Source organism: Adiantum capillus-veneris, chromosome 1 (assembly GCF_014529385.1).
Source record: "Adiantum capillus-veneris isolate H3 chromosome 1, ASM1452938v2, whole genome shotgun sequence".
In the NCBI taxonomy this organism is placed as follows: Eukaryota; Viridiplantae; Streptophyta; class Polypodiopsida; order Polypodiales; family Pteridaceae; genus Adiantum; species Adiantum capillus-veneris.
Window position 1 is genome coordinate 38,290,907 of NC_140931.1, and position 72,089 is coordinate 38,362,995.

At 40.8% G+C, this 72,089-nt stretch overlaps 1 pseudogene; it reads right to left on the reverse strand.

Moving 5' to 3' along the window:
• Positions 1 to 29,710: 29,710 nt before the first annotated feature.
• Positions 29,711 to 31,190, reverse strand: LOC147464565 (uncharacterized; annotated as a pseudogene).
• Between the last annotated feature and the right edge of the window lie 40,899 nt (positions 31,191 to 72,089).

The window sequence follows — 72,089 nt, forward strand, 5'->3', positions numbered from 1 at the left end:
CCTTTTATTCTCCCACATTAAGTGATCAGTTTAATATGAGAAAATCATATTAGATTTTATGACATTATTTCTCTCTTGAAATCAAAGTCGTCCTCGACTATGAGGTAGAAGAGATAAAGTCGTAGTCATTGGTCAATTTTACTTAGCGGGTAGAGTATCCCTTTTTACCCTATGACATCTTTCCAAGATGGATGACTAATCCATTTGGTGGTTGGAAGACATAGCTGCCGCAAGCATGTATGCTCTTTAGTCCATTTGATTCTCCCAAAGTAGAGTGACAAATTCTACTTGGTCTTTGAGAGACGTCGTCATCACAAACATGATTCTAAGCATGCATACTATTTAAATTTGTGCACAATTAAAAAAAGGAACTAGTCTTATAAGACAAAAACATGGATCATTTAAAAGAAATTTGTACATTTGCTTACTCTAATGTAGCATGGTAAGCATTGATAAGATTCATACTATCCTTAAGCTGCATTCCTTTCATCCATCTAGCATCTTCAAAAGGATAAGTTTTGAATTTAATAAGATACCGGCGGATAATCTTACCATGTCATAGTACCTTGTCTTCATGGCAAAGGATAGCTTCGGGTTGTAGCACCTCTTCTTGGTCTTCAACTTCGGGAGTGTCTTCCATAATTGGTTCACTTTGTGGATCTCCCTTGTAGAGCTTAAGTAGTCTCACATGAAAAGCATTGTGTATGAGCCAATGGTTGGGCAACTTGAGTTGGTAAGCCGTCTCATTGATGGGCTTCAAAATTTGGAAAGGACCATAGTATCTTTTTGCTACTTTAGCATAATAATTCTGATGGCCCGTTTGATTTTTGCACGTGGTTTTCCCTAAGCGAGCCTTAGGAAACTTAAGCAAGACCCAATATTTTTTTTTGAATGTTAAGGCCCTTCTCTGCTTGTCAATAGAAAATTTTTGCCTTTGTTGAGAGATGGATATAGCCTTCTTAATCTTTTGAAAAGATTCTTGTAGGTCACGGCTATACTCATCAACAGCAGTGAAGATCTTCCCATGTACTTTCAGTAGCAAGGGACTTTTAGGTCTTCCCTCAATGATCTCAAAAGGTGATTTTCCCGTAGAAGTATGTACAGTATTATTGTAGGCATACTCTACAAGAGGTAAGTGCACTTCCCATTGTGAGCGTTGATCTACTTCGGTAACATAAGTCTTGAGTAGATCGAGTATCATAAGATTAGCTATCTCACTTTGTTCTCCATTCTAAAAAAAAATTCCATTAGATGATTGAACATAGCTGGTACATTAGTCAAGCCAAAAGACATGACTAGATATTCATAAAGACCAAACATTGTGTGAAACGCGGTCTTTAGGATATCTTCATCCACTAACCTTATTTGATGATAGCCGCTTTTAAGGTCAATCCTACTGAAGTAGGTAGAGCCTTGTAGCTTATCAAAAAGATCTTCTACTCGAAGCACGGGAAATCTATTTTTGATAGTGATATGGTTTAGTGCTCGATAGTTAACACACATACGGTATGTACCATCTTTCTTTTGCACTAAAAGGACTGGAGAACAAACCGGAGAGGAACTAGGCCTCACCATCCCTTTGTCTACCAATTCTTGGACTTGCCTCATGATCTCCTCTTGTTGATCTTGTGAGACTTGATAAGGAGGCTTGTTAGGAAGTGAGCTTCCTAGAAGGAGCTCAATGTGATGATCATCATCCCCTCGTTTTGGAGGTAAGTCCATAGGAATATCATCGATGAACACATCTTGGAATCCTTCTAGAAAATTAAACAAGTCTAACTCTTCTTGATTCCTACCATTTATATTTGATGAAACATTTGGATCTTTTAGAGACTCTTTGACAAAAATCATGTACGTAGAAACTGAGCTCTTCATTGACTTATCAAAAGCAGAAGGATTTTCAAGTTGAATAGTACAACCACGCTCACTAGCATCTATGTACATGTTCTTTCCCCTGTAGGTGATGTAGATTCTCCTTTCAAGGAACTTCGTATTGGTAGCCATGCGATCAAACCATGGGGCCCCTAGGATAGCATCCTCATGTTGGAGAGGAGAGATATAGAAGTCTTTTTTGTCGACATAGCTTTGGACATGAAGCCTCAACTTCCCAATCAAGGGAGTAATGGAGGCTTGCTCTCCCTTGAAAGCTGCGTCAACCGTTACCATATCTCCTATCTCAAAAGCTTGAATGCCCAACTTGGTGGCCAACTCCGTTGATATGAAGTTGTGAGTGGATCTAAGGTCAAACAATATGAAGGCATCATGATCTCTTACCTTTACCCAAGCATAGGAAAGTGATGATCCTTTGCAATGAGCGTCCTCTATTGGAGCTTCAATGGTGGAAGCCCTAGGAGTCTCATTGCAAGCATTCTTTTTGGGGCAAGAACGATAGCCATGTCCTTGCTCCCCACACTTGAAACACTTATGGTCCTTGCAAAAAGCTTCAAGATCTTCAGGAGAGAGTTTGTTTTTACCTTTTTAAACTCCCTTCTCCTTGGAGCAATTGTTGTTGTTGGTGTTGTTGGAAGTGCCTTGGGAAGAATTTTGAGCATTGGTCTTCCCCTTTGCATCATTTTTGTCCTTGTTTTTCATGGGCTTTCTGTCCATCGATCCTCTTGATGGAAATTAATGCATTGTCGTGCAGCTCCGCTGCCATGAAGAGAAAAAGAGCAGAGAAATGTAAGCTAAGCTTCTTTGAAGCCTACACATTTAATGGTCAGTGATCAGGGCTTGTTAGCATAGCCAAGTTTAATGATTAATGTATGCCAGATGCAGCTTCAAAGGGCCAACACATGCCTTAATGATTCCAAAAATGAGTATGCTTGAAGTGAGAACAAAAGGAAGATTATGATCTAGAAATGCAGTGCTTGAAGTGCTCTACCGGCCTGTCTTTACGGCTCGTCGATTGAAGCTACGGTAAAGAAGCTATGGCAGTTTGAAGTTTAAGTCAATTGCAGATCCATACTGGATTGGGCAACTGCAACTGAGGTGGCAGAAATGAAATGAATGCATGGGCCTAAAGTGCTCACTTTGTAGAGTGCGTTGGTCTTTTCATATTAGTGATCGGAGTTACGGTTGCCAAGTATTGGCCGTTAAACATGCACCGAGGGCCGACTCCATACTAGTCCAATCCGCTCAGTCACTATGCCATCTGGGAATTTTACAGCCTCGGCGAGGTTTGTGTGCATTTTATGCAGTTTGAGAAGTCTAATGGGATTTACAGCTTAACAGGCAGAGTCCACTATCAATTGTCGTGACACTGTTGAGCTGGGTGATTTCGGGATTATTCGAGATGCTGTTACGGACAATAAAATTCACGATGATATTGTTAGTCGAGGGCGGCTGAAGAAAGATGTGGTGCTTGGTGATGCTTTAATCAATACGTACACCAAAATTGATGCCTACTGCATTGCCTTGGCCAGCATGTACGCCAATGCCACCCAATGAAGAAAGCGTGGCGATGCTTTGGCCAATATGTAGGCCAAATGTGGTACCTAGTGAAGCCCTTTGAGATCCGCCCGAAGTGTCGTGCTTGGCATTGCCTTGGCCGATATGTATGCCCAAATGTGATGCCCTTAGTAAGTGACCGCCTACCCAAATGAAGGTTATGGCCGATATGTATGCCAAATGTGGTTCCCTACAAGAGCATAAAGCCCACCGCCCAAATAAATAAAAGGAGAGGCCGCCCAAGGCCAAAGTCAAATAGCCACCCTAAATTAATAGGTGTGGGAACAAAAAGAAAAGGAAGGCCATGGAGGCGAAACCAGCGAGCAGAGAAACAGAGGGGGCGAGACGAGCTTGCCCTGGGCAATAGAAAGGGCGACCAACCTCGTCGATGAAGCACAGATGCTCGAGACCCTCTAGCGAAGTCATTTAGTCTGCGTGTCGGCGAATTCAGGGCTGCTTCGCGCTTGAACTGCCATGTCATCAGGATGGGTCCCGCGCCACATCAGTCACGGCGTCGTGACTGATGGCCGCAGGCAAAAATTGGTAGGGGGGCTATTTTAGAGAAGTACAAGAGATTATTGAGGGCATGAGCGAGATTAACCAAAAAAACGAAATTGGAGGCTATCAATGAAGGGAAGAGGGAGGAGGTAACGAGGATTGAAGGAGGAGAAGCTCGGGGAAGTGAGGGCTAGGAGCAAGGAAATCTTCCTCTCTCTCGCTTTGGTCCTCGAGGCAAGCAAGGCTTTCTCTCCCTCTCAAGCTTGAACGAAGCAAGCAAAGCAAGGCTTTCTCTTCCTCTCTCTCGCTCTCATCCTAGGAGCATACGGGAAGCAAGACGAGAAGGACCAAGGCAAATCTCTCTCAAGCTCTCTCGTCCTCTCGTCCTTGGTTAGTGAATGAAGGGAGAACTCCGGTGAAGGTGGAGCAAGGCATGTTAAGGCGAGCAATAAAGAAGGAGGAGAAGCAAGAGCAAGAGGGGATTCCAAGCGAGGCTTGAGCAGGCAAAGGCAAGAAGGAGATTTACAAGCAAACGGGAAACTTGAAGCAAGCAAGCAGGCTTGAGATGGCCAGCTAGGTCTGGAACCAAAGCAAGAGAAGAAAACAGGAGAAGGCATGCACATTGATAATAATTGAAGCTTGATGATCAAGGCAGTGAACTGAATTGAAGCTTGCAGAATCCGCGAGGTATTTTAAGCAGATAAAGCGACAGAGGAGGAAATTTCCATAATTGTCATCAGCTAGAGACTGAATTAGCATTTTGTTAAGTTCGGTGTCGTTAATGGCCCAGTTAATCCTATAAATGGGAGCTTAAACTCCTAGTAAGCAGATGATCCAAGTGACGGTGATGTTAACAGCCCGCCTTGGCTAAGGACTAAGTTGTACTCAAAGTACTATTCAATTAATTGATGATTGCGGCACCTCCCACAGCCAAAGGCCCGGCTCACGTAACGAACACATATCCCCCGAAATCTTTGGTGAACCCGACGCGAAACGAGCCGGGTTGGAAGCTAAAGATAGAGATGCCAGAATAGTTAAAGCAGTTTATTGAAGATTTCAGTGCCAATGGATTTGATAAAAATCTAGCAGTTATAGATTTGCCAAAAATGATGGAATTGGTTCAGGGGTATCTACAAGAAGCAAAAGCCATGCAGACAAAAAAGCAGACTGATGATGCTGTAGAGCTAGCACTTGATGCTGTTCGGGAGCAGTATTATATTTTTCAGGGATATGATCCAGAAGGTTTTATTGCATGTTATGAAGCTGAGATGAAGAGCCGAAATGTTCCAAAAAATTGGATGATTGCATCCTTTGAGGAGGTTGTAAACTCGGATTTTAAAAAGCAGGTTCAAGAACTGGCAGAAGCATATCCCACACGGTGGGAGTATTTTGCAGAGAAATTTATTTACAAAAGCTCAAGGATTCTAGATCGAGAAATAAAAGAGATTACTGAATGAAGTAAGGTTGTCTTCAGTAAACGTGAAGGGGATCAGATGCAGTTCCTCAACTATGATGAATTCTGGGAGCATATTTGTGCAAGAAGTAAAGCCAAAGAAAATGCTAAGCTGGAAGTAGCAGATTCAATTTCAGAGGAGCTTAATTTGAGCTAGAAATTAAAGGTAAACAATGAATTTAATGCTAGAACAGATTTATATGAATTTGTTTCAAAGATTGCTCGCATGGACACTACCTCTAATAATGGTTCCAGTGAAGACATAGACTGTATAGCAAGCAGTTCGCAAGCTGTTGACCTTGACATGGGTTATTCTGAAGGATTTCATCAAGAAGATGAGCCACTATAGGACATTACTAAAACTATCAACACTATAGCCGAGCAGGACAACATTTTTGGTGCAGATGAGTGCATAAATAAAACTATTATATACACAGTAAGATGCAGTGACCAAGATTGAGGACCCAACACGGGATGAGCCTGAGGATGTCAATGAACCTATAATTTATACTAACAATATGCTTGCAGATGTTGCTATCACAGAAGAGGATGCTATAATCGGTGAATTTTTGTCTAGATCTGAAGGAGATGTTATTGACAGTATAGAAGAGCTTTCTGATGCGTATACCTCTTCAGAGGGGGTGTCAGATGAGCCTTTACAGTTCTATAATGTATTTCTAAGTGTAGATGAGGAAGCAGAGGATGATATGGATGAGTATGAAGATTGCTCGGATCATGTTGATTGTGAACAGATTATAGACAGGGATTTTACATCTATGCTTGTACATGGCTGCATGAGGAGATAACTCCTACAGTTTTGATTAATGTTGAGACTTCCAAGGGTGATTTTCCCGAGAATGTTATGGATGAATATCTACAGGATAAAGCTGTTTTTCATCATCAAGATGAAATCCCAACATCTAAAAATTTGTCTGATGATACAGGTCGAGAAACTCCCAAGGTTTTTCATGATGACTCTGAAGCTAGAGGGGTGATGATGCTAAATCATCCTTGATACTGCATAAAGTGCATAGGGTTTTTCATTTGCTTGGACAATGTGCCAGATGTGACTGGATTTGGATGCTATTCCTATTGATGCTTATGTCAGTGATGTCTTGGCTGCTAGTAAAAGGAAGTCATATTTCTTTAATGCTTTCTAGTAACGAGCTTAAGTTGCCAATAGTTTACGGGATGTGGGTGTTGCACTATGCTTCAGGTGAAGCTCTAGTATATTGTGGAGCCCATCAATGCTATGTGATCTCAATGGTGCTTGATCCAACAGATTCTAAGGATATTCATAAGTAGATTCAATATGGATGGATGTTGTTAAGTTTGCATAGTAATTGCATGCTATTTGAACTAGGGGTAGCATATTTGCATCAGAAATGCTTGATGTTGATTGATATAGGCGATGTATGCTCATGTGGATATTATGATGCTCCAGTGTGTGGGCCATTCCTTATTATCCCATTTGATCCTGGGGGTTACTAAAGTGCAAGTTGCAGATGCAGAGGATACCAGATGCCTGATGTAGCAGGCTGCATGATGCAAGGTTTTGTTTTCTAGATAATGCTAAGTCAGAATAGTTTTGATTATGAATTCAATAAGATTACATGGCTGGCTTCCAGTTGACTTCTTTGGACAATTGATGAAGTGTCTTCATATCTTTTGAGTTGGTTCTGTTACTAGAACTTAAGATAAAGGACTTAACGGCCATTCAGTGTGCAGACAGAGTAAGGCATACTTGAGCTTGACAGGGTTCCTTAAAGAGAGCTTAATGGTCAATTCGTGTGCATCATTAACTAGAGCACTTGAGTCTGGTAGGGTTCACTAAACAGGATATCCATGATTGAATGCTTTGAAGATACGGCATATACGGTTCAGAGTTTTTTGATGGGCAGCTACCTAATGATTAATCTAGAAAATCGATGATAGGGTATAAGCCTTATTTTTTTTTTCATAATGTGAGTCTAATGATGGAAAGAACTTAAGGTACCTAAAGCAGATGTAGATTAAAGTGCAGTTGGCACAGACCGGTGGCTATGTAGGTTCAGAGGGGGTGGATGTTGTGCAGCTCCGCTGCCATGAAGAGAAAAAGAGCAGAGAAATGCAATCTAAGCTTCTTTGAAGCCTACACATTTAATGGTAAGTGATCAGGGCTTGTTAACAGGCCAAGTTTAATGATTAATGTATGCCAGATGCGGCTTAAAAGGGCCAACACATGCCTTAATGATGCCAAAAATGAGTATGCTTGAAGTGAGGAAAGATGGAAGATTATGATCTAGAAATGCAATGCTTGAAGTGCTCTACCGGCCTGCCTTTACGGCTCGTCGATTGGAGCTACGGTAAAGAAGTTATGGCAGTTTGAAGTTTAAGTCAATTGCAGATCCGTACTGGATTGGGCAACTACTGAGGTGGCAGAAATGAAATAAATGCACGGGCCTAAAGTGCTCACTTTGTGAAGCACGTCGGTCTTTTCAGATTAGTGAACGGAGTTACGGTTGCCAAGTTATTGTCCGTTAAAAAGATGCACCGGGGGCCGACTCCGTACCAGTCCAGTCCACTCAGTCAGTGTGCCATCTGGGAATTTACAGCCTCGACCAGGCTTGTATACATTTTATGCAGTTTGAGAAGTCTAATGGGATTTATGGCTTGACAGTTAGAGTCCACTGTCAATTGTCGCAACACTGCTGAGCTGGGTGATTTTGGGATTATTCGAGATGCTGTTACGGGCAATAAAATTCACGATGATATTGTCAGTCGAGGGCGGCTGAAGAAAGATGTGGTGCTTGGTGATGCTTTAATCAATACGTACGCCAAAATTGATGCCTACTACATTGCCTTGGCCAGCATGTACGCCAATGCCGCCCAATGAAGGAAGCGTGGCGATGCTTTGGCCAATATGTAGGCCAAATGTGGTACCTAGTGAAGCCCTTTGAGAGCCACCCGAAGTGTCGTTCTTGGCATTGCCTTGGCCGATATGTATGCCCAAATGTGATGCCCTTAGTAAGTGGACGCCTGCCCAAATGAAGGCTATGGCTGATATGTATGCCAAATGTGGTTCCCTACAAGGGCATAAAGCCCGCCCCCAAATAAAAAAAGGAGAGGCCACCCAAGGCCAAAGTCAAATGGCCACCCTAAATTAATAGGTGTGGGAACAAAAAGAAAAGGAGGGCCATGGAGGCGGAACCAGCGAGCGGAGAAACAGAGGGGGCGAGACGAGCTCGCGCTGGGCAATAGAAAGGGCGACCAACCTCGCCGATGAAGTGCAAATGCTCGAGACCCTCTAGCGAAGTGATTTGGTCCACGTGCTGACGAATTCAGGACTGCTCCATGCTTGAATTGCCATGTCATCAAGACGAGTCCCGTGCCACATCAGTCATGGCACCATGACTGATGAGCCGAGGCAAAAATTGATGGGGGGGGGGGGGGGGCTATTTTAGGGTAGTACGAGAGATTATTGAAGGCATGAGCGAGATTAAGGGAAAAAATGAAATTGGAGGCTATCAACAAAGGGAAGAGGGAGGAGGTAACGAGGATTTCAAGGAGGAGAAGATTGGGGAAGTGAGGGCTTGGAGCAAGAAAAGCTCCCTCTCTCTCACTTTGGTCCTCGAGGCAAGCAAGGCTTTCTCGCCCTCTCGAGCTTGAACGAAGCAAGCAAAGCAAGGCTTTCTCTTCCTCTCTCTCGCTCTCATCCTAGGAGCATACGGGAAGCAAGGTGAGAAGGACCAAGGAAAATCTCTCTCAAGCTCTCTCGTCCTTGGTTAGCGAATGAAGGGAGAACTCCAGTGAAGGTGGAGCAAGGCTTGGAGAAGGCGGAGCTTGGCATGTTAAGGCGGGCAATAAAGAAGGAGGAGAAGCAAGAGAAAGAGGGGATTCCAAGCGAGGCTAGAGCAAGCCAAAGAGGAGAAGGAAGATCGAGGTTGAGGCTTGAGCACGCAAAGGCGAGAAGGAGATTTACAAGCAAACGGGAAACTTGAAGTAAGCAAGCAGGCTTGAGATGGCGAGCTGGGTCTTGAACCAAAGCAAGAGAAGAAAGCAGGAGGAGGCATGCACATTGGTAATAATTGAAGCTTGATGATCAAGGCAGTGAACTGAATTGAAGCTTGTAGAATCCGCGAGGTATTTGAAGCAGATAAAGTGATAGAGGAGGAAATTTCCATAATCGTCATCAGCTAGAGATTGAATTAGCATTTTTTTAAGTCCGGTGTCGTTAATGGCCCAGTTAATCCTATAAATGGGAGCTTAAACTCCTAGTAAGTAGATGATCCAAGTGACGGTACTGTTAACAGCCCGCCTTGGCTAAGGACTAAGTTGTACTCAAAGTAATATTCAATTAATTGATGATTGTGGTGATTGGCAGAGCTGTCAATGTCTCTTGTTCTCTCTCTTTAACACCTCCCACAGCTAGAGGCCCGACGCCTACCCGGCTCACGTAGCGAACACATATCCCCCGACAACGTGAAGCAACCATGGTGTGATGGATTACTTCTCTAATAGAACCAAGCCGTTGAGAGTTGATGTATTCGGCCATCTCTTCAGGTAATCCTGCACAGAATTTTGCCTTTGCTTGGAAAAGTCTATCTTTTGAAAGACAGTGGCCTTGAGATGTAAATCCCAAAACTTGTCTACATACTTGTGGATAGATTCATGAGAGAGGAGCTTCAAACTGCATCATTCGGTAAGCACGTTGTCCTTTGTATCGCTTGCAAGGAATTGCTTTGTGATGGGAAACTCGTAGATTTTTTCATGTCTTTGGGGCTTCACCATTGCCAAAAAGGCTAGTCCACCATTGACGAGCTGATTTTTGAAAGTGCATAGCTACATGGTGTAGCTTGGAGAACTTCGTAAAGCCCTCATCTCCAAAGGCCGCATCAAATTTGTTGGATGAAGGCCAACTCTTTGTCCGTAGCACCAAATGTGCCATCATAGGTGAGAAAAGAGATACTCTTTCCCCCCTCCTTGAACTTCTTTAGCTTTTGTGACCTTCGCCCTGAAGGGAATGATTTGTGATGTCCTCCCCTCTTGTATTCTCTAGGAGAATAGCCATAGCTTTCGTCGGAAGAGGAGGATGGTGAAGAAGAAGGAGGAGAGGGTGACCTCTTCCTAGCCCTTTTCTTCCTTTGTTTCCTCCCTTCTCTTCTGGAATGACGAGGAGAAGGACTGTATGTTGATCTTTTCCTCTTGGGAGGAGTGGGCGATCGTCTACACCGCTGTCTTCGTGGAGCCACATCCTCAAAGGAAGTGAAATTCTCATTGCTTTCTTTCTCTTTGGATTCCTCCTCTCTTCTTTTGGGGGTCTCTTCAAGAGGCCTCCTAAGCTCTCTCTCCTCTTGGAGAGGAAGGGAAATTCCATAAGCACAAAGTTGTTGAGTAAATTCGGCTTGTAAAGCAGGGCTGCCCATATCTTATTGCAACCTAGTGATGAGATAATGCACAAACATGGGAGCATCATCAATAGCACCTTCATGTGAAAAATTAAAGATATCAATGTTCATTCTGCTCTCTTGATCATTGTCAGCCATGTTAACAAAATTTATGTAAGTAATTAATGTATGCTTTGGCAATTCAAAACCTTAGTTGCCACTCCTCTTAGACTTTGAAAATCGGATCTAAAGTATCTACACCCACGGCTCAAAGTGGTTAATTATAGAGAGTAGAGGAGTAGGTCTAACATAGCAAAGTTGCCGATGGCTAGCTCCTTTTGGACTTCTTATGGCTCAATAATGGTAAAGCCGTAGGCAAGTCTAAAAAGACTCCTTTATTAAGTCCAAATCTCCCGAGGTGTGCACCATATCCCACATAGTGGGCTCAACAAAACCGATAATATATCCCAGTTCCACTTACCCTAATATAATTAACAACATCAACCATTTATAGTCTACTTAAGGACCTCTCTTCTTAAGCAACAAAATAAAAACCAAATGCCTTCATAATTAATGTAATGGAATTATCCTTTTAACTTGGGTTGCAGCGAAAACTGAATAACATATTGAGCATTCCTTTGTGTTAGCTGTAGAGTGAGAAAGAAAGTGCTTGGATGGAGAGAGTAACACTACATTACTTCATTAACATGGCATGAACAATACTTGTAAAAGAGAGTGAGCTTTTAGATAAATTGACACCAATAGAGGACCGGATTACTTTGGAGCTGGTCCCCCCTCCAATAGCCATTTGTATTATAATTTTTTCCATGACGGAAGACTTGTTTAAAATACAACTGATTGTGTTCCTTGAGACCTTCTTGATGAGGTGAAGATGGCAAGCTTCACTCATCAAGCATTAGCATAACAACAACAATAAACATGATTACCATGAACTTGAGAAATGCCCAACCTCAATCCCAAGACCTCAAACACCATGAAAGGTGAGGAGAGCTGGCAGGGAGTGAGGAAGAAGAGAGAAGTAGAAGTATCTCTATGAGAAAGCAATACCCCCTTGCACATAATCATGCATAGCTCTTGTAGAATAGCTTAACATAGTGATAATGGAGATTAAAGAGATTGATAAGCAAGAATAAGCATTCTCTTGTGTGGAGTTGCATCCATAGCCAAGAGCTTGTTGTAGTAGGCACTCAACTTCTCAAGCTTGGAGAAGGAGATGAATTTCTTGCTTCATAAGAGTGTGTGAACAGAAGAATGAGAGAGGGAGATGGCTTGTGGGATGCTCAAAAATGAGAGAGAGAGAGAGAGAGAGAGAGAGAGAGAGAGAGGTAGCTTGGTCTATCCCCTTTCCTATTGAAGCTCATTGGGCCATGTAACCCTCTAGCCAATGAGAGCTTGGCTCCCTTTGGGGCAAGTTGTGTAGTCTTTTGACAAGTGTCCTTCTTTCCCTCTTGTGAGGTTAATCTAGCACCCCCCTTGCTTAAGCACAGTCCTTGTTTAAGCACAGCCCTTGCCTGCTTGAGCAATGTGCCTCTACACCTAACATGTAGCCCCTTTCCTCTCATGAGTGTGGGCCCTTGGTAAGGTGCATACATACTACTCACATCCCTCCTTTGTAGGGCTCGCCCCCTTCTTTGTAGCAAGTTCTTTGAAATTAGTAAGCAGGCAGGCCCCCTACTTAAGCACAACCCTTGCTTAAGCAAGATGCCCCCTTGCGTGCTTGGACTTTAATTGACTAAAGCTTAAAATTAAAGACTATGTCTTAAGGCTTTTAACACTTACCTTTGGAGGCTTTAATGAAGTCAACCCTAAGGTCTTTTGCTCCATTGTCTAGGCTTGCTCTTTGATAGACCATTTCTCATTTGGGTCCCTTTACCATTGGCCCCGTGTTGAAATAGATCTATAAGCACATCTATATCTTAACCCTTGTTCCTGTTTATTCTTCCACATTAAGTGATCAGATTAATATGAGAAAATCATTTGGGTTGGCTAGATATTAGATTTTATGACAATCAACCTTCTCTTGCACATATGGATGCAAGGAGGCTAGTAAATTCTCCATCTCGAAACAGACTGCATTGACCACTGGGTGAAAAAAACCAAATCCTTCCAGCTTGCTTAAAATTACTGACAAAAGCATCAAAATTTTCACTTACTTCTTGTTGTAGCCCTTTGATCTTTGCATTTGCTTCAGCGGCCGACACCACATTGTGAAATCGGCACAAAAATTGCTCTCAAAAACCAACCCAATTATGCCTGCCTCCAACTTCTAGACCATTAAACCATTCCTTTTCTTTGCCTCGCAACAATAATGGCATTGTTTGCACCTTCTCTTCATCACTCCACATTTGCAACGATAGCATGAACAACTCATATGGTCCATCACCATGGAAAATGGGACCCAAACTCTACGACATCTTTGATCATAAACTCATGATCGGAGAGCAATCAGTGTGATCCTCAGTGGGGGCACCCAAAAATGGAAAGGAGGAAGGGGATATACACCCAAAACACACACAAGCACCTCTCTATAGACCAAGATATAGCAATCCATAACTTGAGAAATTGTGTCCAATTTGTTTCATAATTTTCTAGGCTCATGGCTAGGATCGATAAATTTCTTGGCACACCCTGGTTTGTCCACATAATGCACATAAGATTTATTCTTATCTCTCTTCACTTCTTTTTACACATCCTTGCTTACACATATACACATGTACTTCTCTCCATACCTCCATCAAACCTATAGAATTTCATTCCCACTCCATGCACACTTATCTCAAAGCTCAAGCACATGCCACACCCACACAATACTATTCCAGACCCAACCTACCCCTCTCTCTCTCTCTCTCTCTCTCTCTCTCTCTCTCTCTCTCTCTCTCACACACACACACACACACACACATACATACTTTGCACACACAGACCTCGGCTCCGGGTTGCAACTTGCCACACTCAACAAAGCAAGACAAAAAAGAAAGGGGAGCGGGGAATCGACACAAAAAATGGGGGTAATGGCAAGCACCTGCTCACAAAGCACCTCCACGTTGTGGAAAGGCACACACCTCCTTCACTTCGAAAAGGCTCCCTAAACCTTGGCTTCTCCAAAAAATGTTTTCCAAAATACCGATTACAAAAGTCCCCCTTTACAAAAAAATTGACTCCTTATATGGAGGCCCTTTCAAAAAAAAACCTTTTTTTTTGGACTTATGCAGCTCACCCTTGGCTCATTTTTTACTTTTTGACCACTTTTCATGAACTTAGCACCTCATTCATAATTTTTGATAGGTAGGTGACACCTCGGCAGTTCCCCCAATTGACTTTGCACTTGAAACACCCTAAGGGGCCTCATTTGATTGTTAGGGTGGCGTGACAACACTAGGATCCCATTCATCCTCAATATAAAAGGTTTGGCCATAGCTGGCTGTGGGAACATACCCCACACAGGTGCCACATCATCACCAACACCGCATGCCAATCGGTTTCCAGCACCACCATCGAGTGATTGTTTGCACCACCAAACATTGAAACCGCCCCAAACCATCGCCCGCAATGGGCACCGCCCAGCTCCTCTGCCCATCAGGGATTTGCAAAGACTTCTAACTTTGAACTACCTTATCTTCTATATTGTGGCTCCATCTGACAAGCCATCTAGACGAGCTTCTTTATCATCTTGAACACTACATTTTTTTGTGGACTAACACAGCACCCCAAACACTTGGACCTACCACACGAATTAAACTTTCTTGGAGCCCATATGGCATTAAAAAACCACATCAACCATGCATTACCGCTACCACTTGTCTGCCCAGGTCTCTCACATTTGATTTAGCCCAGTGTCCTGCACGTGTTGGCATCCATGGCACTGACCCAGCACTGATTAGCACCACTTCTAGCTTTGACCAGCTTTGCTTCCATGAGCTGTTAATATGATTGTTAAGTGGATAAGCTTGTAGTGTGATTGTATTACAAGCCAAAGACAAAGTTAGTAGAACTAGTCCTTGATGAATTGGTAAAAGATTTGATTTTGAAAACTATTAAACTTGAAGGTTTAAGTGCAAGTGTATATTCATCAGAGACCAAGTAGCTCCCTTCACACAAAAGGGCTAGGATGGGTTTTGCATGTGGTGTGATATGTAAAGATTTTGATGATTTCAATGAAGCTTACAAGAAGAACATGGTTTTTTGGAAAGAAAGAAGGATACATCCTAGGGAAACCAGTGAATCTCTTCACTTGGACTACGAGAAAGGTGGTATGAAGAAACTGGTTGAGGACTCATAGCATAATGTTACTATGTTGAAGCAACACTCTATAGATTGTACTAGGTATACAGTACAAGGGATGATGAAAGTGTTAGAGACAATTGTAATCTATGGCCTCATTATCTAAAGATAGTTGAGAAAGACAAAGTGACTAATAAAACATTTTGTCAAGCTATAAATTGTATCTAGGAAACTATGGGGTGGTCAGATCCTGTGGATTCTCTTTCTGTGTATTATTTCTTTGGAAAATCTTAGGCCAATGAAGCTATGGTGAAACAGAAGTGCAAGAGAGATGAAGAAAATGTGGGATCGTCAAAGCAGGCTACAAGGTTCAATACCAAAAATAAATATGGCTCAACTTCCAAAACAATTATTGTACCTAAATTGATTATGGAGGAGTCCTCCAAGCACAAGAAACAAGGCAAGCTTAGAGGACCTTCCTATTAGTTAACATTTAAGATTAAATTGGCTACATATTTGAATGAGGTTTTTGAGGAAGTCATCCTTAGTAGAAAGGTGGAGATCACATTGGGCAACATCTTGGGAATTACCAAGTGTGAGTTTCATGATGAAATTATTGACATCAAAAATCAAAAACGACAACTACCAATTGAGCAAGAACCTATTTTGATCAAGAGCCAAATAATTCAGCATTATTTCTCCAAAGCTCATCAAGTAAGAGCTACAATTTAGACTATTGTTAAGATTGGTGATATTGACAAGCCTACTGTAGAGCTCTGGATCATGATTTAGAAATTGAACTAATGGAAAAAATCTTGTAGTAGAGAGGAAAGTGGCCTATTGATATATGAATCATAGCTGGTGGACTTGAGCTTCTAACAATATACATCTAGCAAACTTTACAGAGCATGCACAATCCTTACCATCTTACCAATCCTTACATATGTGAGATGGGGCTCCATAGTTGCTCCCAATCATGCACAAAAACCCATCAAAAAGCATGTCAATCATTAGTTATAGAAAGTTGCATGATATTCAGCCAGAAAACTCAAAAAATCCCATGGTGAGCATGGGGAAACACTCTCCCATTCACAACGACAACAAAGGGCTTTCACTGCCAAACTTGAGTAGTCTACAAATGCCTGCAAAAGAGCTCAACAAAATGTAGCTTCCATCATAGAACAACCAAAAGAGGGGATAAATTCTAGAGATCACCACCCATGTGATACATAGTCTACAATCAAAGCTCCATGTCCTCGAACACACACATGGGCACCTTAACTACTGATAGCCGTTTTTCGACTCTCTGTAATTTCCATAGTGAGTTACCTCACCCTATCAAATCACTAAAACACTATGGTTACCCTCACCCTTTCACTGTATATAGGTGTGTGTGAGTTAGGGGACTTTTCCCATATCTTCTTAAAAACCCTCAATTAGCTAGTCATTGGGCTAGTTGAGCCAAAAAATATAAAAAATATAAGTATATTATGGCCCATTTGTGTGTAAATATTTCATTGTATATAGGGCCTAAATAAAAGTATTTTTCATAATTATTTTGGTATTTATTTAAATATTTCTACCTAGGGTGTGTTATTTACGCTATGTACATTGACTCACCATTACCATATTTTTTCTTATCATTTTGTATACTCTTTATTCCATATAAAAATAATTTCATGCAAGCTTCTCTTATTTTTGGTGTAACTCCATCCCAACAAAAATCCAAAAAAACTAGTTCTATTTATGTGTATATTTTTTCACTATTGTGATTTTTTTCCTTCCCACATCTATTCTCTATTACTCTCATAAATTAGACCACCAAAAATATTCATCTTTTTATGGTAGACTTATAATGAGAGAGATTTATTTTGACCCCTTTATATTTTTTCCACCTATATTATTTATATTTGACATGTATATAAATTTTTTAGACCCCTCAATATTTGATTTTCTTAGTTGTACTATTCACTTATATCATGATCTCAACAATATTAATTATAGACCTATTAAATAAGGTCAAGGGTATGTGGCATGCATGCATGCACTATGGAGGGCTCCCTCTTGGAGGTATTCAAAAGAATCATCCAAAGAAGGACCCCACAAGGACTTTGTGCAGTGGAAAAAAATAGTCGATTTTACTGAATTTTTAAAGATCACTTGCTCTCCGAATTTGAAAAGGTGATACAAAAAAAAGTTATAGCTCGTGGGCTGAAATTTTGTCTCAAATTTTTTCATATTTTTTTGAGCTACGAGCTGTGAGCTATGATTTTATTGGTGGACCCCATTTTGCCCATGCTATGCAGCCACACTCCTTCCACTTTATCATTTTCCTCTTTCACACACACTTCTCCACTCATCATCCCCACCTCTCTCACCACTCCTCTCTACACCCTACTCACCTTCTTCCCAACTTTGAAGAATAAGAGAAACCATAGTGAACTCATGTCTCCTACACACACTTCCATTCCAAAATTGACAACTTAGTCTCATTTTTCCTCTTCCATATTACCCATATCTATCAAAAAAACCACAAAATTCAACCTCTTTTCTTGAAAGACAGCATCATGGTGATTGATTACTCATGTTAACTTACCTTGTCTCCCAAGGAAGGTCAAGAGTGGAGAAAAAATGTACCGTCAAAGCTAGTGGACCATCAACAAGCGTCAAAATTGACCCTACTCAAGACACTTGGAGCATCAACATTGTAAGAAATCCATATTTTCTTACCTATTAAGAGTTTTTTCTTCCTTATTTGTATCCTACTTGGATACTCCCATTGTAAATATCCAATTCCATTTGTAAATCAATAAAAATACTAACTCTACTAATTTACTAGCACTAACCTACTATGAAAAGTCCTATCACCTCCACTTCTCTCCTCTCTCTCTCTTCTTCATCTATCCACACCAACTTCTTGATAATTCCAAGCAAAAGAAATTAGATAAGTGCTGAAAATCTAACCCAACCATGGTTAGAGGAGTAACCCTAGCCCTCAAAATTGCTGTAAAAGGAGGGTGTAGCTAGCACAAAAGGAGAGAGTCATAAGCAAGAGCACTATGCTATAGCTTGAGAAGCCAAGCTCAACCTCTCTAGAAGGAGCTCTTGAGTGGAAGCTCATTGTCTTATGCATGTGCATGTGTTGTAATAGGGGTGATTAGCAAGGGAACTCTATGCCATTGTAAGAGAGAGAGTGATCATTCAATTGAGAGTAGGAAATCTATCATTTCTCCTACTAGTGTAAGTCTATCATGTGCTGAATCAAGGAGGGTGGATTTGGACTAAGCTTGGATACTTTGTCTCTCTTCCAACGTGAAGTAATGGACAACAATGATGTGTAAGTGTCTTGGTGTTTTTTTAAAGTTCTTGATAGCTTGTCTCTGGGTGTTGTCATCAATTTAGCCATAAATCCCACATACTGTAAGAGGGCGACAGGGTGGAGAGGACTCTCCTGGCCTTAAGACAGTGATTGGGGTGGCTTTTCTTGTGATGTGTTGTGGTGTAATTTACTCAAGCTATGTTGACCAAATACTAATTTCACTTTGATTGGTCATAACAGATTTGTAAGAAGGTACTAATGCAACAAGCACCCCCTCCCTCTTCTCTCTCTTTATTACATATATAATTGTGTTTGCTTGATCACTGCCGATACATTTCAAAGCAGCCCAAGCACTCTCTCTCTCTCTCTCTCTCTCTCTCTCTCTCTCTCTCTCTCTCTCTCTCTCTCTCTCTCTCTCTCTCTCTCTCTCTCTCTCCCCTTACGCGTCCTAGTTCGCATCCAAAACTAGGTGGTGCCCCAAATTTGTGTAGGGTTAGGTTGCGGGTTTGTGTGTGTGTTTGTTGTTTTTTTCCAACCCCAACCCAATTGAGCAGCACGGGAGCCTAGAAGAGTGCTTAGAGGCCACTCTTCTTGTTGCCCGTCCTGGACCGCCTCACTACAAAACCCCCACTCACCATCGCAAGCTATAACAACAATAGAGGCTTTCTTCTTCAAAGCTGAGAAGCCCAACTCACTTATGACCCCAAGTTGATACAAAAATTAGTTTTCATCATATTTGTAAATCACTTACTCATCCTTTGAAGTCTTCACACTTCTATATACAAAAATAGAAAAACTATGTACGTTGCACAACTGGCCTGCATGTGATAGTTGGCACACACCACCTTTGTACACTTTGTAAAATCACGATTTATTTACATCCAAAATATATAAGAGCACTAAAAAAGTTCTATAAACTTATTTGGAGTGTTCTACACCATTACACAAAAACACATTACATATCGCCCCCCAATAAGCATGAAACACCTTTCAAGTGTTTCATGTACACATTCTAGCATCAAGTAGTCAGTTCATATAGTTTGCATTTCTCTTATCACCCACTTCCATGCTCCATTTAATACCATAGAAATGGTATACAAGAGCTACATCTCTTGAAGAAAAAATCCATGCACTTGTGATATCAAGCATGTCCACTCACCTCTATCAAATACATAGCATCACATGCCATCATTTGCAAACATATCATTCTCAAATAATGAATATAATCATGATACCTTCCAACATATCTATCATAAACCTCATAAGAAGAGGAAACCATACAATGAATTGGCCACCATGTTCATAACAATGCCAGTCAAAGAAGTTCATCTCTCGCAAGTTATTGGCATCACAATCATAAACACGTGATGTTGATGCATCAAAATATTATTTGAAGGTACCAAATACCTTCATGAGATAAACATCAAGGAATATATCACTCATGACACAATCCATATCATCCTTGATTGGCATAAGCAGAGGCAAACTATCATCAAAGCTTTGTCTCTCAGCACCACATCAAGATTATACCTCATAGCATCTTCCTTATTTGTTTGCCTCTCAAAACCAATCATAAAAGCAAGAATTCAAAACAAACTCATACTCAAGAAAGGAGCCCTTAAAATCCTCATTTATCAGTCTTAACCATAGCATATACATCTATAGCATCATACTCCAAATCACTCTCATCAAACAAACCACACATAGAGACATAGTTTTTATCCATTTCCACATCCTTCTCATGTGTGCACTCCAAAGAAACCTCAATATCATCCACATCATCATGTACATCTTCAAGAGGAGAACCCAAAGAGGAATTTCCATTTTCATCACACATATCAAACATATGCATGGCATCATCTTCCACATTCTTGCATGCTACCTCATTCTCATGCTTCAATTATACTTCTCAAAAACTTGTATCAAGTTTTCATAGTGTATACTCCACCATAGGCTTACCCACATAAGTGTTGGTAGTCAAGCCAGATGAGCTCCCTTAGAGTTGACCCCTTCATTCATGAGCCCTAAAATTTTGTTGTACCTTCATTATTTTTACGCAAGCGTTGCAATTTATTGAGAGTCTTTGATTGTAGTTGTACAATCTTTGATTTTGTTCATGCCAAAGCTGAGTTATAAAGTCTGTAATTGAGTATAAGTCTTGTAAATCCGGCCACTGACCAAGAGAGCCCTATGTATAAATTTGATTTTGTAAAGTGGGAAAAGGACCTTTATCACTATCAAAGCTTTGAGCTGTGAAGCGTACGATCGAGAGAAGCTACTCTCATGCCCCTTGTTGTAATCCTCATATCTTGAGCTCTAATAATCGCATTTTGATTTCAAAACTTGCAATGTGTTCCTTGTCTATTGCTCTTTCATTCAAGTGTATTCAATTTTTATTCTTATGTGATTTATGACTATGCATTAGTATGTTAAATTGGTTGTTTTGAGTGTGTTAATGACTGTTGTTTGATAGTTCGACCATAGGAGAGTGTTCTGAGGCCCTAGAAAGACCTATCTAGTATGTTGTGTTGCAGTTTTTAGGACCTTGATCATGATGGATTGTGATTTTGGTACCTTCTTGGATTGTGACCGATTTTGGTAGGTTAGTGTCCCTAAGTGTCTCAGACCTCCTCCCAAATTTTTGTAGAATTTGGACCTCATTCAAGTGTTGAAATGGGTCGATGATTGAGTGTGGTGACAAAGGACATATGTAGGCTACTAGATTTGAGAGTGATAGATTTGTAGGTTTTTTTTCATTCTATAGGTTCACTTCTTGAGGTTGACACCCTCAGAGAGTCTCCATGCCCTATCCGAGCCTCTTCTTTGAGTATTGACATTATGTCAATGCCAAAAATCTATACTATAGACGACCATTGTGGTGACCCGCTTTCATTGGACTTGTTGCTGGGGATAGCGATCCTTAGGTTGTGAGTGACCTACCTGTAGCTTTTTAATTATAGACTTTTGATCTTGATTTCCATTTCATTTACACTTTAGTAGTGAGGCAGGTAGACATGGGATTTAGTGTTTGGTAGATGCTAGAATTCGAGGGCTTTCTATGTCTACCCTTGAGAGGTATTAAGAGTTGTGAGTGAGATACAACAGCGTGTAATTTTTCATATTCTCTGATGCTTATATTTTGTTTTTCTTCCAACTTTTCACCATTTGTTGATGTTTAGTCCTAGGATTCAATTCTTCAATTAAGAGTAGGTTAGGTAACATCTATAATTATCAAGAAAGGATCAGAGAAAACATTATCAAAACCTTATTTTGGTTGTCAAGAAGAAAAGGTGGAATTCGGTGGGGATACCTATGATGATACGGTCTATTTGGCCAAGATGAAGAGCAAGAAAGTGAAGAAAAGTCTAGAGTTGGGCTTGCTAAAGCTTGCAGATTATGTGCCTATCATGTCGATAGTGGAGTATCATATGGTTCAACCAAAGGCCATGACAATTGTTTAAAGTGCAAAACCTATTGAGGTAAGGCCGATGGTCAATTATGCTCCTTGGAGGTTTCCAATTTGTAGAGTACATGTGCCACTAGTAGACGGGCTTGTCAACAAGGATAATCCTTTTTTTTAAAGGGAACCATTGTGTGAATGAGGTAGAAGATTTTGGGTTTCTATAGAAGATTGAAGAGGTAAAGCTTGTTCTTGTGGATTTTGCATGAAAAGGTAGTAGCATGCAGTCAAATTTCACATATCGAGACTTTGGAAGTGGATGAAGGGAGTGTGCCAAGCCAAGAGTGTTAGCAGCAAGCTAACATGGACACCATTTTTCGGAGTTCTCCTTGTAAAAACAATTATTATTTTGATAAATCGGGAATATTGTAAATCCTTTTTTCTTGATAAACCTTGTAATTAATGAGTTGGGGCTACAAGCTTCCAGATTGTATCAGCCATTCAATTTCCAGCTTTGGTAGAACTCCAGATTATTACTTTTGACCACCCAAAAACCTTGGCTAAGATATAAAAGCCAATTTTTGTAAGTTTTTTGGATAAAAAATACACAGCGTGAGCTAACGGCGCTCACTTCTCTCCTTCTCGCACTTCCTACTCCCTCTCCGGTTGTCACATTGCGAATGTATTTATTGCATTTCAACCGTAGGTAAGAGCTCTACGCATTGACGTAAGCCATTCACAGTATTTCTAGCTAGTAATTTACACTTTTAAAATGAAAACTAAGCATAAGCGGGGTATTGGGGCATCATTGCTAAGCATTTAGGTGCATTCTGGGTCGAAAACGACTAGGTCAAAAATCCATTGTTGTTAATAATCGCGATTTTGAAACTTGACCTAAAGTGGGGTTTGAGGCCATAAGCATGTGTGCTTAGGTCTTATAAACTTGTCCTAGAAGTTTCGTTACATTTGGATGTCATTTGATGCTGCAACAGATGTGATTTGCTTGCCGATGAGCGATTGGCTTTTGGTGATTTCAGTCACTTGAGTGTAGCCTGAGTTAGATGCGAGTTGTTAGTTGTTTTCTGAGAGATTGACAACCTCTTGTAGCCTTTATGCACTAGTCGAGTCAGCTTCATCCCATGGTTTGACAAATTAATCGTGGTGGTGATGTTAGAAATGCGTCCCACATTTGGCGCCACTGTCGGGGATCGAAAAGACCCAAACTAGGGAGTAAACCTAAGAGTTGTCTGAACCAGTGGGTAAGCTCAAGGATACTTCGAGGTAAAAACTTCAAGAATTTGACCAAAACTCAGATTATTTACTTTTTCTTGACTTTTTAGGCCAAACTAAGTTTTGACTTGATTCATAGGCTTAAAACACATCATAAAAGGACTGTCCTTGAGAAAATTTCAAAAAAGTGCTCATTTCAAGCCTCAAGTTAATAATCACGATCAGGCTCATATCATTGACTCATTGCATGTGTACAAATAACTTTTGTAAAGGCCCAAGAGATTTGGATCACTAAACTGGCAAAGAACTGGGTGAAAGCTAAAGTTTGTACTGACTTTTTAAATCTTGAGTGTGAATAGAGAAAAAATTTATCCAAACTCGTTGAAAATTGATTCATAGGCTTATATTGATGTGATAAACATGTGTATATGCTCAGTTGACTGAAAACTTACAAAAATTTGACAAAAGTAAATAATCGTGATTATTTATATCTGCCCTGTTTTTGAACTTTTTTTACCAAGTTGGCATACCACTAGCTTTACCATGTTGTAATAAGTCTACAAACCAAATTTGGTAATATTTGGATCAGTGGGATGAAATTTGTGACAAAAATTGCAAAGTTAGTTTGCGGACAGATAATTGATGACTACTTGACCAAAAAATTTCCAAACTTGATGAAAATTGGCTAGTGACCTTAATATAAGGTGCTTAATAGATCTGTGTCAAAGTTGGGACAAAAATTTGCAAAAAAGTATCAAAAGTAAATAATCGCGATTATTTACATTTGCTTCAAAAGTTGGTGATTTTGCGAATTTGAGTATACCAAAAGGTCAAGCACGTCAATTGGACCCCACAAATCAATTTTGGTGAAATTTGGACCACAAAAGTGAAACCTAAGCCAGATTCTCGAAATCAGAGTCTGCGGACAGGAAACAGTGGTTCAACTTGATCAAATTTTGTCCAAACTTGTTGAAACTTGCCCAAGGGCTTTAACAAGTTGTATACATGCCAAACCAATCCAGAAAATGCAAAAAAGAGACAAAAGTAATTAATCGCGATTATTTACTTCTGCTATCCAGAGACTTCAAATTTGACTTTTGGGCTTATACAGTATTAGACCAGCATAAAATAAGGCCATTGGGAAATTTTGGGTTCAATTGGATCAAAATTGGTACATATACACTCAATTTACAAATTGCAGATTAAACCTTCGATTTTGCTAAGCTGAATCTAAAAGTCAAAATTTCGACTTGCATAGCATGAATTGAAGTGAAATACAGAGACCAATTGTTGGAGTTCTCAAGAGCTCTATTGTCCTTATAGAAAAATAGCTAATTTGACAAATTTTGTACACGAATCAGGTTGTAGACAAGGAATCAGTGGCTTGACAGAAAGTTGCAATTGAGTCAAGTGAAAATTGACGACAAGTCAATCCCAGGTGAGTACTCTATCCAGGGCTTCATAAGTCTATATGAACCTTAGATCCGGTTGTGTAATAGGAAATCAAGGCCTATTCAAGGAAAACACTAGTAGAGTATCCACTGAAGAAAGTGTGAATCAAGGCAATTCCTTGCACACAATTCCTGAAGAAGTCTAGGACACTGTTTCAGATTCAATATCCAAAATGTCTTCTTACTCGACTCGCTCTGAAACCGGAACTACAATGCGCTATAGGAATATACTCTCTTTTTACAAGACTAATCGTCATGGAGCCCAGGTTTACTTGGATCCTAACGAAGAGTACGCTATTCGCATTGATGATCATGGTATTGAGTTCGAAGAAGAGGTTAGGGCAAACAAACAAGGAAAAATATACATTAATCGAAACGGAACTCAATATGTACAGGTTGAAAATCTTGATATGGTAGACAAATGGGGCTTAGAAGTGAACACTATAATCCCGCGTATGTCAGCAAAAGAAGGACCACCAACTTTGGAAATCGAGGGATACGATCAAGTAGACTTGAAGCCCTTGAAACGGCTTAGTACGGATAATCCTAGGATCGGAGTCTATTGTTGGGAAGATAGAAACATAAAAGATCTTTTGTTGACTTCTCATGATAGACCAGGACAATTAACAGCCATGAAGATCATCTATATCTTCAAAATCAAACATAAGGAATCTGCAGATCTACCAACTTACTTGTTTAGGGATTGTTATAACAACAACTTTGTTATGATGACTCCTGAGGAGGTAGAATAAACCAAATACCATGGGTATTCCATACAGAATTGGATATTGGGTCAAGGACCAAAAACCACTCCAAGAGACGAACATTGTGAGAGATCATCTGAGAGTAATGTGAAGAAACCAAAAACCACCTCATCATGTAGAAAACGGGTGACACTAAGCCCAATCCAGGGCTACATGAGTCACTATTTCTGACAGACTGGTTTGAAGGACTCGGAACAGGACCAACTCCTAGAAGACCTGGAGTTGAACCAAATAGACGTGTCAGCCCAGTTGATTTCCAAAAATGGGTCAGAAAATACAGTGGATTAGAGGATCCATATGACCACTTAGCAAGCTTCAAGCAAATGCTAAGAGCGGAGCGTATATTCGATTTCCATACTCAATTCGAAGGGTTTGAAATGACATTAGAAGGAAAAGCTTTGACATGGTCCCAAAACATTCCACCAAGGTCAATCATGGATTTAAATACATTAGCTCAAGGATTTGTAGCTGCTTGTTCTAAAACGGGGATTAAACATAATACGGTAGCTCAAATCTACAGCTTTAAATAGAAACATGGTGAGTCTGTTAGGGATTCTGCAACTCAAATGAAACTATACATTGCCAGATGCCCAAAGATGGAGATACATGCAGAGGAGCAACTTGTTTCATTGTTTCTGGAGGGACTGCTAAACAAAGAACTTCATGCTATACTCTATACTAAAAAGCATACAACCCTAGAGGCGTGTGTGTCTGATGCTATCGACCTAGGAGACAATTGTGAAATGTTTAATGAAGAGGATGTCCCTAAGGATAACCAAAGCGAGAAGATTGCATCCACAAAACCAGCACAAGTGGGAACGGCTGCTGCGGCACCACTCTCAGCCATAGAAGATATGCTAAAAAGGATAAATAACATGATGAAAAATGTGCAAAAAGCACCTATGAGAGGACCAGGACAGGGGATATCCCCACAGGGACAACCAATTAGACCACAAAAATGGTGTGCAATTGAGGGGAAATGGACCAACCACGAGACCCACAAGTGCTACTTCAGACCAAAGTATGATGGGAATGTTCAGTATGTGCCCATGAGGCCACAAGGACAACCCATGTATAAATATCAACCTAATATGGCTCAAGTTCAAAGACCACCAATGGGTATGGAGAGACCTCAACCTGTGTTGGGACAACAACCTCCTTATCCAGGACATAATGCGGTGCCTGTAAAGTACATGCACTCAGAAGGAGTCATAGATGAACAAGAATTAGTGCTTGTTACACCCTATGTAGAGCCTAGTCCATCTACAGTAATGGTAGAGGGAGATTGGTATAGTCCACACCCACCACCAATGGAGGAAACCATGATTTATGCTCCACCAGAGCTTGCACCAATGTATTATGTAGCTAATCAAGGTGTCAGACCTCCTATGGGAAGACCCATGATGAAACCTAGAACAGGAAACTGTCATAACTGTGGTGCTGATAACCATTGGAAGAACGAATGTCCAGAGCCTGTCAAAAACCTCAAACCAATTGAAGCCTATTGCATACAATGTTGCAAAAAGGTAGGACACTTTCCGGAAGATTGTCCTAAGAATCCTTTGAACAAGGGAAAAACTATAGTCAACGTAGTCCAAGTGATTCCTAGTAGCTCATCAGAGAGCGAACCGATTGTTCCAATCAAGGTAATCACTAGAGCCCAGGCAAAGAAAAAGAAACACAATTCCTCTGATGATTCGGAGAACATGAAAGTTTCTTCTCAAAGAATCAAAAGGAGCAGAAGCAAAAGATATGAGATGAGAAAACAAAAACAACGGGTTGAAAACGAAGAGAAAGCCAAAATTCTAGTCCAGGACAAGTTGAAAGAAACTGGCATTGAATTTAAGGAAACAATCGTGAAATCTGGAGGATCCATTCTGGTTGATAAAATTTTTGAGCCTATCAATGCCGCCTTGGAATCCTACCAAGCAGGACTTAGAGCAGGCCAAAACATGGAAAACAAATGGAAAAACTATCAATCTCCAGACATGGAAGCAGCTAAGATGGAAGCTTATAAAAATTTGGTAAGAATCACGCAGGAAATTCTGGATAAACAGAAACCCAAGCTTGAAAGTATTGCAAAACTGGAAGAGCTTGCGGTAGAAGAAACGAAAGCAACATCCGATGTGGTGGCAGAATCCCACCTTGAAACAGATGAACCAGAGCTCATAGTGCCGGACAGTGAAGATGCCTTAGACAGAATTCCATTCGTGGAGGAAGACTGGCCAGGACACTTATGGGAAAAGGTAAGGGAGATCAATGATGGGAGCCTAACTTTAAAGTCAGCTCCTATAAAGGAAGTCTGGTTTGATAACCTACCATCTGATATGAACATGGATTTACAGTCCTTGTATGGGGATTGCGGATCAGAGGCTTCAAGAATATCTAAACCTTTGACATTAAAAACATTACCTTCTTACTTGGGAGATAACGAAGATGAATCCATCATTTGCAAGACCACTCAAGTAAAAAGAGCCAAACAGACCCTAGAAGTGGACAACATTTACTCAATCATGTCTACACCTATCCAATGCACTCTTACTTTGGGAGAACTGTTGAAACTCAGGCCATACTTATGGAATGATTTACAGAAAACCCTAGAGAAGGTGGGTATAACGGGGTTAATCTCTAAGAATTTGGGAAACTTAAAAAATGAAACGGAATACAAAGAGATACGATCAGTTCCTATGAACAAGGTCGGAGAATATTATGAAGGGGAAGAAGGAAACACTACCCTCCCAGTGAAATATAATGACATTGAAACCATGGCAATATTGGATAGTGGAGCGGGCATAGCCATAGCCACTAAAGTAGTATGGGAATCCTAGGGACAGCCAGCCATTAGACAAACGGGAATGAAATTGCAATTGCTGATGGACACATTGAAAGACCGCTAGGGATACTAGAAAAGGTGATAGTCAACTCCTGTGGAACTGAATATCAACACACTTTTGCCATAGTAGACTTTGGAAAAAAACTCAACTATGAAATCATATTGGGAAGACCTTTCATGCAACAGGTACAACTTATCCAAGATTGGAGAAATGACTATCTGTACTTAAAGCAGGTGGGATCTATAACAAGAGTCAATCTAAAGGACCACACATATAGAGACATTTTGAAAACACCCATCCAAGAGTTTGATTCAGTCTCTTCGGCTGAAACTAAACTTCCATCTTGGCTAAAGAAAGACACTCCTATTTGGATGTACGGAGCTTCAAAAAACTTTAAGACGAGAGGAATGTATCCTAGAAAGGGGCTGTACAGACGAAGCCTACATACCTGAACCCTTTCCAAAGCATTTGTTCGAACCTGTTTAAGGTACAGACATTTAGAACGGGCAAACACAGGAATCAGAATGGAACTGGAAAAAGATGCTGGAACAGAACACAGAAATAGAAACAGACTAATTCCACCATAACTTTCGTCATCATATTCCCAAACAGACATTGATCGACAGTTACATAGTTCGAGAATACTAATGGGCAACACCCTTTCCCAAGAACACCCCTTGGAATCCCAAAAGTACAAAAGTTAACATTCCAACTTCCACTAAGGTAAAACATCCAAAAATTCCTAGGCTTAACACCTGGCACAGCCCGGTGGCTAGAGCCACAGGCTGACCTGGACCGACAATCCCTTGATCAAGTAATCTGCTCCCCAAAAACTCCGTGTGCATCTATCTCTACAGCCTTTTCTGCCATAAAATCCGGATCCGCTTGCTTTTCCACATTCAATTCCGCCTGCTTTTCCACTTCCGATTCCACTCCACCTGCCAAATTCCGATCTGGTTCCAAAACGCCACTGCTCAACTCCACCTTCCACTTACTCATACCCCATGCTTTTACTTCGATTCCCTTGCTTTTATTCTTCAACTCCTCCATCTCTGCAACGAGCATCTCATTCTCCATCTTCAATGCCTCATTCTCCCTCCTAATGCTCTCCTTTCCAGCTTGCTGAAACCAATTCTTGAAGCGGTCCATCGGCACTTCCATGTGCTCCCTCCAAAGCCTAGTTGTTGTATTCCACATCTCTTGTGCATATTCCAGCACTTCCTGCTTCAGGATATCCGCATCCAAATCAGCTACTAAGAGACATGTCATCCCCGCCATCAGCTTTCCCTTAACATTTTTAGAAAACATTTCGCTCATCTTCTCCTTAACAGTTAGTGAACTACGACATTCGTACACTTGGATGTGATATCCAACACTTCTCACCACCTTAATCTTATAATGATGAATTTTCACCTCGATTCGGGCACGCCATGCAAGATTCGCCCAAAAAATATTCGTCCTCAAATGAGTCACATCAGCACTGAGCGAGTTTTTAGCCTTAAAGTGAGTACCCCCACTAATGAGTACCCCTTGATCCTTTTGCCCGATTCCATTCCTCCGACTTTCCTCTTTCTAGACTTCCAATCCCACAGTCCGAATTCCAACATCCAGTCTGTCAGTCGAATTCCGAATTCCAAATTCCTTTACATGTTGAGCATACTTTGACATTAAATCTGTATTCTGCTGAACATCCTCTACTTCCAGGTTTACATCATCTGCTTGACTCCCAAATTGAAAAATGGCTTGACAATTGCCATGATAAAATTCAGCTCCATCTGCATTTCCAAAGATGACTTCATCATTTGCTGCAATATCTTTAGCCTTCCGCAACATCCACTATGAAATGTCAAGAACTTTTAATATCTGAATTTGCATCTGCATTTCCGCCTGAATCTGAATTTGAATCTGAATCTCACTCGAAATATGAATCTGAACCAAAATCTGACACTTGGGATACTCCTCTTCATGTCCCTTATAAAACAGTGCCCTATCAACTCCTACATATTTGTTCTGATTTTGTCCAATCCAAGAAGAAAATGATGTTGTTAATCCCCATTGAGTATGGATGTCATCCTCCTTGTGACACTGATTGTCATACCTCTTCATCAAGCTTTCCACGGCTTCCATTAAAATTTGCATCTGAATTGGTCTTTGCATCCAAAATTGAGACTGAATCTGAATTGAAATCTAAATTTGAGTCTGAATCACATTCGGCATCTTCCAAAATTTGACTTGCTTTATCAACTGAAAATTTTCCCTCAATATATCTTCATATCCATCTATATGAAACTGCCGCAATATGGAATGCCACCTCCAACTTCCAATATGAATATCATCATCCTCAATCTCCTCCGTTATGCTGCTGTCATCTTCTAGTCCTTGCTGCTGCAATTGGTGCTTGGCTCTTTTGACATCCTGTTTTGACATTTGCTTTGAATTCCACTTGAAATGAAAAAATTCCACCATGATATCCGCATTAGCATGCACATCCTCCATTTGCTACTGCTGACAACTGTCCTCTTCAAATGTATGTGAATTCCCAATGAGCATGACACTTCGATCAATCAAAAAGGAATAATCCTCCTGTGCTTCATGGACACACTTCCGTGGTAGGATAGAGGTAACCAGGGTTTCTGCCTGGCTCTGTTCCCTGACCTCATGTTGCTCCTCCTTACCTTGCTGCCTTTTATCCTGTTGATATTGTTGATCCTACACATGGTCTTCTTTCCAACTTCCCACTTGCATTTGCTGAGCTACCACCCGTTGATTTTCTGATCGAAGCTGCTGTGTACATTGTTGGGATACAATTTCCACAAGAGTTGCTAACTGCATATTTCCATCAGTGGATCTTCGTGGTGACAATTCCTCTGAAACTGAGTTGTTCATTGTTGTTGCTGCAAATTCCTCCTAAGTACATCGGATTTTTGAAACTTCTTCCTGCTTTGACTCTTCATTTGTAATCCTACATACATTCTCAATTGAACCCAAAAATAAATCAATCACCTCTTCTTCTTCATTCCTCTCTCTATCCATCACCTCTCCGTTCATCCAACTATCCACCTGTCCATTCCTCACATTATCCGCCTCTTCAAATGGTCTTTGATTTCTGTGAACAACATCCTCAATATGTATGATTTGCTTCTCCTCTGAAGAATAAATCTTATTGACAAGTGACAATACCGACATGAATTTCAGCAATGGATATTCCGTCTCCACTCTATGAGAACACTCCAGTGGTAGGGTAAGGGTATCTAGGGGCAGTTTTAAGCTCTCTTGGCCAACCTCCTTTTGCACCTCCTTCTCCTCCACCTTTTGTATCCCCACATGATGGACGTCCATCTCCAAGCCAACCCATCCATCATCATCATCACTTTATTCATCTTCAAACTCAGCCGCATATGCATCTCTCAATCTCTCACATGCTTCCTGCAATTTTCTCACCTCCTTCCTGCTGGAACATGATGTCCTCCTCTTTCCTTTATGATTAGTCAACCACTCATATGCCCTCTCTAAGTCATCCTCAAAATCTTCCAACTTATCGAATGCTACGTGTGTCCCATCAACTGATGCTTTATGCATTCTTAGGCTTGAAGTTTTGAATACAAATCCACCATACACCAGTTCCTACATGCATCTCCCTCTGAACACTCATCAACTGCACATGGGCAATCCTCCACTTCATGCTTCCGACTCATGCATACCTTGCATTTCTTTCTCTTCTTCTTTTGACTTCCCATGGCGCTTATCCGCTAGAACTTTGATTTGAAATTTGGCTGCTTTTTTACTTCCACATTTGCAATAGTTCTAATTCCAGATTCCACAATTTGACTTCAAACTCTGCAACAGTCATTTTGATTTGAATTCTGATTCTGCAAACTTATCTAATTCCTGATTCTGGTGATACTCAACTTCCTGCACTTCCTCCTAGTGGAACTTGACTCCCATAACTCCCCCAAAATTTCTTCTTGATGACCCTCAAAATCTGTGATAATAAATCTGGTTTAGCTTCCACTTCTTCCTTCTGTCTGTCTCTCTGATAATCCTTTGGTACATCCAAATCTTCTTGTCCAATCTGGATATGCTTCCTCTTTTTCTTCTTCTAGGGCAATATCTGAATTTTGATGACTTTCAGAAAATCAGCCCAACTCCATCAACGTGAATGTAACTCTCTTCTTCAAGAGTGCAAATAACTGCCCATACAGACTTTCCCTATTTTGAACGTCTTCCCTTCATTCAGTAACTACTTCCATCTCTTCAGCACTCGCTCCCACAAGAGAAATCTGAATTCGTCCATGCTACGTCACACATACACCGTGATCGCCAAGTGTTTAAGGTACAGACATTCAGAACGGGCAAACACAGGAATCAGAATGGAACTGGAAAAAGATGCATTAGGCAAAATTTGGACTCACAAAGGGGCCCTTTAAGGAGTTTGACTTTACCTCTCTCTACCAAAACGGGCGCATGGATAAATTTTTGTAAACAAACTCCAAAGTTGGCAGAGGTTTGACAGTTAGAATTTCCTCTTCAAGCTCTATCTACTGATATATAGCACACCATGAGATTCCTCATATTTTAGAAGATTCTTTTTTTGATTCACCTATGATGTGACAATTCTGTCGAAATCTAAGTGAATTAAAAAAAAAGAATCTTCTAAAATATGAGGAATCTCATGGCGTGCTATATATCAGTAGATAGAGCTTGAAGAGGACATTCTAATTGTCAAACCTCCGCCAACTTTGGAGTTTGTTTGCAAAACTTTATCCATGCGCCCGTTTTGGTAGAGAGAGGTAAAGTCAAACTCCTTAAAGGGCCCCTTTGTGAGTCCAAATTTTGCCTAATGCTGGAACAGAACATAGAAATAGAAATATATTAATTCCACCATAACTTCCATCATCATATTCCCAAACAGACACTGATCGATAGTTACATAGTTCGAGAATACTAATGGGCAACGTCCTTTCCCAAGAACACCCCTTGGAATCCCAAAAGTACAAAAGTTAACATTCCAACTTCCACTAAGGTAAAACATCCAAAAATTCCTAGGCTTAACAGAACCATTTGAGTGGACTCAAATCTTAGCAACAATGGATGTATGTGTGAATACGTCTATGCCTGCTCAATTTTGAAATGAGGATGGCTACGACATAATTCCCATCCAAATAATGTCAGTCCTTAACATTGAAAATAAGGATGAGGAAACAAAGGACTTGATGAAAGCTCAACAAGTCTTTTCTGACCTCTATTACGATGCAACTGATTAGTTGGATGAACACTCAGCTACCTCCGAAGATTCGGGATCCGATAAAGAACATACGAGAGCTCAACTACTCTTAAGGGGGAGGGAGGAAAAGTTTTTTGACTTTCCAAACCAGAAATCAAGAAGACAAAAATGGTATAGAAGAAAGAGGGACACTAAAATTATGAAAGCACGACCTATGCCATCAGTCTCCAGTAAAACACAATTCCTGATGCAGATAGATGCTAAAGATTGTGTCAAGGACAAAATAACTAGCAGATATCCTTCGAACGGAAACTCAAAAATGTCTCAGACATTGAGAAAAACAAGGAAGGTTACTCAAGAAGAACATCAGGATAAACAACCACTCATGACCAGAGTCGAGCGGAAAAAGAAATATCAAGAGTTGAAAAAAGCTCTAAAGGAGATATACACCACCGAAATGGAAACCATGGAAGAGGATGGTAAGGATGTAATGCATGTTCCATCCCATTACAAAAATTATACTCTCCAAGCTCAGAAAATCATAATCGAACAACCTGTTAGGGAACTACGGAAACAAGGCAAGTCTTACGAAGGACCTGAAAATGCTAAAAGGGTAGACTTGGCTAAACCGGGAGAAGAGCTTAGACCGGCCTACATTGCAAATGACCTAACAGAAGAAGAAGAAAAGATTTTGTTAAGTTTGCTAAAGGAATATCGGGATATCTTTGCTTAGTCTTACAAGGATCTCAAGGGTGTTGATCCAGAAATCTGCCAACTTACCATACCCATGAGGGATGATGCGAAACCAAGTAGACAAAGACCATACACTTATAACGAAACATTTTCCAGAAAGATCAAAGAAGAGATTGAAAAACTAAAGAAAGTTGAATTTATTTACAAAATTGAACACACTAATTGGGTGTCCCCAATTGTGGTAGTAACTAAGAAGAATGGGAAATTACGAGTATGCGTTAATCTCAAAAAAGTGAATGCAGCTACCATTAGAAACAACTTTCCTCTTCCGATAACTGAGCACGTTTTAGAACGAGTGGCAGGAAAAGAAGCTTACAGCTTCTTAGATGGCTTTTTGGGATACAATCAACTTTTGGTTGACCCAAAAGATCAGCACAAAACTGCTTTTGCAATAGAATGGGGTATATTTTCCTATTAGGTTATGCCGTTCGGGTTAACTAATGCTCCAGCCACATTCCAGAGATTGATGAGTCATGCTTTCAAAGAGTATCTTTGAAAATTTTTGAAAGTATACATGGATGATTAATGCGTACATTCGTCAATCCGAGCTGATCATTTTGAACACCTCAAAATGGTATTTGAGAAGTGTAGACTTTATAGGATTTGCTTAAACCCGGAAAAGTGCACATTCATGGGAAGACAAGGAAAACTTCTTGGACATATAGTGTCTAAAAATGGCATAGCTACTGATATTGAAAAGATTCATGTCATTGCTGATTTGCATAGACCAACAACAGTCAAAGGGGTACAAGCCTTCATGGGACATTGTGGATATTACCGATGGTTCATCTACATGTATGCTATAATTGCAAAACCCATGTATATCTTGATTACGCACTTTGAATGGACCGAGGCATGTGAAGAATCCTTCATGAAGCTTAAGCAAGATCTCACCTCAGCTCCAATATTGAAAGTACCCGATTGGGATAAGGTATTCCACGTACATGTAGATGCTTCAAACTTTGCTATTGGTTGTATACTAGCCCAACCAGGAGATGGGAAAATTGACTTTCCTATTTCTTATGCTAGCCGCCAATTGAATATGGCAGAAAAGAATTACACCACCACTGAAAGAGAAAGACTAGGAATAATCTATGCCGTTAAAAAGTATAGACATTACCTATTGGCCAACAAGTTTGTGTTCTTTGTGGACCACCAAGCCTTGTTATATTTGGTCAACAAGCCATGCAGCACAAGAAGAATAGTGAGATGGTTCATTATTCTTCTCGAATTTGATTTCACTATTTTTGTTAAAAAAGGCACTACACATCAACGAGCAGATCATTTGTCCAGGATTGTTTCAGGGGAATCACCTAAAGGGGTAGATGATGATCTACCAGATGCCTATTTGTTCTCTGTGAAAATGATACCTAGATGGGCGAAAAAAATTGTGTCATTAATGACGATAGCTCAAGTGGATTCACTGCTCCCTATCACAATTGATTTAATCGAACAATCGGCTATGTATCAATTGCTAGCTAGGAGGCTATATAAAAGAAATCGAGACGGAACAGTGCTTTTATGCATTAATCCTAAAGAAAGAGATCAATACTTAAGTCAAGCACATGTTACCATAGTAGAAATTCACTTTGCGGAAGACCAAACTATGCAACGTATCTTAAGACTTGGAGTATTTTGGCCGACTATGAGGAGAGATGTTCGATCTTTTGTAAGAGATTGCCCTCAATGTCAGAAACAAAAACCCATTCCTCATGTAACATTGTTTCAAATGTCACATGTTCGTAAGTGGAGTAACTATCTGGTTACTTACTTATCGAGCCGAACATTTCTTGAGGATATGAGTAAAGGCCGTCAAAGATCAATTGAAACGGAAGCAAGAGACTATGATCTTATTGGGAACCAATTGTATCGGAGAGGTAAGGATCAACATTTGCGTCTTTGTGCAAATGAAAACGAGTATATTCCAATTATAGAATAAGCACATGCTAGATTAGCTGGAGGTCACTTTTCTAGTGAGACCATCGCAAGAGCAATCTTGATGGCAGGCATATGGTGGCCAACACTTTTGCAGATTCCAAAGAATATGTTCGAAGATGTGATGCTTGTCAACGAGCAAAAATGCCAACACGGGTAGACAGCATGTCCTTAAGACCAATGATGGGGGCTAGAGCCTTCGTAAAATGGGGTATAGATTTTGTTGGACCATTACAGCCACCTGCTTATAGAACCCAACTCAATATATCATTGTAGCTACGGACTATTTGACCAAATGGGCCGAGGCTAAAGCGACTCAAAGGAATGATGCAAGAACCATTGCTGCATTCTTATATGAGTATGTATTTGTAAGGTATGGACTGCCAATAGAGATTGTCAGTGATCGGGGAACTCATTTCCTCAATGAGGTAATAGAGTATTTGCTCAATGAGTTTATGGTTATCCATAACAGATCAGCTCCCTATCACCCACAAGCAAACGGACAAGCTGAGCATACAAATAAAATTCTTAGCTCGGTACTGACCAAAGTGGTTAGTTCAGGAAGGACAGACTGGGAAATGAATCTCCATGTTGCTCTATGGGCTTATCGAGTTTCATTCAAAATGGATTTAAATGCTACACCCTTTAACCTTGTTTATGGTCTTGATGCCATACTGCCAATAGAATTTCTACTGCCGACCTTAAGGGTAGTACAAACTCTTGAGTGGACGGGACATAAATTGTCAGAAACACTAGAAGATTTGGAAAAGCTAGATGAGAAAAGGCTAACTGCTGTAGCTCATATTTATGCACAAAGAGGAAACAAAAATAGTTTTTTGATTCCCACTTAATCACCAAAATTTTCAGGAAAGGGGACTTAGTTCTAGTCTATTCTCTTAAGCAACACATTCCCAAGTTTAAGAAAAAGGGAAATGGACCATTTATCATTGAAGATGTATCCCCAAGTGGAGCAGTAAAATTGTCAACCATAGATGGTGAACCAATGGATAATTGGATTAGTGGACGTTGTTTAAAGAAATACAATTTTCCACTAACCAAAGAATTGCTAGAGAGAATGCATGCAGGCAAACAAAGGAAGATGAAGCGACAGCAGGTTATTGATGAAGCCCAAGAGGAAGCTAGACTTTGGGTGCTCAAGCGTAAAGCTGCTCTCAAGAATCAACAGATACCAATTCCCATCAACACTTTGGAACTAGATGATCGACAATGGGAATTACCTAAAGACAATGTTTCAACAGATGACGACTGGTTAGATGGAATGGATTTGGGCATCAAAGTACAGCTCAATAATTATAGCACCAATGCTTTGGTAGACACAGGAGCTAGAGTGAATGCAGTCACTTATTCCACATACAAGAAAGCAACAAGTCAAGCATTGACTACAGGAATAACGACAATCAAAGGATGCAACAAGAATTTGACTCCAACATTGGGAGTGGTCAACTTGAACGTGGTAGTACATGGATGTTATGTCCGCATCAATTTGTATGCTTCCCAAATGAACACATGAATGAGACGATGATTCTTGGTATTCCTTGGATGCGAACATACAAAGAAGTACCAGATTGGGATACGAATCAGCTAAAGCTATCACTTAAAGGAGGGCAACTCATTGTTCCCATTGCACCAAGCAAAGAGGAATGGAAAAGATGCAATCACAGGACCAATCCACGAAGCAAATCTTCTCCATCCCCTCGACAAACAAATGCTACAAGTAGCCTGCAAGGAGTCGGGCAAATTTGGGTACCAAAAAGCACAACTTGTGGATAAACCAAATCAGATTTGGGTGCCTAAAACTTCACCAAAGAAGCAGAAGACGGTTCCAAGGATTCAAGCACAGAATCAAGCATCTATGATCATGGAACCTAACATAAAAAAGGTTTCGATGAAAAAGGAGCGCTTATCTTCTCCACAGACCGTGAAATCAGCCAAACAATGGCGAGTCAAGTCTCAACAGACTCTCAACCACCATGCACCAAGTAAACCGAGCTACCAATGGCAAGAAAAATCTCGACAACCGTCTAAAGTGCTACCAACAGCTTAGACACTCAACATGCTTAAACACCCTAGTGGTACTATCAAGCAGAGAGCACAAAGGCTATAGGATTTGCTCTTTGGAAGAAACCAGCAGCAAATCTCGACATCGAAAACCCTTGAGTTATTTACTCAAGACCCAACTCTTGCACAGCATATTGAGTTGAATTGCATTGATCTTCATATCATGGTAGAGCCAATCACGGCTATGCATAGACAAAATTGTTCAACCCATGCACACAGTCATCCCGGAGAACGCCATCTAAGAGGGGTGGAAGGGTACTACTAAATACTAAGTAATTAGGGGCAATGTTTGAAGAGGGAGGAAAAAGTTTCATGTTAACGTGTGATTTTTGCAAAATTACCTAATAATGCCCTGGGGAAAATTTACTAATAATATCTTCCCGATGAGTGTAAATAGTGTATATAATATCAGAAAATCATCAAAAATAGTCCTTTTTTGGATGTTTTTCATCATTTTTACTAAAGGAAGGCTTAAAATGGAGAAATCCGACAAAAAAAACAATAAAGCTGTGTTTTTCAAGGGATTTTCTTAATTATTGGATTTTCACTTTGCTTTTTTAGAGCATTTTTCTATTTTCTTTTATTTTTCTAATAAAAAGGTCAAAAATTAATAATAATTAGCAGGAAAGCTCAGATGGAAAAACGGAAGACACGATGGTCATCAAAAAGACAAGACGAACAAGCACAAAAAATTTCAACAAAATCAGAAGATGGAAGTGGGAAGCCTAAATTAGGCGGCCAGGCCTACTTCTACAAATTTTTTGCAAAATGAGCTACAGTAATCCGACTTGGGAAATTTTTGAGCCTAACATAAATTTCACGGCCTAAGAGGACTAACGGGAGAATCTGGGGAAATTTGGTTCGGGAAGTCCAGGTATAGATAGCCAGAGTAGGCTAAAACCACCTCATTTCCACTTGGAGCTTTGCAGAGAGAGCATTTCGGCTTCTTTTGCGCGTCATTTTCGGAGCCTACATTTGACCTTTTTCAGCACTTTCTCACATGAGACATGAGGGGTAAGTTTCTTACTAATCAATGATCCATTTTGTACGGCCAGTAGCTAGCCTAAAGCCCTAGAAAAAACCCTAGAAGCCGAGCAGTGCACGAAGGCCTACGACGTAAAAGTGATCATAGCGCCCTGCTAGTTTGACCAAATCAGATGGGATTTGAAACATAGCATGCCCTAACATGATAGAACCATTCCATACCATCAGATGATCATTCGGCTAGGGTAAAGGGGATCCTCAGTAGAGAATTAGGGTTTTTTGGGAAAGGCCAGAATTCCGACCTGACTCCACAGATGTCTTGCTAATGAGGTTCACATACAATGTATATGATTGGTTTGGAGAAATCCATCAAGTAAAGCCCTCGAAAAGAGAAAACGGCTCGAAGGTTACAAAGCGTCAAATTCGACACACGAGGCCAAACTGACTCCAAATGAGCCAGAATTGGACAGGTAGCTTCACGATGATGTTAAAGACAAGTCCAAAGCCTCAAAGTTGACAGACCAACCCAACAGACAGAGTAGTCACAAAAGACAGTGATTTCAGAGTCAACAGAGCACAAAGTGATGCCGGCATGACCAAACTTGACCAAATTCAATTTAGGACTTGTATTAGGTGTATGAAACATGTTGAGGTCAAAATTTATGTGAAATGCAAAGTTTTTGTCACTGTTGTAAATAATCGAGATTATTTAATTTTGCAACATTTTTGCATGGAACTTATCAATTCACCTCACCTATCATGTGTACACACCTATTACATGCCAAAAATCAAGTATGAGCTAAAATGACCACCCTTTACTTGCAAAATTGCCAAAAAACGCAAAGAAGTCTGTGAAAGCCAAAATTTGGGTTATGAACAACTTTTCTTGATCCAAATCACCTCATAATTCATACCCAAGGTCTATACCATGCCTAGACCCAGTCTATGCCAAAAAAATATCATTTTGGGAAGAAAAGTTAATAATCGTGATTATTTACTTTTTGGCCAAAATGGGGCAATTTTGAAAATTTGTCATCATACATCCAAAGTACATGATGTGATAAGCCCACTAGCCAATTTTGAGTCAATTAGGATTTCAAAATCTCAAATTTCCTTTATATCTACTGTTTCAGAGACCTAAACCCAAAATCTGGTACCATTTTCACCATGTACATCCAAATGAGCCCAAATTTCCCTCAGAGCATGTAATTGGCACATACTTCAAGCCTATAAAGCCAAAATTGCAAAAAAGTTGAAAATTTTCCCAATTGTAAATAATCGCGATTATTTATTTTGGTTGCAAATTTTTGTTTTGACCATACAGTTTTGTTCCTTGCATGATTTTATGCATCTTTGCTTATTCAAAAATTGATTTGAAGCAATTTGGACCAGATTATCAACATTTCAGTCTAAAAGGACAATCTGGAGAAAAATCTACCAACTCCGCTAATTTTGCACTCTATTCACTGAACAGGAGCAATGCAAGCCACAGAGAAGGCCAAGAAGAAGTTAAACCAAAAGGAGAAAATGCGAGAACTACCCCCATATCAACTGGACCCTGAGTCAGTAAAGACAACAAAGGTATCTTATCTTTCTAAAGAGCAGTTAGAAGAACACCACACCACGGTCTTCACGGGCAGATTTAAGAGTGAAGAAGGGCATCTAGTGGAGTTGCAGCTCTTGCCCAAAGAGGTTTATGATGTCACAGCAAAGCCAAAAACCAAAGAGGCTAACCGCAAGTTGGGACTCCAACACTTCTATGAACAAGAGCCCTGCAGAGTAGACTTTCAGAAGGCTTACGAGCTTCTGTCCACCATCAAGGAAGACGGAAATGCCCAAATCTCAGACAACCAAGGAAACAAGGTAGAGGTTGTGATTACAAACGGAAATAGTGGTAGAGGCACTCAGATTGCCCACTGAAGGGATGACCATGCGGGCAAGAGATAGGAAAACAGCAAGCACATTTACAAAGGAAACAGGTGCGGCTACATTTTCCGATCTCATCCACAAGCAGGTGGAAGAGCCAGCCCGTCTGTAACACCAACATTTCCATTTCCTGGAAAAAAGACCACCAAGGTACATGACACCAAATCACGTCGTGGCCACAACTTTTACACAAGTTCTGAAGTCAACCACCAGATAACCTGTGGACCACGCGCAATATGTATTAACAACATTAAAGGCCACCAAGAAGGAGGGAAAGATAACCTACTTGGGCGCACCTGAAGTCTTGACCAGAATAGCCTATCATGCCATCAGCGTGGCCTAAAACCTACCACCTGCCCCAGATTAGAACGCATGGATCTTGGCAGCTCCACCCTCTCCAAGATCTACAAGATCTGGTAAGCGATCATTTAAATCAGGTGATGAATCCGATGACAGTTCATCCAAGCAGCATAGCAGTGAAAGCTATGTCAACGAAAGAAAAAAGAGTTAGGAGGGAAGAGATGAAGAGGAGCCAGCTCAAAAGCAAGCGAGATTTGAAAGAGAAAAACAGGCGTATCAACGCACTAGGCAAGCGTAGGGAAAAGACCCAGAAAAGTGGGTACCTACCGGCTTGAAGGGACTTTGAACAAAACATCATTCAAGGAAAGAGGCCAAGGATCCCAAGGATCATTTAGAAAGAATGTACCAAGAGGCACAGGCCTTGAAGCTGAAAGAGACGGAAGAAGCGGCCAAGAAAGCTGAGGAAGCAGCAACTCAAGAGCAAGGCAAGGCATCTCCCTGACCCACCTCCCGCTTCCGGAACAACAGGACCAACCCATGCCCACTCCACCATCATCACTGCCATGCCAAGAGACCATTGAAGAGGCCGAGACTGACAAGGAAAAAGAGTCTGAGTTCACCCACCAAAAGGAAGCTGAAACGACACCAGAACAGACAGCCAAGGACACTCACAAAGAGGCGGATGAAACTGATAAAGAGCAAGATACAGAAAAAGACCAAACCAATACACATGAGGAAGTAACCGAAACTGAGAAGATGGAAAGGCCTGCAACCGTGGAAACGGAAAGGGTTGAGACCACACAAGTTGTTTCCACTCAGCCAGAAACTGCCGAGGTTTCAAAACCTGAGGATGGCAAAGGAGAAGCAACCACCTCTATAGAACACCAGCAATAACAACACAGCAAGAAGCAACACAAGAGGCTGCCGGCACATCCGAACTAGCAAGACAAGAGGAGTGGAAGTCCAATGATGAAGTCATTTTACAAGTGAACAAGTATGCAAGGCAGATACAAATCATGACGAAGAAACACCACTCAGTAGCCTTTAACCACAGTACGAAAGCCAAAGAATTAGAAATGGTCATCGATGCTCTTCAAGGCAAGCTCAATGACAAAATGGCTACTATTACAAATCTCCAAAGGCAAGTACAAGAGCTCAAGACTGAAGCAGAATAGCATCAAATAGCACGAGACAGCCAACAGAAGGAAATGGAGGAGTTGGGTGACCTCCTGACTAAGCTATATGATTCCTGCAAAGTGAAAGATGAGCAGTTGATAGAAGTGACAAATGAACTTCTCACCACCTCTCTCTCCGCTCAAAAGATTCAAGTACAATTAGATGTAGCAAACGCATCACTGCAGTATTCGGAACAAAGGATTAATGATCAAGCCACTTTCTTGCGGCAATTAAGAGAAAATCCAGTTGTGGCCTCGATCAAGGGAACAGATGAGGTGTATAAAGCACTTGAAAAGAAAAACAAAGATTTAGAGTTGGAGTTGAATCTAGAGCAGTCACAACACAGAGACCTAGCGCTCATGCGAGCCCAAAGAGAGGAGGAGCTCCTTAAAGAGATTGCAGAATTGAAAAGATTAAACCAACAGATGGAAAGCCAAATATACAGGAGGCAGGCACTTCACAGCCGCCCCAAGTGGAAATCCCCTCGGTCTCATTTGCTGACTTTGAGATGCAGTCTACAGCAGAGCCGAGTGGGGGAGAAGATTTTCAAATCCAAGTCACAGAGGAAGACACAGTGTCGATGGTCCAGCTATCGAAGACTGAAGAAGATGCACTAAAGGAGAAGATCGCCTTGGAGGTAGATGAGCAGTGGAAGGCAGCTATGGATTGGGAGTTGAGAGTTTTACACTCTGTCAATGTCACACAGCTCACTCCCAATCAAATCAATGCTCAATGGCACCAACAATCCGTGCCATACCCTCTCATCAAGGTTGAACTCTTATAGGTAAAGAAAAGATTATATCAAGATATGCAAGAAGATGGTGCAGATCAAGACCACCCGAAGTGGCGGCTAAGCTGGTTGAACAAGAATCCAAGATACTTGATTCTGTTCACAAGAGCACCTGCGACCATACAAAAAGATCCAACATTTTGTCGTGTACCTTGAGTAGGGACATGGCAAGCACACAAAGCACTGCAGAAGAAGAGGCCAACATGGCTAAACTTTCATAGGCTGTCAGCTCCCAAGAGAGGTCAAGCAACAGAAGAATACATGGTGAAAACCCTAACGGACGCCATGACATTCTTCAAAAGTCTGTCAAATCTCTCTTGCACAATGATTTACAGAATCTGCAAGATGCTACTTACTTGCATCCAAGTCTTCAATGATCCTGAGCAGACAGGATCCCCATGGCTCTCATTTTTGCAAGGAAACAAAGGCCTCTGCTATGATCTAAGTGGGTAGCCCTCAGAGGAAGTTCTTTATGGCTTTTACGTCCGATGCATGTTTCTGTCCTCGCACAATATGCTAGCTTTTGAGGAGGCCTTCTACACTGGCTTTTTCACCCGGAGAACGAAGATATTTGCGTCGATGATAAGAAACCTCACAGCCAGATTTGTAGGCTACTCGGCAGTAGAACCCAAAAACAAAGTCACCATCCAGTTTTTGCAAGTGCCAGACAAAGAACGCAAAATCAGATATGAAAAAGCAATGGAAGCACTGAAGGACTGCCTCGACCCGTCGTCAACCCGAAGATTACTTCAGCCCAACTGTGTCAAGGGACGACACAGGCGAGGAGGGGGGAATGTTAGCAACAAGCTAACGTGGACACCATTTTTTGGAGTTCTCCTTGTAAAAACAATTATTATTTTGATAAATCGAGAATATTGTAACTCCTATTTTCTTGATAAACCTTGTAATTAATGAGCCGGGCCTACAAGCTTCCAAATTGTATCAGCCATTCAATTCCCAACTTTGGTAGAACTCCAGATTATTACTTTTGACCACCCAAAAACCTTGGTTAAGGTATCAAAGCCAATTTTTGTAAGTTTTTTGGATAAGAAATTGACGTAATCCATTCACAGTATTTCATAGCTTTTGGCGTCGCCGATCCGCGGCCTAATTTCATCATAACTAGGAATTTAACTTTTAAAACGAAAACTAAGCATAGGTGGGATATTGGGGCATCATTGCTAAGCATTTAGGTGCATTCTGGGTCGAAAACGACTAGGTCAAAAATCCACTGTTATTAATAATCGCGATTTTGGAACTTGACCTAAAGTGGGGTTTGAGGCCATAAGCATGTGTGCTTAGGTCTTATAAACTTGTCCTAAAAGTTTCGTTACATTTGGATGTCATTTGATGCTGTAACGGATGTGATTTGCTTGCCGATGAGCGATTGGCTTTTGGTGATTTCAGTCACTTGAGTGTAGCCTGAGTTAGATGCGAGTTGTTAGTTATTTTTTGGTAGATTGACAACCTCTTGTAGCCTCTATGCACTATTCTGGTGAGCTTCATCCCATGGTTTGACAAATTAATCGTGGTTCTCGCTAATACTGCAATAAGATAGGATGGTGAGGTTAGACATGCGTCCCACAAAGAGGATGGCCAAGCCTTTGTGGAACAACAAGCAGATGAAGATGAAAATACAAAATCGGTTTATGATGCTAATGATGGTGAAGATACAAGTTTAAGGTTTTGAAAACAAGCAAGGAAGATAGAGAGGATGAGTTCACATCCTATGGCAAGCAGACCAAGTCTGATGAGCCGGTGCTGGAAAAGGTAAAGCTACCTTATTATGTGGCTAATGATATGGTGATAGACAATGGTCATTATGAGTAGATTGAACTGCCAAAGCAAATGAAAGAGGATCTACTATCAAAGGAGGCATGCAATGCTATGTTAATGGCCATGCTGATGAAGGTAGTTGTGGTAAGTGTTATTGCAGTACAATTGATTTGAAGCTTTGCAAAGAAGCGCAAGGTTTCACTTATGGATAGCCAAGATAGTCTATCTATATGTACACACACACACACACACACACACATACATACATATATATATATATATATATATATATATATATATATATATATATATATATATATATATATATATATATATATATATATATATATATATATATATATACTTACATGCATACATAGAGACATTTGAAAGCAAGAATAACAAAATGAGAAAGATATGGTGTATTTTTTATGTGTGCTAAAAACTATATATTATCACCATTGATAAGAGCGAGTGAGACCAGTCATAGATAGATCGTGCTAACTCGTGCTAGTGAAAAACAAGGTAACTAGATTTGTTTAAAGATCGAAACAATTACATAAAGACCTAAAATAAATATCACTACCCATTAGTTACTACAATTTTATGGACCATTTTTTGGCATGTTAAAACATCCCTTAGAGACCAAGAATAAAGAAGTATAAATTTTTTAACCTAATTTTTTGGGTTGTAAATGGGTCCCTTCATTGAAGCAACTAAGGAATTGATTTATCTTTTTTTTTTCAAGTAAGTAGAAGGAAAGTAGAGAGCGATCTTTATAAGGATCAAGAGTGTTACCAAAATTGGGGAGACCTACAAAGAGTTTATTTTAAAAGCAAAATGAAAGAAAGACATGTAAATAAGGACCCGCAAACGGCTCTATAACATAGAATAACTTTTTCCCAGATCACTCCATTACTACTTCTTTCAGACATGTATCATGTCCATCCCTTTTCCCCTCAAAAGATTGCGAGCATCTTCCAAGATAACACAAAATTTGACGTGCTTGCAAAATCGTAGCAACAATATTAAATATTCGGTCCACTCTCTATCCATTAATTTATTAAATCTCAAGATTCCTGTGGACCCCATTTGCAAAAGTAAAAGTTCTTCTTTCCTCTCGTTTCCACGCTCCCACGCAATGCCTCCATCCTCGCCTCTGCCCTTATCCCTTGTTCTCAACAGATTTTCGCTCACACGTTGACACAAGCCTCGTTCTAGGCTCAGCTTCTTTGCCATCTCTCCCTTGCCTTCATCCTTGCACAAGGGCATCCCATCTGGAGGTGCCTCTTGCATCGGCTACAACCACACATGGCGTCTTTTTTTATCTCCTGTCCTTGTGAAGCCACATACCCCGCTTTCAGCTCTGCAATCTGTTCACAGCAAGCATGTTAGCACTAGAGGGCCATAGTTCTTCCCCCTTGCTCTCCTGAGTCCTTCTAGCCATTAGCTCCAGCACCCCATATCCAAGTTGTTGTGCTTGCAGATTAACACGAGAGAGAGGGAGTTTTCGTGCTTGCAGACCAACGCCAGAGACTCCTATCATGCGCAGAAACGAATGGAGAGGGAGAGAGAGCCTGTGCCGCTGCAAAAGAGCTCTGCGTTCTTGCCGCCTGCACCAAAACTTCTAAAAGTCTCACCCTCTGTTCGCGTGCAAAGTATCTGCTCCACGCTTCTCCGTCTTTTGCCACAAGTGCTTTGCTGCCTTTAAATTTTCCAAAAGGTTGTGAGAATAAATCATAAAAATTCGAAATCAAGATGCTTTTGCAAGCTACGGAGATGAATTGCTTCCTTATTTTCAAACATAATTTCTTTCTTTTGCAAAGTATTTCGTGACAAATTACATGCTGAGCACTCAAAAGCGGATCTCAATTCTCAAGAAGGAATAAACATTAGAAAATCTTGAACAATCCAACAAAAATAGATACACGTTTCTTATTCAAATTTGTACATCCTTTTAAACAAAAGTATCTCCCTAGATTCTAGGAAAACTAATGAATGCAAAATTGGCTGGGCCTACTAGTTAGGAGTTGGCATGGCTTCACCTTTGTTATTAAAATTTATTCACTGCTCCATCCACTTTTGGTTTTATTGATTTTAATAGGCACATGGTGATAGGAGACCATATTATTTAAATGCCATGCTAGCTAAAGTTGGTAGTTTTTTGCTTTCTAAAAGAAACCCTTAGTATTGTGTTGGATTTAGGAGATTTTCATTGTTTTTAGTGCACGATGGAATGATAGAGACTTACCTTTCATTTCACATGTGACATGTCTTTATTTTTCTTGCATTCTATTGTTTTAGAATGCTAAAGTGAATCTTCACCTTGCATATTTTAGTAAATTTTACACACATGCATAATTTTAATAAATTTTATACACACACATATATTAATTAGTTCTTTTTATTTCACCTTTCATTTCACAACTTCACACGGCTTTACATTTTCTGCATTCTATAGGGTAGAAGTCCCCATTTAGAGACGAAAAAATTGGAGGGGCAATTGCACACAATTTGTTGCTCCATTTTGATCGGCCATGGGCTCGGCTGATAGACAGTGAGTTGGGGCATCTATAGCAAAAGATATCATCGTCGGTAATGACTTGTAGCAAAAATGGCACAGGCATCTTCGTTTTCCTGTGTAACAAAAGTGCGCTCTGATAAGGGACCTTCCAGGGGGGTATTTAGAGCCAAAGGCTCCAACAAGGATCGAACCCCCCCACTGACCAACCACAAAAGAGCACGTTGAATTTCCGCTACCAAGAACTCAAACTGCACTATTTCGCTTCTGGCGTAGCTCTTGCATTATTTATTGGGGTATGACGGGCTCTAAAGAGCGGCCTAGCTTTTTACTGGCACACTTATCCTTGTCTCTTTTAATATAGCCTCTCACATATTGTGAGTTTTGGAAAAAAAAAGTGAAAGAGACGACGGCTTTCAAAAATAATAAGAAAGTGATAAAATTGTTAGGTTGAATTAAACTGGTCAGTGTTTGGGAAAGGATTGCCTCAGCTTAGTCTTGAGCCGATTGAAAAGTGAGACTAGCTAGATGCAAACCATGGTAAATGAAAGAAAAACCGATGAAATATGTGAGAAAGTCGTCCAAAATTTTTGTAAATCTTACAAATTTTGATAGTATTTCCGGCTTTCTTCTTTGTGAGGAGAAACTCAACCAAGCTTGATTCCAGTCAATGTTAACGTTCGAGAAAGTCTCTTTTATTAAGCGACCGTTACACAATGCTATTGAGAGAAATTTAATAGTAAGAGGATTCTTTGTGAGAGGAAAAATGAGAAAATAGCACTATTATTTAATGTTTGTTTTCACAATAGAGTATTATTCTTCTTGAAAACAAGTGTAAGAATGACTTATTAGATTATAATATATTCCAAAAGCATAAATATTAATGACTAAATCTATATTCCATGGCTCTACTTAAACGGAGAGATACACAAATGTCAACACCTCTCACAAAGACCTAGAAAAGATATTAAATTAGAAAGTTCTTTGCCATATGACACTAATTTGCAAGCTTATCCAATGGTCCACAATTGCACCAAAAATCCAACTCTTTACAACGTTTATGTAGTCCAAAAAACTATTACATCAAGTTCATGTTCAATCAAAGCCATTGAAAAACACTATGTGCTAAGTAAGTCTCAATGAATGCAAAAGAGTACATCTTGTTTGGACCACCTTTTAAGAAAATGTCACCGGCATGTATCCAATCCAATCATAGAAGTATCTCAAAGTGTGTCTACTTTTTGGCCTAAGAAAGCCATATAGAGGAGTTGGTAGAGAAAACGTGCAAATCTCTCACCAACAAAAGTTTTACTATCACATTAAATGTAATGTATCCTTTGTTTGCACTTTAGTCTTTTCATCACCATTTGATTACATACAATATGATTTTTTCTTCATTTTAGTTTTTTTAAAAGGTATCTCTCCATTGGTGTTGATGTGAGGCATTAAAAATGTATAAAGAAGATCCTCTCTCTCTCTCTAACTGATGAAAATAAGGGTAAACTTGAAATTCTTTTAATTTTTTGATCAAAATTTGAAGCTTTTGCTGATAATAACAAGAAAACTTGTATAAATTTCTCTATGGCAAAAATTCACTATGGCCCTATATAAGGCCATGGAAAAGAATTTCATAATAAACAATTTCATAATAAATTTCTCTATAGTGAATTTTTGCAAAACTCACAATTGTGAGTGATTGTATTATAGAGTCACCAATAGATTGCAAATCAGCCTCAAGCTCAAGCCGAGCCTTGAGAGACAGAGGGTTACAAGCAAGTTTAGTTACAAGTACCTACTAGCTAATTATTACGTAGGACACGACGACTGGATGACGAGGGATGTCCTAAGCCAATCACCCGAGTTGTACCTTTTAATTATCACATATATTATCTCCTTGCTTTCTTGTACAATCTAAGAGAATCTAGCCATCGAGAGGTTGTTATCAAAGACACAACAGCTCTTGGGCTTCCAGATGTTACTAAAGAAGAAGTATCTGACAATTTGAGTACAAATAAGTAGTGCAGAACTTTGAAATTGTCTTCCATCAAGGCACAAATTCTTCTTGAAATACCCAATCTTCCATGTCCTTTGTATCTATTTGCACATCTTTCCTGCAAGGCCTCTAGTAGTCGAGCATTCCATGAAAAGGTGGTAGAGGTCTTTGCTAGGTAATTTGCACCCGTACCACGTGCTTGGATCTTGACGCCTGTCGGCAAGGACCCCCAGATAACTTTCCACAAAAATATCTTCATAAACTGAGGCCACTGCGGATTCCAAATGTTCTTTGTGATTTCTACCCATTGAGCCTCAAACCATTGCTTCTTTGATTGCTTGTTTAAAGGGCCAAACTAGTCAAGCTCATGGATTAACATTTGGTAAATGCCCTTGGTATGGAGTTTAGAGAATCGGCTACCCGTGGACCATTTCCAAGCTTTGCACTCAAAAGTAGATTCACATATCGACATGAGAATACGGTCGAGACCTTCTACAACCATGTTCACAAGTGGGAGTCTTACAATATGGCGAGCGAGCTTTTTCGAGCAACAAAAGAAACGAGCGAGTTCTAATAGTGACTCTAACTTGGTTGGTTTTGGAAGGCTAACTCATTTTCATATTTTTTGTTAATACCTTTCCAGAAGGATCCTATCTCTCAATAATGTTATCTATGTAAAACGATGAATAACAACAAAAAAGATGTTATCAACAACACTTCAAAGTAGTTGAAGACCCTTGTGGTCTTTAGAATGTTCTCACCTATGTTACGTGTACGTGACTATCATCCCCCTCATCCACACATGGAGCCACCTGTGGCACTATGTGAAAAGGCACAAACTCCAAAGTACCTTCTTGTCTAGATCTTGTCCAACCAAAAGTCTGTACTCTCACTCTCTTCAACATAATTATCAAAATCCTCAATAAAAAAGATTGTGTTGATCACTACAGAGAGGATCATGAGTGAAGGAAGCCCCAATTTGTACAAAGTATAATGTCTATGACAATAAACATCTATCTTTTAGCATCTTAGACAATATCATTCACCAATAAGCTCACAAAAAGAGGCATATGTGTCCAAAAGTGATGAACAATTTTATTTGAGGAGGCCTCAATACCATCTAAAAGCTTTTTTTTTATAAAAAAAAGCAAAACTCACAATTGTGAGTCAATACCATCTAGAATTTTAAATCTATCATCTTCTATCGAGGAGAACCAATCTTCCTACGAAGAGTTGCAAAAAGAAATGGTTTTTGAGATGGTTGCAAGGTTAATTAGGAGTATTTTGGGAATTTTGGTAGAAATGAAGCCAAATGTGAGGAGTTTGTTGGGAATTTTTTTTATTTGAGGAGTAATTTGGAGGTGATTTTTCCTTTTAAAAAAGGGCTCCCAGGCATGTTGGCAAAGTGGGACAGCTACTAGAATGGGTCTGCAGCACCGTGGCAATGTTGTGGACTCGTTCGGATTGTTTTGTGGCTTCTCCAACATGCATCCTTTTTTTAAATATAAATGTAGTCAACTTCTACCAAGTTGTCAATTTTATATAAAAACTCAAAAAATCTACAGCAACAACACCCGTCGACCTTGCTTTGCAGTAGTGCTTGGATCTGTCGTCGCTAGCAGTGGCACCTACCTGTGTTGGAATAGGTATGCAATGTCGTGGATTGGTTTGGATTACGATGAGAAAGGTCATATGAAGGCCTACTAAAGTTGATTTTACTTTTTTTAAAATAAAAAACCCTTCGTAGTAGGGGATACCAACTGAAATTAGTTCAAAAAAGAATTGGAATCAAAGGAAGATACCCTCTCTCTTTCAATCGAAAAAAGACTACAGTTATTTGGAAGGCTCTCTCTCTCTCTCTCTCTCTCTCTCTCTCTCTCTCTCACACACACACACACATGGAAACCACGTGTTCAGTGCGACTCTCGATTGCTAGTTTTGGTGGTGGATGCTTATGATGTAAGCAGTTTTGTGTCCAAAGAGGAGCGGCAAACCCCTTGAGCACAAGTGAAATTTGCACTATTTTTAGCAGATGCAATTAGAGGTGCTACCTACAACACTCCTCTTCTAGCTTTTTGCATGGCATCATACCATTGTTCCATGCACTCCCTCCCCATTTGTGTATGGCCTATCTGCCCCTTCGAACCTTGTTGAAGGCCTACGGACACACCTCCTCTCTCTCTCTCTCTCTCTCTCTCTCTCTCTCTCTCTCTCTCTCTCTCTCTCTATGAAAAATTGTGTTTCTCTTCATGTCGAGATACGTCCATGCCACTTTTTCCCCTTCACATCTAAGTTGTGCACACCATCATGGTTGAGCTCGAGTCCCCACAAGGAAAATTTGAAGAAAGATATCGAGAATCTTTTGGAAAATGAAAGTTATTTATTTATTTTTGAGCCAGTGGGTAGCTTTGAATAGCTCTGATTAAGTAGCTTTGACTAGCATGTTGAACCTACTAGAACCAGTTTGCACCGGCGCAGACTAGTTTCAACAGGTTTCACAAGAACTCGGCAAAATTTTACCCCGAATACTGAGCGAAATTGGCCCACGAACACCAACTTCACTGTGTTGCTTTCTAATGTTGTCGAAGGTGAGCTTGATTGTTCTATTTCAGCTTCAATACAAGGTTTTGTTCGCTTTGTATGGTTAAGTAAATCCCATGGAGGCCGATTTTCCAGAGAGAGAGAGAGAGAGAGAGAGAGAGAGAGAGAGAGAGAGAGAGAGAGAGAGAGAGAGAAAACATGCCATTATCATTCCGTCACAGTCCAGGGGAGGGGGGCTGCAGATCGTGGCCCTCCATCTACAGGCGATTAAAAGCCGTAACTTCCTGCCTAAAGCCGCTCGATGACTGACAAATCAACAGATGGAACACGTTCTTTTCAAAGGCCAATCATTGGCGCACACATCAACGCCGCGTTACGTGAAAGGTCACTGTCAACTTTCGAAATCTGCCTGCAATCACTGTCAACATCGCGTAATATGCCTGGGGTCGCTTTCTCTACCCGTAATGCTCACACAGGTTGCTGTCGCTGGCCCCCCTCCCTTGGACTGTGACGGTCGGGAATGGTCGTTCAATGACCATTCCCAGTTTAAATCAAGCTCCCGGCCTCCGCCGGTCGCCTTGATTAAAACAGGGAATGGTCACTGAACGACCATTCCCTACACCTTAATGCATTGTCTCTTATCATTTCTTAATGCGCTGGTGGTGTCTTATAGACGTGCAATGGAGTTACGATGTCTCTATTTTTTCCGAAGCGATATTGTACATGAGAAATACATTATGGTCAACTTTTCTACAGAAGAGTTGTTCAAATATCATACAATAGTTGAAGATCATTAATAATTCTTTTGTATGTACACGATGGTTGGTGTGGAGCAACGCTCTCTTAAGAACTCCTTTGAGAGTCCAATCTTGAAGTCATGTGGCTTTAAGAGAATGTCACATGACTTTTCTCAAGAACACCTTGAAGTATGTCTCCCCGATTTTCTAAGCAGGTTGCATTAATCGGAATCTCAGGGGATGTTGTCGTGCCTACCAAGCAAAAAAAACGGAATGTTGCACGTGGAGGAGAGAGGAGTGCAGAGACGTCTTCCGAGACAGAGAGGGAGGCAAAGAGGCGGTAGGGGGATTGATTTTTTTTCCGGGCGCACTACAGATGGCTGTCGAGACAGAGGCGGACGAAGGCCAATATCTCTCTCTCTCTCTCTCTCTCTCTCTCTCTCTCTCTCTCTCAGTTATCGCAGGCTTGGAGCTGAGCGGGACGCACGGGTTGTGTGCATGAGGCAAGGAGCAGAGCTGGTGATGCCTAGAGAGAGGAAGAGGGATCAGGCCAGGGCGGCACGAGCTGTGTGCATGAGGCAAGGAGCAGAGCTGGTGACGCCTAGAGAGAGGAAGAAGGATCACGCATGTCTGCCCTCAACCAACGGGAGGCAAGAAGCCGAGGTGCTTCAAGAGGTGATATGGCGGTCGTTCGGGAGGAGAGGGAGGTAGCATGGACTCGAGGAAGAGCTGCATAGAAGTTTGCACGCAAGGATGTCTAGCGAGCAAGGATTGGAAGACCTGCGACGCGAATGACTGTCTACGTGGGAACCGCGGAGCAAGTCGATCTGTTGGTTTTGCTGTTAGTGTCGAACAGCATCTTGGTGTTTAATTAATTAGTGGGTACCACTCGACCCAAATACGTATGTAGTAGTATGTTCCATCTTGAAGAATCTCATTTTATCCTTGAAGAAATGTTAATGAATGGGTGCATTGTGGAGATAAACAAGTCCAATATTTTGGCGCCAATTTAACTGATGGATAAATGTTTGTAGAGCAAATATCTTGAATACGCTAGGATGGTGGACTGTAGCTTCACCCATGCTCTATGCAAACATATTTGAGGTAGGTTGCCATTTTGCCTCCTTTGCACCTTCAACTTGTGTTTCATATAATGATCACCATCATGAAGCAGTCAAAATTTAAGAACGATCAAAGGCCTTTTCATGAGTTTCTAAGCCTTTGGTATTGTCATGGAAGGCATTTGTTACTTTCAATGTTGTTGATGTGGGACAAGAGTTTGTATAGATGTTTGACAAAATAGCATTTTTTGAATGGTTTGAGAGAGAGAGAGAGAGAGAGAGAGAGAGAGAGATGGGTCTTTGTGTGTGGGTAACGGAGATTCAAGAAATTGGTTTGCAACTTGTGTGTGTTTTGGGGTGTGTGTGTGTGTGTGTGTGTGTGTGTGTGTGTGTGTGAGTGAGTGAGAGAGAGAGAGAGAGAGAGAGAGAGAGAGAGAGAGACCTTATCTCTAAATTCTATCTAATGAGGGACTTTTCATTCATTCCCTCACATTGGAGATGGCAATGCCTATATGGACTCCGCCGGCTTCTTTACCCGAGTGCCTTGTTGTGTCCACAACCAAGTGTGGGACACCATCAAGGCCACAATATATGTCTTTGCTAAGCACCTCACATTAGACCACTTGATGAGTCCCTTCTTTGACTAAATAGAGGAGTACAAGAGAATAGTCTTCTTGGGGGTTTCCATTGGTGGCTTTCCACTTTGCAGACAACGCCGACCAGATACCACCCAGAATGTCCTTGTTTGCTCCAAAGGTTGAGGCTTTCTGACAAGCGTTTCTTCATAAGATTCACTCCAACCGAAAGATCTTTGTTTGCTTCTATCCTTGGCAACATCCAAGCATTGAATGGATCCCCAATGTCAAAGCTATTGGATCACTATTAAAATTGTTAATTAAATTAAATGAGTTTCGTCCCAAGTTCACAAATGGTAAGAAGGTTAGATGAGATCAAAACTAATACGAGACTTTCAAAACGGAATTTCACATGATTATCTTCTCCAATATACCTTGTGCTTATATGAATTTGTCAAGGGTGTTGCCCATAGTTTCTCGAAGATTGGCTTCGCTTGATTTTCTTTGCTCCTGGATTGGAAAGCCTCACAAGTAGTTGCTCAGTTCCATTGAGTTGAAACTGGGCAACCACCTGGTCAAAGGATTTCCAGCACTTGCTATTACTATCCCAGAAGTGGCTCAGTCGTTGCAGTCCTTTATTGTTTATCCTTCTTGCAATTTCACTCCAATGAGGGTTCAAGAAGACCCTAGCATCTTTAGACGGGGGGGGGGGGGGGGGGGGGGGGGGGGGGGGGGGTGAGATGGAGTACAAATCTTAGTTAAATATTTTTTTAGCCTCTACATTTCATACCCCATGAAGCAAAGGTGGGAGATATCATAGATGAATCACATCAGTGTTATGTTGTGCAAAATTATTTTTTTCCAAACACTGTTCTTCACGCATCATCTCAGATGATGTGTGAACACTAAAAGGAAAAGGTGGGAAAGGTGATGGCCCAATGGGCCTGCTAGCTGCTAGTAGATAAGCATAATTTAATTTTTCCCTTCTAACGAAAAAATATAATAAAACTACAAGTCAATTTTTGCAACTTAGTGACATGCATGGTGAAAGAGTCCTTTTTTGCTTTCTAAAGCAAGCCTTGAGATTGAGATTCGCAGTGTTCGGCAAAAATCAAGTCCACACAAACAAGAGGAATAATCAATTTTTTTTGCAATTTAACTCTATTTTCTTAAATTTTTAAGTAAATTTTCTCTTTCAATCAACTGTTTTGATTTTCAAACTAGCTCAAGGCTAAGCTATGGCACACTTTTCCTGAAGGCTCAAACTGGGTCAAGGCTGAGCCATGGCACACTTTTCCTGAACATTGCTTGAGAAGAACTAGTATGTGACCCGCGCATTGCTGTGGCATGGGAAACATCGTCTATATTCTCATAGGGCTCTCTTCTCTTCCAAGTGGAACACTCTCAATACTCTCTTCCTACATGTATATTGTTTTGATTTTCAAACTAGCTCAAGGCTAAGCTATGGCACACTTTTCTTGAAGGCTCAAACTGGGTCAAGGCTAAGCCATGGCACACTTTTCCTGAACATTGCTTGAGAAGAACTGGTATGTGACCCGCGCATTGCTGCGGCATGGGAAACATCGTCTATATTCTCATAGGGCTCTCTTCTCTTCCAAGTGGAACACTCTCAATACTCTCTTCCTACATGTATACTACATCTCATTTCTAAAATTGATGCATGACACAACCTCTTGATGGATGCTACAAAGCATTCTTTGATACCAAGCTTGGGAGCTTCTCATAGAAATTATTTTTCATGAGGTGGTAGCTCTTGTTCAACAAATTTAGGAATGCTCTAATTATATTGGGGTGTGTGAGAGAGAGAGAGAGAATCTACCAATTGAAGTGTTAGCTGTCGGAATCTATGGCTAGTTGAAATGAACAAGTCGTTTAGGCCCCGGTCATTTGATCCCAAAGATCGATCGTGCCAAAGATACGTGCGAAACAATAGTGGAACAAAAAAATTATTTATCTATTAAACAGGTTTTTTTTTTTTTTTGAACCTATGAGATGTGAAAATAGATGAAATGGAGGGAGAGGAAAACTACTTGTTCCATATGTACGAGTAGTGATCAAGATTTATGCCCTTCAGGGTAGTAAATGAACCTAAGGATTCCTTGTATTAGAAGGAAGGCCTCAATGTCGGACAGAAATGAATTGGTGCGGAGGGGAAGAATTTGGCACAATCGGTGCACCAACTGCCAGTTGCAACGTAGTTCAAGATGTTCAAAACAAACGGACCAGACAAACTTGAACGAAAAGGCGAGATTGCCCAATTGGGCAAGATTGAAAACATGGTGTAGAAAAAATCCATCCTTTCCCGCGCCTCCACCCTGCTCCTATTTCCTCTTGCGGAAGCCATTAGAGCCGTATGTTTCCAACAATACCTACACGGTTCCGGGGGGGGGGACAGGAACCTATCCCGATCAACCGGCTTTATCGAGAAAGGCTTCTTTTCCTAGGTCAACAAGTCGATGACGAAATTGCCAATCAACTTATTGGTATCATGATGTATCTAAATAGCAAAGATCAGGCCAAAGATATGTATTCGTATGTAAATTCCCCCGGCGGAGTAGTATTATCCGGAATATCTGTTTACGACGCAATGCAATTTGTTGTACCAGATGTACATACTATTTGCATGGGACTCGCCGCTTCAATGGGATCTTCTATTTCGACTGGAGGAGAGATTACCAGACGTATAGCACTGCCTCACGTTTGGCGCCAATGAGTTGTCTGAATTAATATTTTGCCTGCGGTCGGTCGATTGAGGTAACAATAGCATGGCAACCAGTACTTAGTGATTTTCTCCACACCACACATATTTAGTTAGAATTAAAATAACGAAGTACCGAAAAGATAAACGGAATCAAGGAAATCTTTTTGACTCGTGTTAGATTTGCCATAGATTAAATTCAATATATCTTAGCGTCATAAGTCATATAAGATATATCGTGTATCAAAATCCTAACTTTTTTTTTCTTCTCCTTCGAGTAAAAAACAGAATTTGGGATTCGAACAGTGTTGATTCCTTCGTCCATCGGGGGTATACATAGCAAACTTCGGGATTGCAAAGGCAATTAAGTGACGGAGCCATCGTAGTACTCCATAGGGAAGGATGGTGAAATACAACAATGCCATTTCGTACATGTAGTATGGAAAGAGTGAGGGAGGGACCGACAACGAAGTAAGCAAAGGCCTGCAAAAGAACGATTAATTCCTAAATAGAAATCAATATAGTTATAGATTTCTATTTATTTACTTATAAATTTATCAAAGTAGGCAAACTTCGTTGGCTTTAAACTGCAGTTGTATGAGGTAGCCGTATGCAGAATGTCTGCTTGTACAATTAGACTTAATCAGAGTCACCTAATCAAGGTGATGATTCATCAACCCGCTAGTTCATATTATGACGGACAGTCTGGAGAATGTGTCATGCAAGCGGAGGAAGCGTCGAAACTACGTGATTGTATAACCAAAGTTTATGCCCAAAGAACCGGCAAACCTTTGTGGTTAATTTTGGAGGACATGGAAAGAGATGTATTTTTGTCATCGGAAGAAGCCCAGGATTACGGTGTTGCGGATCTAGTAGCAGTGGAAAATGTTTCACGCTGAAGATTCATTGAAAAAAAATTACCCGAAATTCAAAATTTTTTTTCTTCGCAGTTTCATGTATTTTAAGTTACTGATTCACCCCTTAAGAAGCAGATTTGCAAAGTTATTTCTGATAGGTCGGAAATACTTTACTTTAAAGGTCTTATTGGGTGTGAAAATGTGTCAAATTTTACCAATTGGTTCAGAATCTTTCAAACCGGATCAATCTTCTGCGTTTTCGAGCATGCCGACAAACCAACAACTTATTAGGAAGGCGAGGCAATGGCTGGAGAGTGGGACAAAATCCCTCGCTCTTCGCGGGTGCCCCCAACGATGGGGAGTGTATATTAGGGTGTATGTGTGACTTGTTTGGATCGAGAACCTAAACTATTTGGAGATCAATGCTGTAGGATAATCTACAAGATGAAGTGGTAAAAAAATCATAATCCACCTGTTTCGATGGGAAATAGCAATTTGTGGTTGAAATGGGTGCGAACCCGATCTTTTCAATTTGGGAAGGTGGAGGTAAATCGGTAATAATAAAAATTTAGTTATCAAACGAAGTCAGGCTGGGCTGGTGGTATCAACTTTCACACCTACTTTGCCAATTACACCTCGACGGCAACAACTAGGGTCAGCCATTCTGCTAACCCCCGGATAAAATATCGCAACTATATATATGATTTCCTTTATCAACTAAGAAATCTGATTCAAAAAGCGTCAAGAAGCTGAGTGAAATATTGGGGATCGTGCAATAGTAGTTCCACTTATCCAATCTCGGAACAAGTCTATACTCCGGTATATAGGGGGGATCCAATTGCCAAGACAAATTGACCACGGAAACATCGGAATTTGTAACATTTTTGGTACGACGTCTGCCTTTTAGCCTAGTAGGCGGGAAGGTGAGTATCAGAGTACTTGCGGAAAGGAAAGCCGGAGTAGCAAAAGCCATTGGAATATCTAATTCTCACATGAGGTAAGAATAAAAAGAGGAAAAAGGTATTGCAACTTACTTACACCCCTCGGCAGAACATGAGGCAACTAGTTTGAAGGATACATGGTATGTGGCGTTGAAACCCTTAACAAGCAAAGTATAAATCTGCAGTTGGGGTTTCAAAAACTTCGATGAGTTATTTGAGTAATTATGCTTTGAAGATACGGAGTTTATCACTCCCAAAATTGACATCTCTAGTTACGGATGTTGAAGTAAAACTATTTAAAGAAATGGAAAACCTAGAAAATCAATAGATTTTTTTTTTAATTTGAAAATCCGAGATTTTTGTGAGGCTATACATATAACAACTAGAGTAAAACGAGGATCTATGGCTCGGAAGTATCGCAAAAACATTCTCGATTTTGTGTCCGATTTTTGGGGGGCTCATTCAAAATTGTTTAGAACGGCAAACCAGCGAAGGGGTAGGTCTTTAGCTTATGCTTATGTAGATAAAAATAATAGCAAAATATCCTTTCGCCGTCTCTGGATTGCTCGGATTAATGCAGCAGCGCGGAGAGATGGAATTACCCACAGTTCGGTAATTCATAGTTTGTACAAAAATCGGATTGCCTTGAATCGCAAGACACTTGCTCAAATTGCTACTCCAGATGCCTACTGTTTTTCTATGATCATAGAAAAAGTTAGCAAAATAAAAATTTGATGATCCGCGGCGGTAAAGTTATGCCTCTCTAAGTCTCATTTAGACAGAAGAGAGGCGAATAAACCAAATTCCAAATTGAGTTACGTATTTCTCGTAGTAAAAAAAAGAGGGGGGGGGGGGGGGGGGGGAGGGGGGAAGGACAGACTACCTCGTAGATATCGATCGGTTTGACTCAACAAAACTACCTTGAATTGCATCTCTTTCGCAATAAATGCTCATTTGATAAGTTAAAGAATCTGCTAGAGATTAATTTATTCTATTTAATAATCTAACTTTCGTTATTTGAAAAGGGCAGCAAGGCCAAGATGCGGGCTCTTTTTATTGCCGTAGCTATCAAACGTTGCTGCTTCGAGGTCAATCTATTCATTCGTCTTGATGATATTTTGCCTTGCTCACTCACGAATCGATGAAGTAGACTCGTGTTCTTGTAATCAATGGTTTCATCAGAACGAATGGACGGAGAACGCCTACGGGAAGAGTGTCTAAATTTATTCATGATATTTCTTTGTAACTACCAATATGTACTTATGTTGGATATCGATTCCCTCCGAACCAATTGCAATTTTTTTTTTAACTTCTTCGACTCTTTGTGCGAGGTATGCTTGTGACAATGGAAGCAATACTTCTCTGACTCCAGCCGAGCGGGTGTGTTGCGACGATTTTTACGTGTAGTGTATCGGCAAAGACCCGCGGATTTTCCACTGGTTTTTCTCTGAATGTATACAACTTGTACATTCCAAAGCAATAGTTACCCTTGCATCTTTAGTATTGGCCATGGAATCAAATGTACCCTAATTTAATTAGTTTCCCCAAAAAGAGGGGGTGAGGGTCGCATGTAGATCCATAGCAATAGAAACAAACTACTTACAAAGTTTTGACCTATGAAGTAAATAGATTAAACACGCCGATCACTAAATTGAGTCATTATTACGTGTACGACGAACCATAGAGTTCTCACTTTGTATGGTTTCTACACGGCTCCTTTGGTTTAGTTAATAACAATAAGTTAGGGAAATGGAAATAATAAAGCATCCAGAAATAATCGATTTGTTTCTATTAATAAACCAGCCAGTAAGCCAAACCATATTGTAGCTACAACAGGGGTTGGGGAAAGATATATTTTTACATGTTGCATTGGAATCCTCCTTCTTATCAATTTTTTATTTCCCCACCTACTTGCCTTGATCCTCACCAGCTTTACTACTTAAGATCTAACTATATCTAAATCAAATTCTCATATTTACTTGAAAGAAGAATAAAGTTTTTTCCAGTACCCGACTCTAGAATACTAAGTCGCGAAGTGGTGTAGAGAATGAAAAGTGGGAATTAAAATAAAGAGAGGGCAGGGATTAGCAGCTTCCCAAAAAATGCATTCCTACTTCGACGGTAGCCAGTATTCGTGGGAAAAGATTATAATCAATTGGATCGAATAAAAAGCAAGGGGTTGATGGTATCAAGTACAACCAAAAGGGATGTAACGTAGCTCGGTAGCGTTTTTGTTTTGGGTACAAAATGTCGCAGGTTCAAATCTCGTCATACCTATCTCCTATACGTGGAACAACTGGCAAGGTGACAATTGTTGCCCCACTTACTTGATCTCTACCTCCTTTCTCCCTACAAAAAAAAAGGGAAGTCAACACTTTTTTCTTCCCTTCACGCTGGGGAGGAAAGATGCTGCAACTCCCACTTCATAGGTCAAAGTAACCCCTTCCCGAAAGAGACGCCTTTATGTTGGACGGGAAGTCTCACACACCCATGAAGTCCATGCAAACACTACCTACATCAACATAATGTCAATCGAGGACACAGATGACACGATAGGCACATGGAGGAAATCTCTTTAGCTTGTCAGGCTGAGACCATCCTACACATACAACACTCTGGAAGGCCAACTAAACCACAATCAAGAACCTCACTGCTCTCAATTACACCACCTAGCCACATACACACATACGAAAGGTAACTCACCTAATCATGCCAGATTCGTGCAAAACTTAAGGAACACCATCCCCTCACTAGGATACACCTGTCCCTAAGCTTCTACACTCAAAACCCTCACTCTAAACCCGTCTGCGGAAAACGCGTAGGATGACAGAGCTGAATTTCGAAAGTGCCCGAAACTGAAATTTATGAGTACCTATGCGTAGCTTATGTCTCCACGATTCTATAGACTACTAGCATGCAGAAAACAGACATCGTTTGATACACTTACGGCCACAAATAGCTCGTAGATGCGTCGACGTGTGCGCTTCGTCTCACGTGGAATGCTTGGCGTTGTCGCGTAGCTCTCCTCGAGCCTACCGCAATGGTGCAGTCGGATCTCCAATGTGTTGAGCGAGTCGGGCGTACTGGGAGGATGAAGCTCACACTCACTCTCTTTCTCTCTCACACACAGTAGACGGCAGTGCTAAGTTTGATTCTGATTAAAAGTCTCTTTACAAAATGACCTAGGTACCTTATATACTAAGGCTACCTTAGGTATAACCAAAAATGGGGTTGAAAGGGTCAAATGGCTTTGTATTTACAATCTGGAAGTGCCATTGCACCCCGGCTTCTGAAACTAGAATAACTACTCATTACAAATGACGTTTATAGCCATAATCCGCAGCATTTCATAACTCGCAAAAGATAAGACTTTGGTACGAAACTTGAGTTATGTTGTGTTGTTGACCTAGCGGTCAACATTCTCCCCTTCCGCGTTCATGTTGTCCCGGACATGACCTGATTGTCGATGGCGATGTGGTTTTTGTTGTTGGAAAGAAAGTATAGACTATAGCCTTTGCAGTAGCTTGTCTTGTTCGTCCAATCTGATGTACATAGTCTTCACATGATTTAGGAAAATCATAATTGATGACGAACTTTATGTCTTTCACATCCACGCTCCGAGCTGCAGCATCTGTTTCTGTCATTACAGGTCTACTGCCAGATCTAAATTCAAAAAGAACCCAATGTCGTTTAAGTTGACTCTTATCATCATGGATAAAGAAAGCTCCATCCATCACTTGCTCCAGCAAATCTGTCAATTCGAAGTATTTGTGATTTTCAGAAACAACTTCTACAATCTGTAGAATTGAGTGATTGGCTTTCTGGTCTTGTGAGCCAATGACAACTTTGTAAGGATTTTGTAGAAATTGTATGGCTAAACCCTTTACTTCTTTAGGCCAAGTTGCACTCCAATGCAAAGTCTGTCTGTCAGGCCGAATCCAGGACTTAATTATTCCAATTTTAGGTTCAAAACCCTACCGAGCATTCGATGCGCATTATCAAGGACAAGCTTTTGAGATCCTTTGATTGCCCTTAGGTCTGCTCTTTGTCATTGAGGACTTCTTTGTTCCTGTGCAATCATGTTGTTAGTCTTGTCTGCAGCTTTGTCATTGTAGGCCATTCTTCGACTCGCCATTGAGGAGAAGTATGCTATGATCTGAAATTGGTGCTCCAATTCATTTGTCAATTGATTTGAGTAGCATTTCATTATTGTTGATGTAGAAGGAATATGTACAAGAGGATGGTGATAGGTGTCTTTAGATTAGGGTCTAAAACCTGGATGACCAAAGGGAAAAAACCCGGTGGGAAAAAAAATGCCTTTGGTATACGCTCTTATTGGAGTTGAGCAATTGAACTTGAAGTACATGTTCATGAAAGGTGAGTGCTTGGGTGAAACACGGAAAGAGTGCCTGATGCAAGTGCCAATTATGGGACACTCTATATGCATATGAGAAATTTTTCAACAAAAGCATGCAATGTGAAAGAAGGAGATGATGGGTGTTTCGAGGAATAAATGTAGCACATGTGACATCAAAAGATGTCTCAATAGCTTCCACCATTCCAAGAAGGGTTTTTGATGTAGAAGTTTCTCCACTCATATCTCACTATGCTCAATACGTGAGTGTCTTTTGGACCTTCTCCTTCACTTCACCAGATGTAAGTACTTAGACTTTGACTCTTTTGCTCACCTATACCAGCATGAGCGACACAACTTAAATATGCTCAACTCTTCCAGCTTGAGCAGTACCTAGAATAGCTAAGACGCTTAGACCACAGAGAATATTACTTGAAGCTTTGGGACTAACACCTCACTCATTTTGTGGCTTAGCTACTCGACTCTGACTTGTATGACTTGTCGGTTGCATGTTGACACTGCTTTGTGACAAGTTCTTCGGCTGTTGTAGTGGCTGCTGAGACATACTTCGTGAAGTTTCATCGTTTTCCTATACCTTCTTCTCCTTGTAGTGCTCAGGCCTCTCGTCAGTCTTTTCTTCATGTGGATTATGGATTTTTAAAAATTTTCTTAATAATAAACAAAGAAAATCTTAAAACTTAACAAAAGAAAAATCATTCAAATAGAAATCTAAATGCTATGTACACTATACACATGTCCCTAGGGGCTCATATATGGATTTTGTCCCCATACTCCTCTATAACACTACTATGAGGGCATATACTCTAAATTTCGTCAAAAAATTATCACAATAAAACGCAAAAATTCAATGCATCTCGCAAAACATTGCCCTCTAATAGTCATAATGTTAGGTCCGCATTCAGAATGCCTCCCCCCTTCCTATTTGGAGTCATCCTTTACGACAGGGTATCGCAAAGGGTATGTGTTGTGCTTGGGCAATAAAAAGTTGTGCCTATGCAGGCCTTGTAATGTAGCCCTATTATGCATACACAGTCAATGCAGGGAAAAGATTTATGTTGTGCAAGATGTGGATATAAGCAATTTGCTTATTGGCATTTGTTGGCGAGGCTTCCTATTCTAAGCAATGTAATGGTCTTTGAAGCTCCTGTATCGTTGCTTGATTGAAGCGACTTGCTCTCTTCTAACTGTACTGTAATCGTAGGAAGAATTGTAAGAATTCAAGCGGCAATGCACTGACAACAGTTTTGCTGTTCTTCTTTGGGACCCATTTCTTTGCGATTATTGGTTGTTTTGTTGTTGGCTCTCATTTGGGAACCCATACTTGCCCGTGCTTCGTTTGTGTTTGAAGAGACTCCTTTGGGATCCACACTTTTGTTGTGTGAGTCAACAGTGGTCTTTGCTTCAGCCCTTGCACGCTTGGTTGGTGATGGGATTCAGGCTTTGAAAGTTGATACTGTGGTTGTTTTGGAATCCAAATGAATTCCTGACTTTTTTGTGCTTGAATCAACTTCTTTGGAGCCCAATCCTGAGTTGTGAAAGCTTGCGACTTTGTGATATTCATACCCGTTCGTGCATGCTTTCCTTGTTTTTGTTTTGGTGTTGGATCTTGTGATTTTTCATTAGAGATCTTTGTCTACTTGATCCATATCTGTTTTTGGCCAATCTGGCTTTTTGGTATCCAGATTTGTCGAGATTTTTGGCTTTGACTTGTTGTCCTGTTCTTTTGACCTGTCATGGTTGTTGTTGCTGAAGGGGTTGGTGATAGTGATGGACTGAGTTGATGATAGGGGATGTCGTAAGATTCATCACTATCGCTACTATCCTCAGCAAGGTTGACTTCTTGTACTTTCCCTTGATTTTTTGGTTGGTATTGGAAAGTTACTGTCTGTTTGCTCGTGGGTGGTAGTTTCTTGGAGGACTTTTCTAGCCCATTGATTAGAGCATTGTTAGCTCGTTGCTCTGGTCGTATTCATACTAGCTGAGTCTTTGCATCCTTATTAGGAGCCATGTATGAGGATGCTTGTGGTGGCTGTGTCTTCACTAAGGACTTTGGAATCCACTTTTGATGCACTTTATTCATGTAGGGATGACATTGATTCCCGGGTCGTTGATCTTCTTGAAGCTCGAAGTGTTCTACAGAGTCATAGAACTCGTCGTCTTCTTCATCTTTTGATTCTCCACATTTCTTTGTTTGCTCCTTATGTCGAGATCTTGTTGATGTTTCGTTCTCTTCATATTCCTGGATTACACTCACTGCAAAATAAGGAACGACATCATAGCCATTTTCATCACAAAACTTTGTTGTGGGAGCATCCTCCACGGCGCACACGTCCAGAGTAGCCAAGATGTGTTCCCATCCAAAAGGCCCTAACTCTTCTTCAGGAAATGGTTCTGGGATATAGTCCATATCCTCTATAACCCATTCTAGGATACATTCCTCACGTTTCAAGCTACCACATTGTGAAGCTCCACACATCCACAGTTCTTTAGGCTTACCTAACCAAGCTGGAAGTTCTGATCCTGCTACTATGGCGGAATCAAACTCCTCAACCGGTGTTCTCGTCACATCCCTGTAGCTATGGTCCCTCAAGTTTATCTTTGTTATGGTTTCCATATGTCTCAGGTATATATGGTCATAACCCCAATCTTGGACCATTTTCAATTGTCGCATGAATGGTCTTCCCAGAATGATTTCATAGTTTTTCTTCTTGCCAAAGTCATTAACAGCAAAAGTGTGTTCATATTCAATGCCACAAGAAGTAACAATTACTTTTTCTAGCAGTCCTACGGGCTTTTCCTTGTGTCCTTCTGCAAGCTGCAGGGTCATTCGTGTGGATCTCAAGGCAGGTTTTCCCCACTTTTTCCAAACCTCTTTGGTTGCAATGGCCACACCAGCTCCACTGTCAAGGATTGCCATGGTTTTTACATCATTGAATTCCACAGGAATGGTGGTGTTTCCATCTTCTCCCTCGTAATACTTGCCTACCTTGTTTAATGGCACTGGCCTAGTATTTAGTTGAGGCATTTCAAGCTCTTTGATGCCTTCCTCGATTTGAGTCATTGGGGTTCTTACACCAAATTTCTCTAGACATTTACCCACATTAGTCCACATGTTTGGTTTTATTCTGAGCAACTCGGCTAACATTATTGTACAGGTGATTGGGGTAGATACAATATCTACTAGCCCCTTTGAATCGATGGCCTTGTTGGGAGACAGTCTCTGTGATGGGACTGCAACCACATCTAACTTAGTCTCGTACTCTCCTATGTAGGACGGTAGTGTTCTTAGCGAATGGGGTTGACTATCCATAGATTGTACAGATCCTTTGTCTCCCCAACACGATCTCACGTCTAGATTCATTTGAGATCCAGTCTCAAATTCCTCTATTGGTGGTAGAAACACTCCTCGTTCATCACCAGTCTTGTTTACTCGTCTTCTTAGGTCATCAGCTTCATTGGCCTCTCTGACTTGTTTCCACAATTCGTCAAGACCATCTATCTCTTTACAATCCTCAGGTATAGCTTGGTGAAATCCCTCGGAAGAGTTATCCGTGGTATTCAGTACTATCCTTGGTTCTAATGCTGGGTCTTTGAGTTTTGGTCTGTGCTCATGACTAGAATTTGGCTCTTTTAGTTCCTGGTTTGGTGGGATTGCTTGTGTAGGCATGACACGGATCACATCCTCAGGTTTTGCAACTGGTGGTTCTAGTAAAGCTTGGGCTGTTTGAATCATTTTCCTGCACATTTCCAACCTTTGCTTTTCTAATTCCGCATAGGGATATGTCATCCACCTCTGTTCTTGGGTTTGGTTGTTTTTGAGCCTCCCATCATAGGCTTTCAAGAGGGCATCTAATGTCTCATTAACCTTTTCTGCCAACACAGATCCTCCTGAGCTAGCTCTTCTCGGTTTCTCATCCGTGGATGGTTCTTCTAGAGGTTTAACCATCTGTGTAAGAGAAGGTGCCTCCTTTTCCTCATGTTCTTTTATCTTTTCCTCAGCTTCGGTAAGCTTCTCAGCTAGGGATTTTTGTTCTCGTTCCCTGCGTGCTTTCATCCTAGTCTTTCTAGCTTTCCAACTATTTCGTTTGCTCTTGGTTTTCTGACTAGGTGCGTCTGTCTTTGGTCCATTATCTGTCTTTGGACTCGTGTCACTTTCCGTGTTCTTTGTCTCTACATTCTCATCAGCTTTCTTTTGGGCTTGTGCTCTCGTAACCACTTGAACTGGTACAACATTTTCATTTTCTGAGCTACTAGGGAGCTGAACAATCCCTGATACATTTGTCGTGATTCTCCTGATTTGGTTTGGTTTTTTCGGGCAATCGGGGATCAAGTGAGTGATGCCACACTCAAGACAATAGGCATTTACTTCAGTGATCTCCGTATGAGGACATTGTTTGACCAAGTGGTTGTCACGACTTTTGTGACAATCTGTCTTTGGTTGAGGAGATTCTTTTAGCATTTCCTCTTGGCTATAAGCAAGATTTGACCTAGATAAGCCGCTATTTGCAATGAATCTCAATGTCCTTTCGTCCATTTCATACCTTCTTTCTTTTGATTGAAACCCAGGAGGTGGAGGCTGTAGCGGCCTCACCACTCCATGTGTTGCTCTCACATTTTGTTGCTCCGAAGGGTAGTACCCACTTTGGTTGCTATACCACATTGTAGCTGGTACTGGCGTTGGTTTATTTGATGCTTCCATCATTGGCATGTATCTCATGTCTACCTACATTCTAGCACCTGGCATCGGAGTTTGTTGTCCTAAGACAAGCTGTGGCCTTAAAACTCCTACTAGTCCTGGCGCATTCCCCGTAATGTATCTAGGTGGAGTAGGTGCTTCTGGAACAGGTTGTACATATCTCTCTCTAGCATTTTCCATTATATAATAGCACTCTTCCACCGTATGGTTCGTCCATTTTCTCTCAATTTCACACCACTTCGGCTCTCAATTTCACACCTCTTGACCAAGTCATCGATAAGCTTTTCTTGATCAATAGGTGCCGTTGGCTTGGCAATGGACTCACTTATCTGTGAAACACTGTGCTGAGAGGATGTGTCATCTCCTTCACTCTTTAAGTCCTTTTCTTTGTATGCCTCACAGTTATCCACTAGATAAAGAGCTTCTTTGATCAACTCGTTTAGCGTCATCCTCCTTATCATATGCAGATCCTTTTGAAGGCCTGCATGTCTCATTCCCTGGATAAAGATCAGCATCAGTCATGCTTGCGTAGGTAATTCCGCTCTCGGACAGAGCTTAACATATCTCTTGAGCCGTAATGATGCTTTGCGTACTGATTCATTCTCTTTTTGTTTGAACCTATGGACTTGTGAGACCGTGTTGTGAGCAATGCCTTTTGGAGAGAATTCTTCAATAAACTCCTCAAACAGCTCATCTAGGGTCTCAAAATCCCATTTTTCCACCGAGTCGAACCATGTAGCTGCATCATCTTCTAGAGTCAATCCAAATCCCACAAACTGTGTCGCAAAATCTGAAACTTTCTCTGCTCTAATCACTCTTCTAAAAGCCGTTACGTGATCTCTCGAATCTTTATCTCCAGAGTATTTTCTGTTTACCCATTTCTAGACTTGGGATGGTCTAACTCGTGGATTGTCTACAAGTCTAACCAGAGACTCTCCCAATCCTTCTCTCGTTATCGCTCTTGAAGGGAATCCTGGTGGCTCTCTTCTTGGAATTCCTATAGGAATTCTCGTGTTTGGTGGAGGCATTTGTGGTCCTTCATTGACCAAATATCCACCTCTTTCTAGTACAATCTGTGGATTTGTGCTTTCTACAACTCTGTATTCTCGTCCATACTTATCGACAACTATAGATCTCCATTGACAGTCGACTCCGTATGTGTAAACATATAAGAGCTTGTAATCCGTTATCTCTTCTAGGTATGGATATGAGCACCTATAAAGATTGACCTCATTGTCGTCAATGTATCTATATAGTCCTTCACTCTCATGACCAATCATCCAAACTCTCTCAACAAGATGGGTCTTTATCAATTGCAAGTTTGGAAGATCCATTGTGGGAGGATATTCCTCGATCGTCGGGATCTCCAAGCTTGTGTAAGCTGCGTTTGAATCTAGGGTAGACATGATTTCTGGGCTTAAGAGCTTTTGCTTGGTTCAAGTAGACTTAGTCCACTGAGTTCAAGTGCTTTGGTTAGGGAAAAGTCAAAACTATGTCCAAAACCGCAACTGTTTCGTCATAATTCTCGCAAATTGTCGCTTTTAGACACCCCTGACTCCCCTTAAGTCCAGCAACACAATGGTATGCTCAGAATTTCATTTGGACCTAAAAATGGCCTTAAGACATCCTACGCGTAGGATGTCTTTTTTCTCAGAATGACTTGAAATTTTCACTCCAGCTTCTCCTTGATGTGTTGATCACATTGGTGTGCTCATATGCTGATTTGCAGTCCTAAATCAAGCTGGAGACATCCTACGCGTAGGATGTCTTTTCGCTCTGTTTCAACTCAAACTTGCACTGTAGCTTCCCCTTGATGTGCTAAACTCACAACTTTTTTTTTTTTTATGACACCTATAGGTTGGTCAAATGCTCAAGAATCTGCTCCAGAAGCCTGATGTCTGTTCTGATGAATTCCCAAGTCAAATCAACTCCAAATTGGACCAAAATTGACTAGGAGGCTTGCCTAAGGCTATATGACAGCATGGTATGGTCACAATAGAATTTTGGTTTCAGAATTATGTAGTAGATATCCTACGCGTAGGATGTCTAACTGCTCAGAATTTCCCCAAATTTGAACCACAGACTCTCCTTAAGGTGCTGATCACTGGGGTATGCTCGAAATTTTGTTTAGAGTCCAAAATCACACAGAAGACATCCTACGCGTAGGATGTCTTTTTGGCCTGTTTGACCCCAGACTTGTCCCACAGCTTCCCTTTGATGTCAGCAACCCAGTGGTATGCTTAGATTTTGGTTTGGATGTCAAAAGTCCCAAATTTTAGCTATTCTTGCCTTTTTCAGTCAAAATGCTAAAGTCCGCTCAATCTTCCCTTTCACTGACCCAAATGAGATGAAATTTATCCCATGCACTCAAAATATCATGTATAACATGCACATGAAGTCACCATATGGTTTGGTCTCAAAAATTATGCCTTGGGCACAATTTGGGTAGGATGTCTGGCCATTCTCATCTTTTGGTCTTGATCTATCAAAATTTGGTCAAATTTCCACTTTCCAGGTGAAAATAGGGTAAAACCTACCTTCTAAACACACTGGTAACCTCAGATTTTTGAAATTTCCACCAGATCACCCTGTAGACATCCTATGCGTAGGATGTCTACTGCTGCTTTTTTGAGACTGAAGTGTCCCTGATGCTTCCTTATGCTCTCAACAAGTGCCAGTATGCTTCACAATTGCAAAAACATGCAAAAATCACTCAATTTAAGCCTTTTATGAAATTTTGCGTTTTCTGACTCCGTCTTTTGGCTTTTGGTCAACAAAATTAGGGGAAAACACCCAAGTCAATATGTTACTAGGGTAAAACCTACCCTCTTAACCCACTGGTGCAGTCAGAATTTTCAAAATTGGTCTCTAGAACCCCCTTGAGACATGCTACGCGTAGGATGTCTATGTTTACAGAATTGCAGGTTTTCTTCACAGAACCCTTGCATATGCTCTTTTATATGCACAGCATCAGTCAGTCATACAAAAATATCCACAAAAGCTTGTTTAACGCATTTTTACCCTCGAAAGCACACTTTTCCGTGATTTCAAATGCAATCAAGAACTTTAGCAAATAATTCAATGTTGAATAGCTCTAGATCAAAATCGGATCACTTACCTAAAGCTACTTCTACAAATCATATGGGGTTTTGCATCTATGAGTAGAAAAACTCTTCACTGCCACACACGGACTAGTAAACGCTTTTATCACCTCACAAATCACTCGACCACCAACAACTACTCTAATCCTCAGATCCTAACTAAACCTATCTAGTCGCAGACCCTTGACAAGACACACGTTTCCTGGCTATCCACTTGATCGCGGAATATCCTCTTCCGGATCAACTTAAGAAAAATGCTTTCTTTAGCCGAAACTAAATCAAGCAACCATCACACGAGTGTTAGTAGGAAACCTACTTAGGTCCTTGTGTCCCCGGCAACGGCGCCAATGTTGGACGGGAAGTCTCACACACCCATGAAGTCCATGCAAACACTACCTTGATCAACATAATGTCAATCGAGGACACAGATGACACGATAGGAACACGGAGGAAATCTCTTTAGCTTGTCAGGCTGAGACCATCCTACACATACAACACTCTGGAAGGCCAACTAAACCACAATCAAGAACCTCACTGCTCTCAACTACACCACCTAGCCACATACACACATACGAAAGGTAACTCACCTAATCATGCCAGATTCGTGTGAAACTTAAGGAACACCATCCCCTCACTAGGATACACCTGTCCCTAAGCCTCTACAGTCAAAACCCTCACTCTAAACCTGTCTGCAGAAAACGCGTAGGATGACAGAGCTGAATTTCAAAGTGCTTGAAACTGAAATTTATGAGTACCTATGCGTAGCTTATGTCTGCACGATTCTATAGACTACTAGCACGCAGAAAACAGACATCGTTTGATACACTTACTGTCACAAATAGCTCGTAGATGCGTCGGCGTGTGCGCTTCGTCTCGCGTGGAATGCTTGGCTTTGTCGCGTAGCTCTCCTCGAGCCTACCACAATGGTGCAGTCGGATCTCCAATGTGTTGAGCGAGCCGGGCGTAGCGAGAGGATGAAGCTCACACTCACTCTCTTTCTCTCTCACACACAGTAGACGGCAGTG